The sequence below is a fragment of the Salvelinus namaycush genome, chromosome 1, assembly GCF_016432855.1.
Source record: "Salvelinus namaycush isolate Seneca chromosome 1, SaNama_1.0, whole genome shotgun sequence".
Classification (NCBI taxonomy): domain Eukaryota; kingdom Metazoa; phylum Chordata; class Actinopteri; order Salmoniformes; family Salmonidae; genus Salvelinus; species Salvelinus namaycush.
Window position 1 is genome coordinate 3,910,104 of NC_052307.1, and position 70,401 is coordinate 3,980,504.

General features: G+C 45.6%; 2 protein-coding genes across 3 annotated transcripts; both read right to left on the reverse strand.

The window, feature by feature from the left end:
* Positions 1-1,094: 1,094 nt before the first annotated feature.
* ppm1f (protein phosphatase, Mg2+/Mn2+ dependent, 1F) lies at positions 1,095-17,138 on the reverse strand. Of its 2 annotated transcripts, none has more exons than XM_038962643.1 (8): positions 16,999-17,138; positions 11,920-12,100; positions 9,514-9,644; positions 8,889-9,094; positions 3,477-3,665; positions 2,683-2,826; positions 2,373-2,466; positions 1,095-2,036 (listed from the first exon to the last, which is right to left on the reverse strand). In XM_038962643.1, exons 2-8 carry the CDS (start codon positions 12,096-12,098, stop codon positions 1,657-1,659), a joined length of 1,323 nt encoding a protein of 440 aa, XP_038818571.1. In that variant the 5' UTR covers positions 12,099-12,100; positions 16,999-17,138; the 3' UTR covers positions 1,095-1,656. The 2 variants fall into 2 exon arrangements, with proteins under 2 accessions (XP_038818571.1, XP_038817868.1); XM_038961940.1 differs by having other exon boundaries at positions 11,920-12,105.
* A 3,015-nt stretch (positions 17,139-20,153) lies between these two features.
* Positions 20,154-59,062, reverse strand: top3b (DNA topoisomerase III beta). The gene is made up of 18 exons (XM_039018028.1): positions 58,795-59,062; positions 55,848-55,979; positions 55,617-55,723; positions 55,232-55,306; positions 53,478-53,674; positions 38,773-38,929; positions 37,751-37,864; positions 34,924-35,014; positions 34,244-34,398; positions 33,309-33,414; positions 32,118-32,264; positions 31,638-31,811; positions 31,347-31,475; positions 30,979-31,128; positions 29,312-29,412; positions 21,253-21,454; positions 20,950-21,137; positions 20,154-20,543 (listed from the first exon to the last, which is right to left on the reverse strand). Exons 1-18 carry the CDS (start codon positions 58,862-58,864, stop codon positions 20,265-20,267), a joined length of 2,574 nt encoding a protein of 857 aa, XP_038873956.1. The 5' UTR covers positions 58,865-59,062; the 3' UTR covers positions 20,154-20,264.
* Positions 59,063-70,401: the final 11,339 nt, after the last annotated feature.

Genomic DNA, 70,401 nt, shown 5'->3' on the forward strand with positions numbered 1-70,401 from the left:
CACATCTACAGAGAGACACTACTCCAAAACAAATCACACAGGAACACTGATAATGAATGACTACACACTGCTAATTCACACATCTCGTGCTGTTCCACAGAACAAGAAACAAAAAAGAGCTGCAAAGACTATTTGCATTTGGCACGTAAGTTCTTAAGAGGTTTAACCAACTCTCTTTCTCGAACCCTCATGGTAGACTCACTGAATCAAAAAACTGAAGTGCTGCCATCTTGGATTTCATCCTCACACCAAATCACAATCCAGACATTTTTAACACTGATACTGCCTTAAAGGAAGTGAGGACAGGATATATTTAATAGCCAGGGACAGAAGGCTGATTGGTCCGTAATACTGATATAGTGGGAAAGTTATTTTTTCTTAACACTGCTTGTGTTCTTGTTGGACACAGTGTTTTGACATCATCTTTTTTGGCAGAAAATAAAATGACAGAAACACACATTACACGTGTGAACAGTACAGTACACACGCTCACACACCTTTGCGTACAGTTCACTTGCACAGACACACAAAATGGCACATATCACACATCATATCAACAGGGGTAAAAGTGGTTTGAGGTATTGACATAAATGACCCATCTGGTTTACCTCTTGTTTTAGAACAGTCCAAGAGGATGAATCCTCTCAGCCCTTCTAATCCAAGATGTTAGGAAACGTAATGATTCTATCACCCTTCTGAAATAAAACCTGAGGCATGGATGACAGCATCCTATCCCTTAGCTTGTAACAGAGATACCAAAGAATTGGTGATGCTAAGAGAAATGGAGGGAGTACGTTAGAGACACCAACAGAGTTCTACATCCCTTATATGAGGGCTGTCCAACCCTCTTCCTGGAGATCTACCGTCCCTGTGGGTTTTCAGTCCAACCCTAATTTAACACACCTGATTATATTAATTAGCTGCTCAACACGATGTTAACTAGCTGAATCAGAACCGCTAAATTAGGGTTGGACTGAAAACCTACAGGACAGTAGATCTCCAGGAAGAGGGTTGGGCTGAAAACCTACAGGACAGTAGATCTCCAGGAAGAGGGTTGGGCTGAAAACCTACAGGACAGTAGATCTCCAGGAAGAGGGTTGGACTGAAAACCTACAGGACAGTAGATCTCCAGGAAGAGGGTTGGACTGAAAACCTACAGGACAGTAGATCTCCAGGAAGAGGGTTGGACAGCTCTGTCTTACATCTACAAACGAATCCAGAGGGACCTTATTGTAGCACACTGGATTCTGACCATTGGCAGAACTATTAGTCTGTGCTAAGACTTGTTTTGTTATGAACAGAGCTTCTCCAGTCCAGTTGAATATCTGTTTCAGCACCAGCGGTGATTCAAAAGGCTGACCACAACACGCAGTGACCGAGTAGTTTGGCACCGTCACGTCATTACATAATAAATACTGCCTTTTAAATCCAGTCCAATTCCTGCCTCCCTGCCCACGTGCACTGTGGGTAGCAGCAGCAGACTTCCTGTCTCACTGCCCCCGTGTGTTCTGGGAGTTGGAGGCCTGGGCTGGAGCTCCGGGGTGAAGTTTCCCCGAGGTACAGATCTAGGATTAGCGGTGATCCCCCTCCCCCAATTCTAACCTTAACCATTAATACAAAACTTACCCCAGATCAGTGCCTAGGGACAACTTCACCCTACTCCTGGGCTGGCCCCTCAGTAGCAACAGCGGTGTTGCTCTGGTCCCGGAGCAGTAGCTGTGCAGGGGGACGTAGAAACACCACCATGACAGTGATGTTATCACTAGAACCCGCTGCCTTGGCATGAGCTACTAGCTCCTGGGCCACGCGCTCTCCCAGAACACCCTCTGAGACCTCTTCACACCCAGCCCCCTCCACGGCCCCCTGGGATTCCCCCTGCTCCCGAAGCACCCCGAGGACCAGAGCCGGGACCTCTGCGGGCCGGACGACGTCGAAGAAACCGTCGCAGGCCAGGAGAATGTAGTCCTCGTCTCCATGTAGCCGTGTGGAGGAACAGTCAGCGTCGCCAGAGACATAGGGCTTCTGGTCAAAGTCGCCTGGGAAGAAGGTGTTGTGTCAGTATGTAGAGGCAGCGGTTCACAGGTAAAGTAAAGGAGGCTGGTTATTAGATTGTGTTGAGTATTACTGGATGTGCACCGTCCTGGCTTGCATATCAGTCGGTGCTCATCAGTTCAGTATAAATATGAACATACAGTTACAGGCATCAAAATAAAGACATTGAGGATTGCAAAGATGCCATTTCAGGACAGAGGTGAAAGGAAGCCATTTCAGGACAGAGGTTACCAAGGTAACAGTGGAGGCATGCTGAAGAAGAGCAGAGTTGTTTTTTCTGGGAAGTTGTTTCAACCACCACAAGGTTGGATTCCACTCACCTATGGCCCTAGAGACAGCGTAGGTTCCATTGACACGCCAACAGCCCATGAAGACGATGCATCCACCCAGGGCTTCTACACGCTGCTTCTCATCCTATAGGAAGACAGCAGTGGAGAGATGTTTAGCACTGTGTGTGTGTATGTCCCATAGGGCGGTGCACAACTGGCCCAGCGTCGTCCGGGATAGGGGAGGGTTTGGCCGGGGGGGAGGGGTTGGCCGGGTTGTAGGCCGGCATTGTAAATAAGAATTTTTTCTCAACTGACTTGCCTAGTTAAATAAAGGTTAAATAATAAATGAAGTGTGTGTGACCTCTCTGTCAGGCTTGTGTGGGTCCATCAGAGTGATGTCTTGTCCCCGTCTGACCAGCATGCTCTGGGAGTCTCCCAGCCACGCCACATGAAGCCACTCCCCCTGCAGCAGCACCGCCACGCCTGTACTGCCGCTGCGAAGACGCTGCAGACACAACACAGACAGACACACCCCCGTCAGACAGACAGACACACCCCCGTCACACAGACACACCCCCGTCAGACAGACACACACAGGTCACACAGAAAGACACACCCCGGTCACACACACAGACACACCCCTGTCACACAGACAGACACACCCCCGTCACACAGACAGACACACCCCCGTCACACAGACAGACACACCCCCGCCATAAAAGATAGACAATTTTCCCAGCATCCAACACATTCACATCATAGAGGATGAAAGGACTGTCCAGTCCCACCCAGCCTAACCTTCACATTTCCTCCAGATCTAAAAGGATGTGTGTAAGTAATACTGTAATAGTATAGAGGTATATTGCTACAGCTATCTTATCCTCTCAGATCTATGAGAATCATTTCTAACGATTGTTCGGTTAGAGTCGGGGTTATTAGGATCAATGTCTGAGCATATAAAAGCCCCAATCTCTACCATGTCTATTGCCTACCTCTCGCTTGGCTTACCAGATAAAAGTCACAATCTCCACCATGTCTATTGCCTACCTCTCTCTTGGCTACCAGATAAAAGTCACAATCTCCACCATGTCTATTGCCTACCTCTCTCTTGGCTACCAGATAAAAGCCACAATCTCCACCATGTCTATTGCCTACCTCTCTCTTGGCTTTCCCTCTCAACATGTCATCAGTGCGGGTGAAGGCTGTCTTGAAGGCAGTGGCCGGGTCGCTCTGCAGCCCCTCCTGCTGGCTGAGAGTGACGTGCAGGTGGGTGGCAGCATAGATAGCAGCGTCCACACCGCCATGCCCGTCAAACACAGCGTAGTAACCACGCTCCACACCGTCCTACAGGAAGAGGTACAGGAAGCAGTCAGAGGTTCAGCCAATCAACTTGCAGTAAGAAAGAAGTGTAACCAAATTGCCCCAATAAATGAAACTGTGAAACGAATACCCCAAATGGAACCCTGCCTCTTCTCCTTCGACGTAAGTAGATCTGTAAGCTGGAAGATTCTCCCCTGAACTGCTTATACCCAGGGATGTAGAGGGTAAACTATCAACTCCAGGGATGTAGAGGGTAAACTACCAACTCCAGGGATATAGAGGGTAAACTATCATCTCCAGGGATGTAGAGGGTAAACTACCAACTCCAGGGATGTAGAGGGTAAACTACCAACTCCAGGGATGTAGAGGGTAAACTACCAACTCCAGGGATGTAGAGGGTAAACTACCAACTCCAGGGATATAGAGGGTAAACTATCATCTCCAGGGATGTAGAGGGTAAACTACCAACTCCAGGGATGTAGAGGGTAAACTATCAACTCCAGGGATGTAGAGGGTAAACTACCAACTCCAGGGATGTAGAGGGTAAACTACCAACTCCAGGGATGTAGAGGGTAAACTATCAACTCCAGGGATGTAGAGGGTAAACTATCAACTCCAGTGATGTAGAGGGTAAACTATCAACTCCAGTGGGTGATCAAGATACAACAAACAACCACCGATATAAACCAAAACCTAGGACATTTATAGAACTGGATTGTTGGCATTTGATTGCATTTTAAATGTCGGCCTACAGGGAAGGTAGGCTCTACAGGGAAGGTAGGCTCTACAGGGAAGGTAGGCTCTACAGGGAAGGTAGGGCCTACAGGGAAGGTAAGGCCTACAGGGAAGGTAGGCTCTACAGGGAAGGTAGGCTCTACAGGGAAGGTAGGGCCTACATGGAAGGTAGGGCCTACAGGGAAGGTAGGGCCTACAGGGAAGGTAGGCTCTACAGGGAAGGTAGGGCCTACAGGGAAGGTAGGCTCTACAGGGAAGGTAGGCTCTACAGGGAAGGTAGGCTCTACAGGGAAGGTAGGCTCTACAGGGAAGGTAGGGCCTACATGGAAGGTAGGGCCTACAGGGAAGGTAGGGCCTACAGGGAAGGTAGGCCTATCAACTGTACATTATTCTCCTTGCTCGCAAAAAGGCAGGTGCGATTAGAACTCTGATCAAGAATATAAGCACTCTGAGCTTTGATCAATGTTGGCAACGCAATAAGAGGGTAAACGCTATTTCACAAATAAAAAGTTGTGTACATGACAGTGGTGTGTATTCATGGATGCCGAGAGATGCCAGGCGTCACAAATTGAGAAATTGAGCTCAGGTGCATCCTGTTTCCATTGATCATCCTTGAGATGTTTCTACAACTTGATTGGAGTCCACCTGTGGTGAATTCAATTGATTGGACATGATTTGGAAAAGGCACACACCTGTCTATATAAAGGTCCCACAGTTGACAGTGCATTTCAGAGCAAAAACCAAGCCATGAGGTCGAAGGAATTGTTTGTAGAGCTCAGAGACAGGATTGTGTCGAGGCACAGATCTGGGGAAATGTTCCAAAAAATGTCTGCAGCATTGAAAGGTCCCCAAGAACACAGTGACCTCCATCATTCATTTTTGTTATTATTATTATAATGTATTTTTTTTACCCCGTTTTCTCCCCAATTTCTTGGTGTCCAATTGGTAGTTACAGTCTTGTCTCATCGCTGCAACTCCCGCACGGACTCGGGAGAGGCGAAGGTCGAGAGCCATGTGTCTTCCGAAACACGACCCTGCCAAGCCGCACTGCGTCGTGACACACTGCTCGCTTAACCAGGAAGCCAGCCTCACCAATGTGCTACACAGCCTGGGATTAAAATGCGAGTCTGTAGTGACGCCTCTTTTAAGTAAAAATACTTTCAAGTACTACTTAGCATAACAGTATAGCTTCCGTCCCTCTCCTCGCCCCGAACCAGGGACCCTCTGCACACATCAACAAATGCCTCCCACGAAGCATCGTTACCCATCGCTCCCCAAAAGCCGCAGAGCAAGGGGAACAACTACTTCAAGGTCTCAGAGCGAGTGACGTCACTGATTGAAACGCTATTAGCGCGCACACCGCTAACTAGATAGCCATTTCACACCGGTTTCATTAGCAGGACAGGAAAATGGTCCAATTCAACAGTCCAACACACTTATCAAGAGAACATCCCTACTGTCTCTGATCTGACGGACTCACTAAACACAAATGCTTAGTTTGTAAATTGTCTGAGTGTTGGAGTGTTCCCCTGGCTATCCGTAAATAAAGAAAACAAGACAATGGTGCCGTCTGGTTTGTTTAATATCTTTGTTTAATATAAGGAATTTGAAATGATTTATACTTTTTACACTTAAGTATGTTTTTAGCAATTACATTTACTTTTGATACTTAAGTATATTTAAAATCAAATACTTTTAGACTTTTACTCAAGTAGTATTTTACTGGGTAACTTTCACTTTTACTTGAGTCATTTTCTATTAAGGTATCTTGACTTTTACTCAGGTATGAAAATTGGGTACTTTTTCCACCAATGCATACACAAAAATAAGTAGAAAATCATGCTGTCTGGTTTGCCTAATAAGGGATTTGAAATTATTCATAATTTTACTTTTGATACTTTATGTTTTGTACACTCAGTGTATACTTATCAACACCAGGTGAATCCAGGTGAAAGCTGTGGTCCCTTATTCATGTAATTTATTAAATCCACTTCAATCAGTGTAGATGACAGCAAGGAGACGGGTTAAAGAAGGATTTTTAAGTCTTGAGACAATTGAGACATCGATTGTCTATGTATGCCATTCAGAGGTTGAATGGGCAAGACAAAAGATGTAAGTGCCTTTGAATGGGATATGGTAGTAGGTGCCAGGCGCGACAGTTTATGTCAAGAACTGCAACACTGCTGGGTTTTTCACACTCAACAGTTTCCTGTGTGTATCAAGGACATCCAGAAAACTTGACACAACTGTTGGAATCATTGGGAGAATGCTTCCGACACCTTGTAGAGTCCATGCACCGACAAATTGGGTCTGTTCTGAGGGAAAATGGGTGGGGGGTGGGGGGGGGTGCAACCAATGTTCCCTAAAATGTTTCTGTCACTGAGCAAATTTCAGGTCTGCTGAGTGCAAACTTGATCGTTTGAATTAGTTTAAAAACTTGAATTCTGAGCAACTTCCAGCGCACGTTTACTGTGAACACTGAGTCTGTACCCGCTTTAAGTTATAGTTGTAACAGCGGCCAAGTAGGCTACTGTGGCTACTTGATCATAATGTAGGCCTACCAAAGTGGCCTACCATCAAAACCTATGGAGAAAATGCCTGCCATAACATTTTAACATTGAAATAGCTGTATATAATAGCCTATAATAGCAGCCAATGTGTGGTGTTCGATGTAGGCCGACATTCCGTGAGACTTTTGAAAAAAATGTTGCAGGGCTTGACATGAACCTGTTAATCTACTTGTTCTTCAGACAAGTTGGTGACTGAACATGTTGTTGTGTTGTTTGCTGCAAGAAAACCACTTTTACAAAATAAAAAATGCATTATTATTCTCATATCATTTCAGAGAATCAGACAAATTATCCTGCCCTTTACCTATTGGCTACTTAGCTTATTCAAGCCTGTCTCAAAATACAACACTGCCCCTTTAAGAAAAAAATAAAAGCTCTTTACCTGATTCGCTTTTCAAAGATATCTAGAAATATACACGTGTTTGTGCTCTTGATGGAAGCAATCATTCCCCTATTGCTGACTACAAATGATCTATAACTAACAAAGCCCTCGCCTTCCATTTTGCATAACTCTATCCTCCTGATTCCTGCTTACAAGCAAAAATTAAAGCAGGAAGCACCAGTGACTCGGTCTATAAAAAAGTGGTCAGATGAAGTAGATGCTGAACTACAGGACTGTTTTGCTATCACAGACTGGAACATGTTCCTGGATTCCTCCGATGGCATTGAGGAGTACATCACATCAGTCACTGGCTTTATCAATAAGTGCATCGAGGACGTCGTTAAATGTAATCCTACGCAACATTAACCAATTCAAAACAGTACTGTAGCAATGAGGTTTGTGCAGAAAGCTACAGGCCCAATACATTATCATTGCATATTGGCTTTGCTTGAATTCACGCAATTTAAAAAAATTATATTTAAACATTATAGGTTGGCTATATGATCACACCATACTGGCACGCTTCTCAAACAGCCCGACGCGCCGGGTCTCAAACAGCCCGACGCGCCGGGTCTCAAACAGCCCGACGCGCCGGGTCTCAAACAGCCCGACGCGCCGGGTCTCAAACAGCCCGACGCGCCGGGTCTCAAACAGCCCGACGCGCCGGGTCTCAAACAGCCCGACGCGCCGGGTCTCAAACAGCCCGACGCGCCGGGTCTCAAACTGAAAATCAACTCTTCCAATTTAATATTAGGCCCAGGCTGAAAATCAACTCTTCCAATATAATATTAGGCCCAGGCTGAAAATCAACTCTTCCAATATAATATTAGGCCCAGGCTGAAAATCAACTCTTCCAATTTAATATTAGGCCCAGGCTGAAAATCAACTCTTCCAATATAATATTAGGCCCAGGCTGAAAATCAACTCTTCCAATATAATATTAGGCCCAGGCTGAAAATCAACTCTTCCAATATAATATTAGGCCCAGGCTGAAAATCAACTCTTCCAATATAATATTAGGCCCAGGCTGAAAATCAACTCTTCCAATATAATATTAGGCCCAGGCTGAAAATCAACTCTTCCAATATAATATTAGGCCCAGGCTGAAAATCAACTCTTCCAATATTAGGCCCAGGCTGAAAATCAACTTTTCCAATATTAGGCCCAGGCTGAAAATCAACTCTTCCAATATTAGGCCCAGGCTGAAAATCAACTCTTCCAATATTAGGCCCAGGCTGAAAATCAACTTTTCCACATTACGTTTATTTGTGTGTGTGTGTGTGGGGGTGGGGGGGGGGGGGGGGGGGGGGCAGGAGAATTGACGAAGAGGAAACTCAAATTAACTTTAATCACTCTTATTTTTGAATTTCTACATTGCAAAAAAAAGTGACAATTTTTCATGCCACGGGAGGTACCGGATCCGGTCAAATAGGTTCCAGAACGAAACAGTCCAAAACAGCAAGGTGACTGTTCCTGTTAAGCACTGGTTAGGGCGAAGGGGAAGGGGTATGAAGCGAATTGGGTCCTGCTGAGAAAAACTGTTTATAACAGAGTTATTACCTTGAGGCCAGTGAGTGTGTTGAAGTCAGGGAGGGTCACATGGCGATCCTCCATCTTCCTTCGAGTGTTCCTGATGGCGTGGGCGGAGCACATGAGAAAACGGGAGGGTCCTACTGGGAGAGGGGAGGGGAGATTCTGATGCCAAGCCACACCCACCTCCCGAAGCTTATTGAGAAACAGCCGCTGGACGGGCTCTGATTGGAGCACTTAGGACGAGAGGGGAGGGGCCAAAGGAAATGTAATTTCAGTTAGGTCTCTGATCATCCAGATGAGAATGTTCTCCATATTGTAGGACACATATCAAAGCCTTCAGACTTACACACGTGTCTAGGGGTTAATTAGTATTGGGAGATGAAACCCCAGGGGTTAAAGGGTGGTCAATGGACACACACACGGAACCGGCCAGCCGGGCTAATAGACTGCAATTTCAGTATTTTACTGGGTGACTTACACTTTTACCTGGAGTCATTTTCTATTAAAAGGTATCTTTACTTTTACTCAAGTATGACAATTGGCTACATTTTCCCACCACTGCGCACACACACACACACACAGAGCGAGAAGTGGACGCTCTGCTGGACACAGGTGGTCTGAATCATAGATGACATCATTAGTCCGAACTCACAAACAACTTCCTGTTCCTCTCCTTGCTGCTGTTCGGCTTCCTGGGGGAGGTGGAAAGGTGAAAGGTCAGCCTTCAGCAGCTCAGCCAAGGCTGCATGGCACATGGCTGCATTCAGTGTTGAAGGAGCGTCTCTGCATGAGAGGAGAGAGAGTCCTTATGAGTGAACACCATAGAGAATGTTAGAGGTCTTTAGTGGCCAAAAAAGGCATGGGCAGCGACATTGAGGGCTTCTACCATTTTAATGTAGTGGTACTTCCAACTTCTTTTGGTTGATCCTCCCTGGTGACCCTGTTGGGAGTCTATGTCCAACCAGGTCATCAGGAGGAATGAAGAAGAAAAAAACAGACTACTTCAAAATGGAGATTGCCTCAATGGCGCTGCCTATGCTGTCACGGACGCTATAATAGTACAGATACAAAGAGGAGTCCTCTATCTCTCTCTAAGGTAAACACTCACACACACACACACGCCAAAATTAAACAAAGCTAAACAGCACACACACACATCTGTAATTTCTCTGTTCGAGATTAGAGTCCTGCCAGGGCGGAACAGGGGACTGAGACATGCTCAGGGGGAAAACAGGAAGTGGGTAGAACAATAGTGATTCTACAGACAGGAAATTAGGTCATACAAACAGGAAGTGCCTCAGAGTCAGAAGACAGAAGGAAAAGAGGACACACTATCAGAGACCTAACTCTTGTGGCCTGGCCTGGCCTGGCTTGGCACGTTGTCAAGTTATGTCAGCTGTTATGACATATGACATGGTTATGACCGTGTCACAACGTGTTATGATGCTGGGTGTCCAGTAAAGCGTTACCCAGCTGGGTAATTATCCCTGAAGTGTGTTCAGAGGCAGTTGACAGCTCTCCCTGTGGCTGTGTTGCTTTCTCTTCGTAACCATCTATCTGACTACTCTTCGTAACCATCTATCTGACTACTCTTCGTAACCATCCATCTGACTACTCTTCGTAACCATCCATCTGACTACTCTTCGTAACCATCCATCTGACTACTCTTCGTAACCATCCATCTGACTACTCTTCGTAACCATCCATCTGACTACTCTTCGTAACCATCCATCTGACTACTCTTCGTAACCATCCATCTGACTACTCTTCGTAACCATCCATCTGACTACTCTTCGTAACCATCTGACTACTCTTCGTATCTATCATCTGACTACTCTTCGTATCTATCATCTGACTACTCTTCGTATCTATCATCTGACTACTCTTCGTAACTATCATCTGACTACTCTTCGTAACTATCATCTGACTACTCTTCGTAACCATCATCTGACTACTCTTCGTAACCATCTATCTGACTACTCTTCGTAACCATCTATCTGACTACTCTTCGTAACCATCTATCTGACTACTCTTCGTAACCATCTATCTGACTACTCTTCGTAACCATCTATCTGACTACTCTTCGTAACTATCATCTGACTACTCTTCGTAACTATCATCTGACTACTCTTCGTAACTATCATCTGACTACTCTTCGTAACTATCATCTGACTACTCTTCGTAACTATCATCTGACTACTCTTCGTAACTATCATCTGACTACTCTTCGTAACTATCATCTGACTACTCTTCGTAACTATCATCTGACTACTCTTCGTAACTATCATCTGACTACTCTTCGTAACTATCATCTGACTACTCTTCGTAACTATCATCTGACTACTCTTCGTAACTATCATCTGACTACTCTTCGTAACTATCATCTGACTACTCTTCGTAACTATCATCTGACTACTCTTCGTAACTATCATCTGACTACTCTTCGTAACTATCATCTGACTACTCTTCGTAACTATCATCTGACTACTCTTCGTAACTATCCATCTGACTACTCTTCGTAACTATCCATCTGACTACTCTTCGTAACTATCCATCTGACTACTCTTCGTAACTATCCATCTGACTACTCTTCGTAACTATCCATCTGACTACTCTTCGTAACTATCTAACTGCATAATCTCTCATTTCCTTTCTCCCTCTCCTTGTTCTCCCTTTTCTCTTTCTCCATCCCCCTCTCTCTCTCTCCGTCCCTCTTTCACTCTCTCTCTGTGATAGGCAGCCCTGTAACTCAGCCCTCTACTCACGCAGGGTATAATGAACAGGACAGGACACAGATATATGAGGATCAGCTTGCTGCTGCACAACAGGAATGTAAACAATGCGGTCTGCAAGCTGCAGCATCAACACCACCGGGGTCATGTTCATTAAAGAAAACCGGAACAAAACACTTTTCAACGGAAAATGAAAACAAGTGATTCTTATTGGACCAGGTAGTCCTATACCTAGACAGATACACACAAAACACAGTGTTGAGCAACCATAGGCCCAGGTCCATGTTGTCTCCCGTCAGCTTGTCCACCCACACACACACACACACCTGGTGTTGAGTAGGCGTAAGCCCAGATCCAGGCTCTCTCCTCTTAGTTCGTCCAGGCTGACCTTCCTGCTGAGGGGGTTGAGAGGCAGGGGGTCTTCAGAACCCAGCGGAGCAGGGAACTCCTCTAGGAACCTCCTCAGGAACCCTCGCACCACCTCCTCCTCCATGACACCACCCATACCTGAACTTGGAACACACACACAGCATACCATTCAGGGGTTGGAACCGGTTCAGGGAACGGAACCGGGAAAAAATTATGACATTTTTTGAGGATTTGAAACAGAACCGGGAACGAAAGTGATCTCTACTGTTCTTGAAACGGCGAATAGCTCAGATACACATGAAAGCATGAAATGACCCCGGGAATTGATAGACCATCTCTCAAAGATGCACAATAAACAATATAACATTCAAAATGGGTGAATCTTTTCTTTTAACTCAAGGTACTTTGAAAAAGTAGCTCACTACATCCAAACTACTTTGTGAGACATTACCATATCTAAAATGCCAGACTACAAATTGCAAGAACAGATCCCTCTGGAGTCAGATGTTAATAGAGTGTGTAATTTAGCCTTTTAAACAAATAAACACATTTTAAATTAAGAATTAGGCAGGTCTGATAGTGAAAAAGATTGCCTACTTCACCCATATTTTCCTTTCCTTTTAGCAAACAAGTAGTGTGTAGTTCCAGTAGTTAGCTACACGGTAAAACAGTAGTGTGTAGTTCCAGTAGTTAGCTACATGGTAAAACAGTAGTGTGTAGTTCCAGTAGTTAGTTACACCGCTACATGGTAAAACGGTAGTGTGTAGTTCCAGTAGTTAGCTACACCGCTACACGGTAAAACAGTAGTGTGTAGTTCCAGTAGTTAGCTACACGGTAAAACAGTAGTGTGTAGTTCCAGTAGTTAGCTACACCGCAACACGGTAAAACAGTAGTGTTTAGTTCCAGTAGTTAGCTACACCGCTACATGGTAAAACAGTAGTGTGTAGTTCCAGTAGTTAGCTACACCGCAACACGGTAAAACAGTAGTGTGTAGTTCCAGTAGTTAGCTACACCGCTACATGGTAAAACAGTAGTGTGTAGTTCCAGTAGTTTTGCTACACGGTAAAACAGTAGTGTGTAGTTCCAGTAGTTAGCTACACCGCTACATGGCAAAACAGTAGTGTGTAGTTCCAGTAGTTAGCTACACCGCTACATGGTAAAACAGTAGTGTGTAGTTCCAGTAGTTAGCTACACCACTACATGGTAAAATAGTAGTGTGTAGTTAGCTAAGTTACACCTCTACATGGCAAAATGAGGTAAATAACTATTGGAAACACTAGCAAGATTTGAATTTAGCTCAACTACCGCCAAGCTACTGCAAAATGTAGTTCAATTACTAGTTGAACAATATGTAGTTCACTACTCCCCAACACTGGTAAACAACTATCCTACCCGTTCTACAACAAGCTGCTCCATCGGTGCTAATTAGGGAGTAAATTTAAGAGCCAAATGTAAACAATGTTGATTTCAGTTTTAAAAAATGTACGAAAAGGAACCATATGAACCGTTACTTTTTAGGTGGTCGAACCGGTTCAGAACTTTATTCTCTTATCGGAACAGAACAAAAACAAAAATAGGGCCTCTGCTCAGAATGATTGGAAAATCATTATTACCATTAGGTTTTATTATTGTAACAAACCGATTACCGCTCTCCCAAGGGAGATCGCTTTCTTGGAGCAGCGGTAATGTCTTCATCTCTGGACCTTAGGGTCACGCGTTTGAGGGTTGCCTTGGAACCTTGGGATGTTTTTTTATTATTTTTTATAATGATTTCCCATACACACTTAACAATAATTTATTTTCCCTTCAGGTTAAGTGTCAGAGGTCAGTTAAAGGTCAAACAGGTGCAGTGAGTGGTCCACACGACAACCAGAGGTCCAACATCCACCCTGTCTGTCTGTGTGTTCGTCTGTCCGTCTGTCTGTGTGTTCGTCTGTCTGTCTGTCTGTGTGTTCGTCTGTCTGTCTGCCTGTTCGTCTGTCTGCCTGTTCGTCTGTCTGTCTCTCGGTCTGTCAGTGAGACTCACAGGTCCAACTTCTATGAGGGACAGAACAATAATACCTCAATATTATTCCTGTCAATGTGAAGGACACACCATTATCCCTGCTATAGCCCAATAAGGCTGTTACTCCTTACAGTTCAAGGACCTTACATATTCTGTTTAAAGGGTGAATTGGCTCCGGCAGCCAAAACAGCCATATGCTCCATCTAAACGTGAATCGATTCTCAATTGCGGTACAATTCTAGAAACAAATTCCTCTACTTTCATATCACATCACAAGTATTTTAACAAATGCAAAATATACACTTACTGTACACTGTTTTAACCTGTTTGAATACAGTTGCAGCAGACAGTAATTTTCAGTGACAACACGTTTGTGACGTCCGTCTTTAGTTTACACAGATGTTTGGAGAAGCAGATAGCTAAGTAGCAAAGGTACGCGCCTCTGTCTTCGTCTGATTTCCGTAAAAAACAAGCACTGCAACATGGAACTATGGCCATGTGGGATTCAAACACAAAAAAGGGGAGTTTTCCAATGCCTATTGGGTAAAAAAATAAAACATATATATATATATAACACATTGAATATCCCTTTGAACATTGTGGATATTAATGACACTTTGGATGGTGTAACAATAAACCCAGTCACTACAAAGATACAGTCGTCCTTCCTAACTTAGTTGCCGGAGAGAAAGGAAACCGCTCAGGGATTTTACTTAAGGACTATGTTGACTTTGTTGTTAGAATTTTTCTTCCACTTTGACAAGAGTATTTTGTGTAAAATTGCAAAATTACATTTGAATCCCACTTTGTAACACAGTGTGGAAAAAGTAATGGGGTGTGAATACTTCTGAAGGCACTGTAACCTTTTGCTTTTTGAAAATGATTTCTCATTGATGTGAAATCAAAATTTGTGGATTTGGCTTTTTCAGCAACACCCGTTGCTGACAGGTGTATACAAATGAGCACACCGCCATGCAATCTCCATAGACAAACATTGGCAGTGGAATGACCTTACTGAAGAGCTCAGTGACTTTCATCGTGGCACCGTCATAGGATGCCACCTTTCCAACAAGTCAGTTCGTCAAATCTCTGCCCTGGTAGAGCTGCCCCGGTCAATTGTAAGTGCTATTATTGTAAAGTGGAAACGTCTAGGAACAACAAAGTCTCAGCCGCAAAGTGGTAGGCCACACAAGCTCACAGAACGGTACCGCCGGGTGCTGAAGCACATAAAAATAGTCTTTCCCCGGTTGCAACACTCACTACCTAGTTCCAAATTGCAGATGGAAGCAGCATCAGCACAATAACTGTTCGTCAGGAGCTTCATGAAATGGGTTTCCATGGCCGAGCTGCCGCACACAAGCCTAAGTTCACCATGCCCAATGCCAAGCGTCGGCTGGAGTGTTGTAAAGCTTGCCTCCATTGGACTCTGGAGCAGTGGAAACGCGTTTCACCATCTGGCAGTCCGAAGAACGAATCTGGTTTTGGCGGAATGCATAGTGCCCAAAAGCATAGTGCCGACTGTAAAGTTTGGTGGAGGAGTAATAATGGTCTAGTGGCTGTTTTTCATGGTTCGGGCGCCTTTAGTTCCAGTAAAGGGAGATCTTAACGCTACAGCATACAGTGACATTCTAGATGATTCTGTGCTTCCAACTTTGTGGCAACAGTTTGGGGAAGGTCCCTTTCCTGTTTCAGCATGACAATGCCCCCGTGCACAAATCAAGGTCCATACAGAAATGGTTTGTCAAGATCGGTGTGGAAGAACTTGACTGGCCGGCACAGAGCCCTGACCTCAACCCCATCGAACACCTTTTGGGATGAATTGGAACGCTGACTGCAAGCCAGGCCTAATCTCCTGACATCAGTGTGCGACAACAATAATGTTCATGGCTGAATGAAAGCAAGTCCCCGCAGCAATGTTCCAACATCTAGCAGAAAGCCTTCCAAGAAGAGTGGAGGCTGTTATACATTTACATTTAAGTCATTTAGCAGACGCTCTTATCCAGAGCGACTTACAAATTGGTGCATTCACCTCATGATATCCAGTTGAACAGCCACTTTACAATAGTGCATCTAAATCTTTTAGGGGGGGGGGGGGGGGGGGGGTTAGAAGGATTACTTTATCCTATCCTAGGTATTCCTTAAAGAGGTGGGGGAGACCAACTCCATATTAATGCCCATGATTTTAGAATGAGATGTTCGACGAGCAGGTGCCCACATACTTTTGGTCATGTCATGAGTCTCCTCTCTGTTTATCATATATGCACAGTCGCTTTAACTATACATTCATGTACATACTACCTCAATTGGCCCGACCAACCAGTGCCCGCGCACATTGACTAACCGGGCCATCTGCATTGTGTCCCACCCATCACCCCCTCTTTTACGCTACTGCTACTCCATGTTCATCATATATGCAGTCACTTTAACCATATCTACATGTACATACATACTACCTCAATCAGCCCGACTAACCGGTGTCTGTATGTAGCCTCGCTACTGTTGTTTTTATTTCTTTACTTACCTATTGTTCACCTAATACCATTTTTTGCACTGTTGGTTAGAGCCTGTAAGTAAGCATTTCACTGTAAGGTCTACTACACCTGTTGTATTCAGCATTTCACTGTAAGGTCTACCTACACCTGTTGTATTCGGCGCACGTGACAAATAAACTTTGATTTTATGTAGTGTAGCTTTAGCAAGGGGCTAGTGGTCACCTGTGTGTGTATCTTAGGATCAGAAATAGAGGAAATGTTGTGCACATGTGAATGAATGTTTAATAATACAATAATTTAACACAACATGACAAATAAAATCACTGTTGAGACCTGCGTGTATTTGACACAATGTTTCTGTTGCTGTTAGGCCATTCAATGTCTACATTACTAGTTGCAAAACCTATTTGCTATATATTATACCGTCAGAGATGCAGTCTTGAGTCTCCATAAACAACATGTTTGATTTTATTTCCTGCTTTGCAAAAAAAAGCACAAACTACTTTCAAGCTACAGTACGACACGGTAACATTTCTTACCTTGGCCTATCTTCTTCAGGGCACTCCCTTTACTAGCTCGCTACGGGACTGAGCTAGACAACTACACGCCCTTTCAAGACTGACACAAAAATAGTTTTAAGCCATGGAAGTCCAGAAGAAGCGTGGCGACGTGAAAACGAACCACTTTGTTCGAAGACAGCTATTACACTGAATCTGCGCATATCACTGAGTTGTAGATCATGGGCTTGCTCGTAGTGGGCGCAAGCACATTTTGAGACTATGTTCATAGATCTGTGTTTGGCTGCGTAGACACTACGGGAATTTGACGTTCCTGAACACCAGACTCCGACTTGCCGAGCGCACGACAGACCATGGGAGAATCTCAAGTGTATACTCCATGCGTCCTCGCTCTTCGCCTGCTCAAAACCCATTGGAGGAGAAGGTCAGAGGGGCGGGACCTCTGGCCTCCTTAATCCAATGGGTTTTCAGCAGGAGAGAGAGGACACGAGGATGACACATTTGAGATTGTCCCATGGTCTGTCATGCGCTCGGCAAGTCGAGTCCAGTGTTCAGGAACATCAAATTCCCGTAGTATCTACGCAGCCAAACACAGATCTACGAACATATTAGATAGTCTCAAAATAGGCAAAACTGAACCGTTTATAGCGTATATAAAATACGAGCCTTGGAAGCACAAGCTGAACGAAACAGATGTTTTAGAAGGCTGGCCAGACGAGACTAACGAAAGCCTATTCAGTCAGAGGTATTCAGAAAGATTTGCACTTCAGCAAATGTGACACTCCCTCACAGGACACTAACATTAGCTACGTTCCCATTAACTTGTCCTGTGATTTTTTTTGTCGACATTTAGAATGTTCGGCATATACAATAGATGGGACAATATGTATCCTGCTGCGTTTCCATTGAACTGTCGTGTCGATAAAAACACCTGTACGGTAATGACCTCACACACAAAAAAAACTTTTTCGCTGAAACACAGTGTTGAATAAAATGAAGTTGTTGATGTCTTTCCATGATCCATTTAGGCATACTGCGCACGAATACATTTGCGACAGCCTGTATGTATACCAGGGTTCCCCAACTGGCGGCCCCCGGGCCGAACTTGGCCTACACATGGTTTTATTTGGCCCCCAAGTTTTCTGAGCAAAAAAAATAAATTGTTTGAATTTTCATTGTTTGACATAAAATACTGTATAATTTGGATTTAAATCAAAAAGTCCTATATCATGCTGTTTGTTACAGGGCGAATAATAAATTCCACAGCTTGCAAAATGCATGTAAGTGATAGAACAATGTTTGAAAGTGAAATATCTGGGTTTGAGGATAGATTCGGAATACATTTTTGGAATGCTAATTATTGATTATATTAATAAAACAATTAACTATAAGCTTGGGTTACTATACAGATCTAAGAGCGTTGGGCCAGTAACCGAAATGTCACTGGTTCGAATCCCCCAGTCGGCAAGGTGGAAAAATCTGCCGTTCTGCCCTTGACCAAGGCAGTTAATAATTTGCGGGTTATTTTATTATTATTATTAGACAGTTGCCATATTATTCTTGTTACTAAGTATTGTTGGTTGTTTTTATTTCATTTAGACTCTTGAAAATAAGATGGTGGATCTCAAGAGATTTCATCCTTGATCTGAAATAGCCTAATTGGATGGTGAAACTCCTGTCGATCTGAAACAGTTGGATGGTGAAACTTGCATCCAGCCAACCAGAAAAGCAAGGCAAAGCAATTCATGTATTCTTCAAGAAAGGAAGTCAAGAAAGGCTGTATCACAACCGGCTGTGATTGGGAGTGCCATATGGCGGCACACAATTGGCCCAGTGTCATCTGGGTTAGGCCGGTGTAGGCCGTCACTGTAAATAATAATTTGTTCTTATTAACTGACTTGCCTAGTTAAATAAAGGTTAAATCAAAAAATGATAAAAGACAATCGTTTGTCCTCCATTTTTATAGTTGAAAACTAGAATTAGCCAGCAGTAGGCATTAATAATTAAATGTGGAGTGGACCTTTCTAGTTAAATATATATATTTTTTTAAATGAACAAAAGAAAAATCCACCCGTCTAACAGATAAAACTGTTGGCAATCTTAGGAACATTTCTCCTATTGCTGCCGTGTCCCATTACGCACGCCGCCCTGTCCCATTACGCACGCCGCCGTGTCCCATTACGCACGCCGCCGTGTCCCATTACGCACGCCGCCCTGTACCATTACGCACGCCGCCGTGTCCCATTACGCACGCCGCCCTGTCCCATTACGCACGCCGCCCTGTCCCATTACGCACGCCGCCGTGTCCCACTACGCACGCCGCCGTGTCCCATTACGCACGCCGCCCTGTCCCATTACGCATGCCGCCCTGTACCATTACGCACGCCGCCCTGTCCCATTACGCATGCCGCCGTGTCCCATTACGCATGCTGCCGTGTCCCATTACGCATGCTGCCGTGTCCCATTATGCATGCTGCCGTGTCCCACTACGCACGCCGCCGTGTCCCATTACGCATGCCGCCCTGTACCATTACGCACGCCGCCCTGTACCATTACGCACGCCGCCGTGTCCCACTACGCACGCCGCCGTGTCCCATTACGCACGCCGCCCTGTACCATTACGCATGCCGCCCTGTACCATTACGCACGCCGCCCTGTACCATTACGCATGCTGCCGTGTCCCATTACGCATGCCGCCGTGTCCCATTACATTTACATTTAAGTCATTTAGCAGACGCTCTTATCCAGAGCGACTTACAAATTTACCTTTGTTTTTATATTTAACTAGGCAAGTCAGTTAAGAACAAATTCTTATTTTTCAATGACGGCCTAGGAACAGTGGGTTAACTGCCTGTTCAGGGGCAGAACGACAGATTTGTACCTTGTCAGCTTGGGGATTTGAACTTGCAACCTTTCGGTTACTAGTCCAACGCTCTAACCACTAGGCTACCCTGCCGCCCCATTACGCACGCCGCCCTGTACCATTACGCATGCTGCCGTGTCCCATTACACACGTCACAGTGATTTTTTGGGCGACATTGCTTTTGTCTAATTAACTGGGTCAATGGAAATCTGCCTACTGATGTAGATGTAGATGACATAGATCAGTGTTTCTCTCCCCAGGTGCACTCTGCTAAGACAGTTACAATAACAAAGACTCAGAAAACAACGCCCACTCTCTGTTTACACAAAAAAAAGGCATTTACTTCCACATGATGGCATCATTTATTATAGATGCCATAACATCACATATTAACCCAGCTTCACATAAGGACCCTGATCTACTGCTACACAAAGTACGCTGCCAAGGCAGCCATCTTGTCTTTAGGTTTCTTTTCCCTGCGCCCTCTGCCCCTGCCCCGCCCCCCTCGCCGTGCACCCCCGCCGCGGGTCATGGAGGGGTGTCTCATGGTGGCGTGTTTGAGTTCAACCAGGTCCTGGAAGACTGGGTCGCAGAACACACAGCCGCTGTGCTGCGTCTCTCCGTCTGGGAGAGGGGAGCGCGTCTTGTTGAAGTCCACCGCTACCAGGGACGCTTCACATGCCTCACAGCTCTCCTGGGCTACCTAGGAGACGAGAGGTGGGGATGGGAAGGGGGGGGGGGGGCAGAGGGGGAGGAAGGGAGTGAACACAGCCAGAAGGAAGAAAGAGTGAGAGAGAGAAAAGAGAGATAACTGTTATAAGGGGCGGCAGGTAGCCTATTGGTTAGAGCGTTGGGCCAGTAACAGAAAGGTTGCTGGATCGAATCCCCGAGCTGACAAGGTAAAAATCTGTCGTCCTGCCCCTGAGCAAGGCAGTTAACCCACTGTTCCTAGGCCGTCATTGTAAATAAGAATGTTCTTAACTGACTTGCCTAGTTAAATAAAATTATAAATAAATAATGGAATATAAATAAAATAAACACTGTGAAAAATGCAAATTAGGTTTATGAGAATTATCAATGAAAAAAACTAAAGTCCTCTTCCTGCCTACCTGCACCCTGTGTGCGTGTTCAAAGAAGTGCACCATCACGTTGCACCTGTTGCAGGCCATCTTCCACTTGGGGCCAGAGGTAGGGTCCAAAACCAGCACCCCACCCTCACACTCCACACACTGACCAATACCCAGGGAGTTGAGACTGTGCTGGCAGGACGGGTGGGTGCACTCATTACATCCCATACCTGGGAGGGAGGGAGGGAGGGGGGGAGAAAAACAATGAGGAAAAGTTGGAACATCAGTTTACTTCCTGAATTGAAATTGACCCCAAACCCTATAACGACCACACAATCCCCTCACCTTTCTTCATGTCCCTGAAGGGGGGGTTGCTGAAGCAGTAGGGACAAAGGGGGTAGCTCTTTCCCCTGGATCCAGAGGTCCACAGCACCAGCTCAAACTCATCCAGCGGGCAGCGCAGCTCCTTGTACAGCTTGATGGCGCCGTTCTGAGGCAGGCTGTACGTCTCATCACACCCAGCACAGTGCAGCCGGCTGGGCTTGGCCTGGGAGAACCAATCAATCATTAGCGTGCAGGATGGGCAGAGTTTGCACTTCTGGGACAATTGGTTCCACTGTACCGTGCAAGTAATATATCAAACGCTCCTAAAGTAGACATACCAGGAAACTGACAACACACACGAATGCTTCAACACTGATGCTCCATTCAGAGGGTGAACGGGCAAGACAAAATATTTAAGTGTCTTAGAACAGGGCATGGTAGTAGGTGCCAGGCACACTGGTTTGTGTCAAGAACTGCAACGCTTCTGGGTTTTTCACGATCCAACAGTTCCCCATGCGTATCAAGAACTGTCCTCCAGCCCAAAGCACATCCAGCCAACTTCACACATCTGTGGGAAGCACTGGAGTCAACACAGGCCTGTGGAACGCTTTCGACAACTTTTAGAGTCCATGCCCAGACGAGCCTGTTCTGAGGGGAAAGGGGAGGGGCTTTCGACATCTTTTAGAGTCCATGCCCAGACGAGCCTGTTCTGAGGGGAAAGGGGAGGGGCTTTCGACATCTTTTAGAGTCCATGCCCAGACGAGCCTGTTCTGAGGGGAAAGGGGAGGGGCTTTCGACATCTTTTAGAGTCCATGCCCAGACGAGCCTGTTCTGAGGGGAAAGGGCAGGGGCTTTCGACATCTTTTAGAGTCCATGCCCAGACGAGCCTGTTCTGAGGGGAAAGGGCAGGGGGTCAATACGCAATATTAGGAAGGCCTTCTTAAATGTTTTGTTCACTCAGTGTGTATATAATGTCTTCTCTCCTGGATGACATCATTTGGAAGACTTGTGGAACTCAATGAAATGCAAAAACAAAAAGCATCTAACACAAGGACACACACACAGCGACAAAATGGCCACAAGGACTATTTGCATTGACCCCCCCCCCCCCCCCCTTCCTTTTGTACACTGCTGCTACTCGCTGTTAATTATCTATGCATAGTCACTTCACCCCCACCTACATGTACAAATTACCTCAACTAACCTTTACCCCCGCACACTGACTCGGTAGTGCCCCCTGTATATAGCCTCCACACTGACTCGGTACCGGTACCCCCTGTATATAGCCGTGTTATTGTTATTCTTATTGTGTTACTTTTTATTATTACTTTTCATTTTAGTCTACTTGGTAAATAACTCTTCTTGAACTGCACTGTTGGTTAACGACTTGTAAGCAAGCATTTCACAGTAAAGTCTACACTTGTATTTGGCGCATGTGAAAAATAAAGTTTGATTTAATTTGACTAAAGTGCGAGTGTGTAAAGCTGTCACCAAGGCAAAAGGGTGGCTACTTTCAAGAATCTTGAATATAAAATATATTTTGATTAACACTTTTTTTTTGGTTACTACATGATTCCATATGTGTTATTTCAGTTTTGATGTCTTTATTATTCTACAATGTAGAAAATTTGAAAAAGTAAAAAAAAAAAAAAAAAAAAAAAAAAAAACTGAAATGAGTAGGCGTGTCCAAACTGGTACTGTATACGTCACAAGTAAAAGTCTTGGGTAGAGAGTTGATAGAAGGTTAAAATCAAGACATGGAAAGTACTACATCTTCCTTTTCTATAACTTTTATTTGATAAAAGTCTGTTATGACCGAGTACACTATTTAAAAGAACATCTTCGGTGGGATAATTGGTATTAGCAGAATTACTTTGTTGTTGTTTTGGCCACCATGGTTTATTCTCCCTGTAAGATTTATGGGAAGATTATTCAATTGAATTAGATCTGCTTTCATATGTAATGGGATGAAGTTATCTTTATATATTTGTCGTCACCTATTTTTTTCTAAGTATTATAAATATAAACTGATGTTGGTACAAAAATGGAGGGAAAGTTGAAGCATAACTAACGAAATAACAGTTAACGAAAACGTATGCTTAATCCACTATAAACTAATGTATAGAAATAAATAATTATACAAGAGACAAAATTCACAAATTCTAGAGCACAACGGCTAAGTCCTGTCTTAACTGTAAAACGATGAATGAATCCATGCATTCTGGGAATGTTATGAAGTCCGGAATTTGTGGGCGGAACTAGAAAGTTGGCTGTCAAAAGTATTACATTGTAAACTTACTTTTAAAATCAGTCTGTCTGCATATTTCAAGACATGGCATTTGGGGGTTCAGTGAGATACTCAATGGGCTGGATGATTCTCTTCTCATCACTCATCTTTAAAAAAACTGACTAAAATCGTGGAAATCAATCAATCCGAAAAATCGAATTATTTATTATTGAAATATTGATATAGCATGGGCGACAGAGGAAAAACGAATTGATACATTTTAAGGCCAAGTGCCAAACAACAATACAGGTACTAGGGATGGAGGAGTGAATGCAGGTCTGGGCAAATGAGATGTCATTGTTTACATTTTTTATTTAACCTTTATTTAACTAGGCAATCAGTTAAAAAAAAAATCTTATTTACAATGACGGCATACCGGGGAGCAGTGGGTTATAACTGCCTTGTTTGGCGGCAGAACGACAGACTTTTACCTTGTCAGCTTGGGGATTAGATCCAGCAACCTTTCGGTTACTGTCCCAACCACTCTAACCACTAGGCTACCTGCTGGTTACTGTCCCAACCACTCTAACCACTAGGCTACCTGCTGGTTACTGTCCCAACCACTCTAACCACTAGGCTACCTGCTGGTTACTGTCCCAACCACTCTAACCACTAGGCTACCTGCTGGTTACTGTCCCAACACTCTAACCACTAGGCTACCTGCTGGTTACTGTCCCAACCACTCTAACCACTAGGCTACCTGCTGGTTACTGGCCCAACGCTCTAACCACTAGGCTACCTGCTGGTTACTGTCCCAACACTCTAACCACTAGGCTACCTGCTGGTTACTGTCCCAACCACTCTAACCACTAGGCTACCTGCTGGTTACTGTCCCAACCACTCTAACCACTAGGCTACCTGCTGGTTACTGTCCCAACCACTCTAACCACTAGGCTACCTGCTGCCCCTGAAGTTATATGCTATATATTAAATCCGTTGTCAGCTCCGGTAGGCTAGTTCCAGAACTTCCATTTAAAATTCCACCAGCGCAGCAATGGAGACCAAAATCTAAATTGAAATAATTTTAAGTTCAGGTTGTGACACAACAAGATGTGGAAAAAGTCAAGTGGTGCGAATACTTTCTGAAGGCACTGTATATGTGTATATGGTGTTTAAAATCGTCCATACACCGGATAGGTGGAGTGAAATGTGTTGTATTATAGGGTCAGCCAAAGTAGTCCGGCAGCCCCTGGAGCAAATTAAAGTTAAGTGCCTTGCTCAAGGGCACATCGACAGATTTTTCACCTTGTCGGTTCAGCACCCGAGTGGCGCAGCGGTCTAAAGACACTGTCTCTCAGTGCTAGAGGTGTCACTACAGACCCCGGTTCGATCCTGGGCTGTATCACTACCGGCCGTGATCGGGAGTCCCATAAGTTGGTGCACAATTGGCCCAGCGTCGTCCGGGTTAGGGGAGGGTTTGGCCGGGTTAGGTCGTCATTGTAAAATAAGAATTTGTTCTTAAATGACTTGCCTAGTTAAATAAAAGGTCACATTTGTTTTATAATAATCTAACCAGCGACCTTTTGATTGGATACTGGATGTATCCCCATCCTCCTTAAGAGGTCATTTCATGGTTCCCTCGTGGCTTCCTTCATCAGTCAAATCAGCCACGTGTCTTTCTGTCTCTCCCTCTGTCCTTCTCTGCCTCTACCCCTCTGTCTGTCTCCCCCGCTCTCCCCAACGTCACTAGACCGGTACACGCCACTCTGGAGTCACGTCGTCCCATAGCAACATGCAGACGTAATCAGACTAGAACATGAGAGGGACTACCTGGTCCAATGAGAAACGCTCCTTCTTAGTTTTCCATTGCAACACGTTTTGTAACAATGTCCCCTAATGAACAGAAAGGACCCTGATGAATAATACATGCCTCTATGACTTCCTCAGTTGAAGTGGCTTCATTCATTTAAAAGCTCCCTTTTCTGGTCCCTTTCCGCCGACCGAAGGCCGCAGCTCGGCCACCAAACCGGTAGAACGGGGGGGGGGGGGGGGAGATTAATGCTTGCTGGCCACGTGTCAGAGCGTCTAGTCCCTTCCCGTAGAAGAGAGTGGGATAAGTTGAGCCATCCGTGTTTCTAAGAAACCATATACAAAATGTATAATTTGATCAAATATTTAAGAAGAGGTAATCTTTTCATGGAGTCTGTGAAGGAAGAAACCACATGGAAAAAGTGGTAAGCGAGTTAAGTCCAAAAGAAACTGATTTTCACCAAGTCAAATGAATATATTGTGTTCAAGGTTTCATGATTCTTTGTATCTAAACCAAAGTAGATCGTTGTTTTATTGTTATACACACATCAGTAGGGGGCTCTATAAGCTTCAATAGCATGAAAGTGAATCATTGTGGCTGTGTGGGTTGAGCCAATCATTGCAAAGGCCGTATCGCTCGGATATAAAGTAACAACAGGGCCTTGCCTACGTTAAGGGTTAAGTGCTTTAAAAAAAAGGAGCAAAGTGTTTGTTAGGTGTCAAAAGATGCTTAAAATTATTAAAAGACAAAAAAAGTGATTGTGTTGAATTGTGTTTGAGAAATAAAGAGAGACATGGTTTTAAAAAGGTAGTGGTAATATTTCATTCAGTCAAGAAATGTGTAGGCTGCTTAACTTACCCTGTCCCGCAGCTTAACTTACCCCATATCCGGGGTAAGTTGTGACAAGAGGCCACTTTTTGGAGGGAAAAGTAATTTTCAAAATTGTAACGTTTACATGAATTCAGATTATTTCCAGGGATACACAACATCCTGTAATATCTAGAAATAATACTATATGGCCTGTTGACGGAGTGATGCTGAATGTAATTAACGGTACAACTTACGCCACTCTCCCCGACCACCAACGTGTGTGTGTGTGTGTGTGTGTGTGTGTGTGTGTGTGTGTGTGTGTGTGTGTGGCAGTCATCGAATTGTGGCACTTGACTTTTTGTTGTTGAAGGCAGTCAAGAGATTTTGAACTTGACTCCTAAATGAGGCAAGTTTTCACTAAAAAATTTTTTTGAATATTCCCTGTTTTGATTGACCATCCTGTCCCCTTACTGGGTAAACCTGTATCTGTTAAGAAATAAGAGTGACACTGTATCAATGACTAGTTGGCTACTTTCTCAAACGTTCAAATCCCAACGTAGCAGAAGAGTAACTACGAAGTAATCACTATATAATCCACATTTTGCCAAAGTAAAATAATAGTAAGCATAGCACATTATTATGTAACCAAATTAGTAGTGTCCTAGCATGGATAATAATAATAATTTACAGTAACATACCAGTATGCTACTTAGCTGAAGCTTTTAGCCAAAAAGCTAGCGATGCTAACATCACACTCGTCCAACAAGTTTTTACCACAGACAGACACGTCACAGGGGCTATAAAGCTGAAGCATCCTGTCGTGGAAATTCTACCCATGGCACAGTCGAAGTCAACCTTAAATTAATCATTGTATATTAACAGCAAGCTGGAGACGTCACAGTCAAACAGATGCATAAAGTACCGGTCTGAAGGGAGCTCCAACGGGGCAGTCCCGTTAGTTCCCTTATATACTGGTTACAGACACATTACATAGGCATGGTTCATAGGGTTGATTCCGGCTTGTGTCTGGCACCGTCTCCTATCTTAACTTATAGAACATATTCTGGCGTTCTGCCAGGTGGTCCCAAGGAGGGGGTCATGTCGCCCTCCCCATATCTTTACCAAGCACAGGCAGGAACCAAGGATTATTTATGACACGAAAGACAAGATGAACATTTTCAAGGCAGTCTCTTCACACGATAGAATGTTTTCTCACCACCAAATATGGTCGTGAGAGGAAGTTCAGTCGCGTGTATTGGGAGAGGATGGAACTAGGTAAAACTGGGCCAAGATTCACATTCTCATTGATTAAACATCTGATCTCAATAAATGTTTCTGTTCCCAAAACTAAAATCTGTAAGGAACACAGTGTGCTAATTTTTATAGAACAAAAATGTGTTGTTTAGAAGGAATGCAAGGTCAAATTGAGTTCACTTCACAGAGGAGGCATTCCCTAATGGATATATGTAAATACATGCTACAATGCGCCAATAGCATCTCGCTATCTCGTACTTGGCATTGCCTACCTCCTTTCCGCGTTCTGCCCACTATGCTTCATTTGCTTCCACTGTAAAACGACAGAGATGAACTATCTTGGGTTAGTTAAAAAAGATCTTTGCTTTTACCATCCCTGACCTAGCCTAGGGCTTTGGGTTAATGAGACACTGGTAACCACTAGACTGGCTTACTGCTGCTCTTTAATTACTTGTTACTTTTATTTCTTATTCGTATTTTTTTAAACTGCATTGTTGGTTAGGGGCTTGTAAGTAAGTAAGTAAGGTCTACACCTGCTGACTGGCAGGATCTCTGACTGACTGGCTGGCAGGATCTCTGACTCACTGGATGGCTGGCAGGATCTCTGACTGACTGGATGGCTGGCAGGATCTCTGACCGGCTGGCCCTTTGGCCGGCTAGCTCTTTTGCTTGTTCTATCCGGCTGGCAAGTTTGTGATGTTTTTCAATGAGGGGACAAACTCAATAGGGGGAAAACTTTTCCACATTAGTGGAGGGGGGGAGTTGATAGAGAGTGGTAGAGATGAGAGGTAGAGAGAGGGAAAAGAGGGAGAAAGAGAAGAGAGGTAGAGAGAGAGATAGAGAGAAGAGAGGTAGAGAGATGGAGAGATAGAGAAATGGAGAGAGAGACCTACTTTGGTGGCAGGATGTTTATGTTAAAGGGAAGTGTCTCCATGGTTGCACCGTTACAATGCAGAAAACCGCTCGTCTGTAGCAGCCCAAACCGTTCAAAATGAAATACCTATGTTACCAGAGCTAAATGTTTTCTTTCTAGCATGGATTTGCAGGGCGCTCTTAAAGGGGTACACACAAAGTAATCATCATGAGTAAGGAACTATGAAAACAGTTCAAATAAACCATTTAAATCTATTAAAAAGGTTTGTCACGAAAATCTTCTTTACAGCGTCCTTTAAATCCTATGTATTATTATGATGTATAATTATTAAAATAGATGATTAGCAGTACAGATCAGATGGTGATTAGCAGTACTGATCAGATGGTGATTAGCAGTATTGATCAGATGGTGATTAGCAGTATTGATCAGATGGTGATTAGCAGTATTGAGCAGATGGTGATTAGCAGTACAGATCAGATGGTGATTAGCAGTATCGATCAGATGGTGATTAGCAGTATTGATCAGATGGTGATTAGCAGTATTGATCAGATGGTGATTAGCAGTACAGATCAGATGGTGATTAGCAGAACAGATCAGATGGTGATTAGCAGTACAGATCAGATGGTGATTAGCAGTAGTGATCAGATGGTGATTAGCAGTAGTGATCAGATGGTGATTAGCAGTATTGATCAGATGGTGATTAGCAGTATTGATCAGATGGTGATTAGCAGTACAGATCAGATGGTGATTAGCAGTACAGATCAGATGGTGATTAGCAGTACAGATCAGATGGTGATTAGCAGTATTGATCAGATGGTGATTAGCAGTATTGATCAGATGGTGATTAGCAGTACAGATCAGATGGTGATTAGCAGTACAGATCAGATGGTGATTAGCAGTATTGAGCAGATGGTGATTAGCAGTATTGAGCAGATGGTGATTAGCAGTACAGATCAGATGGTGATTAGCAGTATAGATCAGATGGTGATTAGCAGTATAGATCAGATGGTGATTAGCAGTATAGATCAGATGGTGATTAGCAGTATAGATCAGATGAGATGGAGGTTGACCCAGTGACCTTTTGATGTTGTTTTGTAACACTGACCTGAATGTACTTCATGAAGCGATGGCACTTGCCACAGCGAGACAGGGGCTTGCCGGTGGCAGCGATGGGAGAGAACGTCACCTCCATGAGCTCGTCCATACCTACAGGACAGAGACATGGGTAGTTTATGATGTCCATTAGCTACCTACCTATCTATTTACTAAATTACAGTAGAGTATTGACTAAATTACAGTAGAGCATTGACTAAATTACAGTAGAGTATTGACTAAATTGCGGTAGAGTTGACTAAATTACAGTAGAGCATTGACTAAATTACAGTAGAGTATTGACTAAATTATGGTAGAGTATTGACTAAATTACAGTAGAGAATTTACTAAATTACAGATTGTGGTTGTTTTTCTTCGCTTTTCAATCACTATTCCCATCCGAGAGCACCTGCAATCACTATTCCCATCCGAGAGCACCTGCAATCACTATTCCCATCCGAGAGCACCTGCAATCACTATTCCCATCCGAGAGCACCTGCAATCACTATTCCCATCCGAGAGCACCTGCAATCACTATTCCCATCCGAGAGCACCTGCAATCACTATTCCCATCCGAGAGCACCTGCAATCACTATTCCCATCCGAGAGCACCTGCAATCACTATTCCCATCCGAGAGCACCTGCAATCACTATTCCCATCCGAGAGCACCTGCAATCACTATTCCCATCCGAGAGCACCTGCAATCACTATTCCCATCCGAGAGCACCTGCAATCACTATTCCCATCCGAGAGCACCTGCAATCACTATTCCCATCCGAGAGCACCTGCAATCACTATTCCCATCCGAGAGCACCTGCAATCACTATTCCCATCCGAGAGCACCTGCAATCACTATTCCCATCCGAGAGCACCTGTGGCTTTCTTGGGATACCTGAAGCGCTCCTGCTAGTTCTGTTTCAAGTGGAACTTCCTGTTGAAGTTTGTGTGAGTGTGTTGTACTCACTAGCGATGGTGTCAAAGAAGTAGTGGAACTTCCTGTTGAAGTTTGTGTGAGTGTGTTGTACTCACTAGCGATGGTGTCAAAGAAGTAGTGGAACTTCCTGTTGAAGTTTGTGTGAGTGTGTTGTACTCACTAGCGATGGTGTCAAAGAAGTAGTGGAACTTCCTCTTGAAGTTTGTGTGAGTGTGTTGTACTCACTAGCGATGGTGTCAAAGAAGTAGTGGAACTTCCTCTTGAAGTTTGTGTGAGTGTGTTGTACTCACTAGCGATGGTGTCAAAGAAGTAGTGGAACTTCCTCTTGAAGTTTGTGTGAGTGTGTTGTACTCACTAGCGATGGTGTCAAAGAAGTAGTGGAACTTCCTCTTGAAGTTTGTGTGAGTGTGTTGTACTCACTAGCGATGGTGTCAAAGAAGTAGTGGAACTTCCTGTTGAAGTTTGTGTGAGTGTGTTGTACTCACTAGCGATGGTGTCAAAGAAGTAGTGGAACTTCCTGTTGAAGTTTGTGTGAGTGTGTTGTACTCACTAGCGATGGTGTCAAAGAAGTAGTGGAACTTCCTCTTGAAGTTTGTGTGAGTGTGTTGTACTCACTAGCGATGGTGTCAAAGAAGTAGTGGAACTTCCTCTTGAAGTTTGTGTGAGTGTGTTGTACTCACTAGCGATGGTGTCAAAGAAGTAGTGGAACTTCCTCTTGAAGTTTGTGTGAGTGTGTTGTACTCACTAGCGATGGTGTCAAAGAAGTAGTGGAACTTCCTCTTGAAGATGTCCAGCGTGTGTTGCAGAACCTGTTGGTAGTTGGCCTTGCCCTGAGCAATCAGGTTCAGCTGTTTCTCTACTGCACCACGGATGGTAGGCAGCACCAGCTCAGCATCTACACAAACATTGCGGTGTAAATACACACAAATGCATGCAAGGACAAATGGATACACATGGCCAAGAACATGCATGAAAACATGTCCATTCTAACTTGTGCTAATGACAAATGTAGGGTCCACCTGCAAGTGTGATGAGTGTTAATGTTAGTACTGACCTGTCTTGTAGAATATGTGCACCAGGACGATGCTCTCTCACACACACACACACACACACCTGTCTTGTAATATCCGTGCACCAGAACAATGCCCAGGTTGGTGGGTTTGAGCTTGCGTCCGTTCTCCACCGTCACATAATTCCTCTGAGAGATGTTGTTGATATGAACCGGGATGCTGGCATCAGTACCTGGAGGGAGGGTTGGACACACACAGTATTCCACCATGAACTTATTCCTAGACAGACACCTGCGGTGACATAATATGAATCAAAAACCCACACCCAAACCCACACAGCCTCAACCCCTGCGCACACACACACACACACACACACACACACACACACACACACCTATGCCGTGTTTCTCCATCAGTGTGATGAGGTCGGCCTCAGTAAGGTAGTCTGGAGGGCTGGTCTGTCTCTCCACTAGTTTAATCTCCTCCACTGTGAAGACATCTCCCCTCTCACACACTGGCATGGCCTCCTCTAGAGGGATACCCAGCCACGGCATCACCTCCGTAAAGCCTGAGAACCAGTCACAACAAACATTTTAGACATCTATTAGCATTATAAATAAATAGTACAATTTATAAAGCATTTAAACTATAGCTTAACATTTAGTATCATTTATAAAGAATTTAGACTACAGCTTATTAACATTTAGTATCACTTATAAAGCATTTAGAAGTCTTATTCATGAAAACGGCAACACTAATTGGTTGGTTTTATTAGTCATGTGTATCAGAAAATATTTCTCAGCATAACAATATTAGGAAACAAGACCAGAGGACAAGAGGACAACAAGAACAGTAAACAACAACAGGACCTCACCAGGTGATATGAGTGTCTTCCCACTGCAGGAGAAACCCTCGGAGGCGATGGTGAACGAGATGGTCGTCTGCAGGTACTTACAGTCCTGACTCACCGTGGCGATGAAGTGGCGCACGATGTACTCATACAGACGCCACCCGTCACTTCCTGTTGGAGAGACAGGCAGCGGGTGTGTTCATTAGGTACCAAACAGAAGAAAACAGACTGAAACAGGAAGGCACTACATGGACTTTAGAAAAACATACTTTTTTTTCAATATGAAAACGCTCATTTTAATTTTCCTTTACAGTTACAGGAAAACCCACCTCAATCTTCTGAAAAAACCTGCGATGTTTTTTATTTTTAAGCGGGACAATTGTTTTATTCTAGACACCCCAGAATGGCTCTCCAAGAGGTTTTGGGTGTTCCTGAATGGTCCAGTCTCAGTCCTGACTTAAATTTGCTTGAAAATCAGAGATAAGGTTTGAATATTCCTGTCCATCAATAATCCCCAATCAAATTGACTGAGTTGGAGCAATTTTGACACAAACTTTGGAGACATTTTACCCTAAAAGTTTGTCGAATCTTAAAAATGTTTCCACCACGTACTAACTCTGGGGTGATAACATACACAATCAAAATAACTTAATTTATCTTTAAAAAAAAAAAAACATTTTGGGGGGGGGTAAAATAAATAAATATTTCATCTTTAACTTTGGAAATGTGCGGTAGTTTGTGTACATGGACTGGTAAGGGGAAAAATCTAATGTAATATTTTTTTTTTTACATTCAATTTTAAGGCATCAAAATGTGAAGACTGTGCAAGGTCTGTGAGAATGCAGGTAGCACAATGAGATGCCTGGGTCATGTTCATTAGGCTCCAAATGGAAGGAAACAGACAAACAGGGAGGGACTACCTCAACCAATTGTCCAATATGAAATGCTCATTTCCGTTTCATGTCGCAAAACATTTTTTCCAAGGACGTGCCCTAATGAACATGACCATGGTGGAGACTGGAAATTGATGGAGGGAAGCTAACATAAGGAATCGAAGGACAGGAGGAAGTGAAAATGAAGATATGTAGATATAGCAGGTGAAACATGACATGTTACAAGGTAGCCTGGTTCCATGATCTGTTTGTGCTGGAGTTGGCAATAGTAAGGAAACACAAGCAGATGTTACCAGGCTAGTTTCGAGGTGCCACTACCCACCTAGTTCTCCTTCGGAGGCAGCCCTCATGGGGGTGATGGGAGGGTGATCTCCAGCATCAGATCCTTTCCTGGGACGGTTCAGTCCCTCTGACAGAAGAGCCTTCACCTAGAGGGGGATAGACCATGTCAAGGCTGGTTTTCATAGCGTCTTAACGTAGGCTTGCTGCTCTGGGATCAGTTTCACTGTATTGGCTGGTTTTCAGTCTCAATGTAGGCTTGCTGCTCAGGGATCAGTTTCACTGTGTTGGCTGGTTTTCAGTCTCAATGTAGGCTTGCTGCTCTGGGATCAGTTTCACTGTATTTTGTCTTGGCACAATTTCGTTTTTTTCTGTTTAATTTCAAGGTAACTTCAAATAATGTCAACCAGGAGGATGTATCTAATTCACACATAATCACAACTAATCACGTGTTGGAGCAAGTGTTTGCGTGTATGTACTAATAACTTTCAAATGGCATCATCAGGGAGAGTATGCATGAATAATCTGAATGTATCACATTTTGGAGAATCAATCAGTCCATGTGTGTGTGTGTGTGTGTCCGTTTTGTCAGATGCTTTTCGCTACATTTTGAGTTTATTGCGAGGTAACTTCCAAATGAGGTAATTCCGGGCAGTACGCAATAACCTGAATGTATGTATGTATGTATGTATGTATGTATGTATGTATGTATGTATGTATGTATGTGTGTATGTGTGTATGTGTGTATGTGTGTGTGTGTGTGTGTACATGTCTTTGTATCGGTGTGTGACCTCCTCAGTCCCAGACTGCTTCCTGATTCTCAGCCAGTCTCCTAAAGTTCACACACTTTCTCCAGCCAATGCTCACATCAATCTTATGCTTTTAGAATCTACGACGCTGAGTTTGCAAGTGCACACTTCTGGAATAAGAGTTGGAGAATAGGGGACACACGCAGCCTCGGTCTCTCTCTGCACTCACCTCCTGAGCCCAGAAGGGGTTGTTAGCCTGCTGTCTGAGTGTCCCTTTCAGGTCAAAGTTGTCGTGGTAGTGGTTGGTCTCAGTACGGGGGTAGCTGATATAACCCTGGGTGTACAGACGCTCTGCTATCTGCATGGTGTGCTGTGGACCCATACCTAAAATGGAAGAGAACACAGCACTGAAGGGCTGGACTACTGGCTGAAGGGCTGGGCTACTGGCTGAAGGGCTGGGCTACTGGCTGAAGGGCTGGGCTACTGGCTGAAGGGCTGGGCTACTGGCTGAAGGGCTTGGCTACTGGCTGAAGGGCTTGACTACTGGCTGAAGGGCTGGGCTACTGGCTGAAGGGCTGGACTACTGGCTGAAGGGCTTGACTACTGGCTGAAGGGCTTGACTACTGGCTGAAGGGCTTGACTACTGGCTGAAGGGCTTGACTACTGGCTGAAGGGCTTGACTACTGGCTGAAGGGCTTGACTACTGGCTGAAGGGCTTGACTACTGGCTGAAGGGCTTGACTACTGGCTGAAGGGCTGGACTACTGGCTGAAGGGCTGGACTACTGGCTGAAGGGCTGGACTACTGGCTGAAGGGCTTGACTACTGGCTGAAGGGCTTGACTACTGGCTGAAGGGCTGGACTACTGGCTGACTGGATGCTAATGTCTGTGCTGTGATTGGTGGTCTCACCTAGAGAGGAGCTGGCCACTCGGAGCATCTCCACAGTGTTCAAGGCCAGAGGTCTCTGCTTGGCCTTCTCCTTCTTACTCACCGACTCCACCTTCAGGACGGGAAGACAACTACACCTTTCATAAAAGGCACTCTTTTGACTGCGTTTACACAGGCAGCCCAATTCTGATCTTTTGACCAGTCATATCAGATATTTTGCCCAAAATTGGACCAAAGATCATAATTTGGCTGCCTGTGTAAACGCACGCCATTGAGCGTGGATGAAGTGGTTTCTTAAGTTGTGGCCTCTGCCCAAGTCTCCGTTACAAAAGAGGAGTTTAACCTCAAGGGTCTTTACTAAGTACTTGTGTTACATCAGAGAGAGGAAGGAGAGAGTAGGGCTATGGCGGTCACGAAATGTTGTCAGTCGGTGATTGTCAAGCAAATAACTGCCGGTCTCATGGTAACTGACCGTTAATTAACATAAACCGTTTTAGGATCTCCTGGATTCCACACATAGCCTACAAGCCACTGATATAGACCTTTGGAACATCTACATTTCAAAAAGTCTAATAAATCCATTTAATATAACCTACATGGTCACAATAAATCCATTATTTATTTTAGACAAGTCTAAAGAGACATGATATGAAGAAAATGTCTATTTCAGAAGAACGTAATATCATACTCTTGAGTTGTCCTTATGTTATGCCCTGATCTGGCTATGTCATATGGCTGTGGGCTACACTAGTTCATTAGCAGGCAAGATTTTCTTAGAATTCCATGGCATTTTTCGTCATTATTTTATAGTATGAAGAATACAATTTAACATATCTGAATAAAATAGAAAATAATATTTTCTCCAAACGATTTGAGGGAGTGTGCACATGCGGTTATTCTGTGTTGAGCGTTTATTAACAAAGAAACAGGTCCTCCTATATGCTTCATTTAGAATTAGTAATTCAACTTTAGTTGTGATACAAACGTTGGGCTATATATATTTGATTTTTAATACATTCTAAGGCTGTATGATGGGACTCTAATGATGATTTTTTTTAAGTCGCAAGCTGCACACACTTCATCAGTCTCTCATTCACAATTTGACAAGCACTTGATAATATTATCACCAGGCCTCGAATTTCCCGGCTGCAATGCCACCAAAAAAAAAAAAAAAAGAGCTTTTTGCGGCCAAAGTTGCCGTTGTGCCCCTGGGCTAAATATAAGAATGATAATATAATAATGTTCCCTTCTCCCGGCTGCCCTGCTCCGAAGCACCTCTCACTCACATGACTCGCTCAGACGTAGCCAATGCCTGTCACGTTATCAGGTTCATCTCACAGGCATTTCAGCTAAGAAGTAGGCTACAAGTGAATGAAGACAGACACATCGGGGACGCAACTGCGCACGTCTCTCTTATCGAAATCTGAAGATGTTAGAACTGTCCAAATTTACTTTTCATCAGCCAATAAGATGAGTATGTCTAACAAACAGGAAATGCACCAGCCTATGACAATCCACTATCCCCCATAATACAAAAGTTGACCTATGCTATTGGTCAACTTGGCCAAAAGTGTCCTTTTGGTCAACTTGTCCATCTATGTCCGTCTGTACAATAAATAAATATTCCAAACCTACTCTGGGACAGTTGTGGGATGCGATAGATCCCAAATTAATACAACCATTCGCATCAGCAAAAACAAACATTTTAAAGCAATGAGGCTGATGCAATAGATCAGAACATTTTAGCTTAAAATGTTATAAGACTGGCAATGCACACACGGCAGTAAGCTATCAGCACGAATGTTCCAAAATGCAATCAATTAGCTGGTAAACACTGTTCTCGAAGGTGCGAATGCAAATGGGATTATGCATGTAATAATGCGTTATTAAAAAGGTGAAATTTTATGGTGAACATTTTCTTCCCCAAACTTGAAGCGCATGCCAGTTAGGCTCCACACCAGTTATAAAACGGATTAGTTATTTGACCACTTTAGTTGTGTCAGAAACCTTATCAAAACTTATAGGCCTATGGGTTAGACTACATGAGGTGTGCGACTAGGATTTGAAAAATTAGCAAAAAAAGGCATGTGCTGTTCCTTGCCTTACTGCACATGCTGGGCATCATTCACAAGTTATAATACATCATCCAAAAGTGATAGGCTAATATTGTCACCCCTCAGACTATTCTTAATTTAATCTTGTCTTTAATTATACTAAATAATATATGTGTGAAATTAGTTGATTTAAAAAGGACCATTATCATGCACCTGTCTCGAAACATGGGCATAGTAAAAAATAGATGTGTCATCTATGCACTTAAATAGCGAATGGAGGATGCTTTTCCCATGGTTCATTTTCATGCCAGCTAGGTAGGCTATACTCCTGTTGTAAAGACAAACAATGAGCTTAATATTAGGAATGCCGATAAATAGTAGGCCTAGCCTATAGAAAGTTGATGGGACCCTCCTTAGTAGAGGCCATCACTCTGTTTTCTCACGCAATTGCATATCCTATAGAAATGTTGCACAACATGAGCTCATGGGCTCTCATGAAGTGTTTGATTAGATTTTCGATTACATTTGCATTGATGTCAGAGTGATTAGAGTGACAATAGAGTACCAGGGAGTAAGCAAGTTTGGTAGGCTACTAACGACCATCAGAGAAACAGAGACAGAAAGAGAGAGAGAAAGAGAGACAGAAAGAGAGAGAAACAGACAGAGAGAAAAAAGCCAGGCAGCTAGATAGGCAGAGAGACAGGCAGAGAGACAGGCAGCGAGAGATGCAGAGAGACAGGCAGAGAGACAGGCAGCGAGAGATGCAGAGAGACAGGCAGCGAGACAGGTCTTACCTTGGCCTCCCTGGAGGTCTTAGTCATGTTGACAAACATCTGTCCCACCTCTCTGTCGAAGACTCTCACCCTGTCCCAGTCCAGAGTCAGAGGAGACTCTTTCCCTTTGAAAACCTACAGAAAAACACATTTATTATGTTAGACTTAATGGCTCTTTGAGCACCTGTTTGGTTCTGAGAATATCTGAGGTCATCTTTGGGTGTTGTTGAGGGAGAAGGCTCAGGATATAAAATGTTTACCCAAAGAAGCACCCGATTCCCACATGAAACCCTCAGACAGGTTTTTTTTGGGGAGCTCTCTTTAGCCTGTATGACAGTGGAGGCTGGTGGGAGGAGCTCAAGGAGGATGGGCTCATTGTAATGGCTGAAATGGAATAAACGGAACAGAGTCAAACATGTTTTCCGTATGTTTGATGGGTTTAAATCCTTTCAATCTATTCCATTCCAGCCATTACAATGAGCACATCCTCCTATATCTCTATCCACCAGCCTACACTGCTGTAACACACAGTAGATCTCTGGTTTGAAGGATCTAGTGTCAAGGTTAGGTTCGAGGTTAGGGTCGAGGTTAGGGTCGAGGTTAGGGTCGAGGTTAGGGTCGAGGTTAGGGACGAGGTTAGGGTCGAGGTTAGGGACGAGGTTAGGGTCGAGGTTAGGGTCGAGGTTAGGGTCGAGGTTAGGGTCGAGGTTAGGGACGAGGTTAGGGTCGAGGTTAGGGTCGAGGTTAGGGTCGAGGTTAGGGTCGAGGTTAGGGACGAGGTTAGGGTCGAGGTTAGGGTCGAGGTTAGGGACGAGGTTAGGGTCGAGGTTAGGGACGAGGTTAGGGACGAGGTTAGGGACGAGGTTAGGGACGAGGTTAGGGACGAGGTTAGGGTCGAGGTTAGGGACGAGGTTAGCCTTAAAGGAAAACTTAGGGATTTTGTTTTTACATAAAAATGGTATCCACGAGTTCATCTGACTCTGTGGAAGTAGATAAAATCCCGATGTATCTTTTTAAGGCTCGGTTTAGGCTTGGGGGCTCACCTTAGCCTGTATGACCCAGTAGGTCTCTGGTTTGAAGGACTGGATCTTGTCGTGGCGCTCCACACAGAAGCCCAGTGTAGGGGTCTGACATGGCCCAAAGGAGATCAGGGATGAGTCCAGGTTACCATATTTACCCTGGAAGTACTTGGTCTGGAACCTGAAACACATTCCAAATAAACAGGATTAGCACCACTGGCATCAGCACAGTTGACACAATAACCTCAACATTGGCTGAATTAAAAATCAGTCCAACTCTGTGGCTCTTTCTCAAAACAAATCCTCTCTCCTCTCCTTCATTGCACTGATCTGAAATAACAGACCAGGTGAAAGCCAGCCTGATGAGGGTAGGGTAGTTTAGGGTAGTATAGTTTAGTCTAGGGTAGGAGAGTCTAGGGTAGTGTAGTCGAGTATAGTCTAGGGTAGGAGAGTCTAGGGTAGGGTAATGGCGTCTCGGGTAGGGCAGGGCAGTCTGGGGTAGGGCAGGGCAGTCTGGGGTAGGGCAGGGCAGTCTGGGGTAGGGCAGAGCAGTCTGGGGTAGGGCAGAGCAGTCTGGGGTAGGGCAGAGCAGTCTGGGGTAGGGCAGAGCAGTCTGGGGTAGGGCAGAGCAGTCTGGGGTAGAGTAGAGCAGTCTGGGGTAGGGCAGAGCAGTCTGGGGTAGGGCAGAGCAGTCTGGGGTAGGGTAGAGCAGTCTGGGGTAGGGTAGGGCAGTCTGGGGTAGGGTAGGGCAGTCTGGGGTAGGGTAGGGCAGTCTGGGGTAGTGTAGAGCAGTCTGGGGTAGTGTAGAGCAGTCTGGGGTAGGGCAGAGCAGTCTGGGGTAGGGCAGAGCAGTCTGGGGTAGAGCAGGGCAGTCTGGGGTAGAGCAGGGCAGTCTGGGGTAGAGCAGGGCAGTCTGGGGTAGAGCAGGGCAGTCTGGGGTAGAGCAGGGCAGTCTGGGGTAGAGCAGGGCAGTCTGGGGTAGTGTAGAGCAGTCTGGGGTAGAGTAGGGCAGTCTGGGGTAGGGTAGAGCAGTCTGGGGTAGGGTAGAGCAGTCTGGGGTAGGGTAGGGCAGTCTGGGGTAGGGTAGGGCAGTCTGGGGTAGGGTAGGGCAGTCTGGGGTAGGGTAGGTCAGTCTGGGGTAGGGTAGGTCAGTCTGGGGTAGGGTAGAGCAGTCTGGGGTAGGGTAGAGCAGTCTGGGGTAGGGTAGAGCAGTCTGGGGTAGGGTAGGGCAGTCTGGGGTAGGGTAGGGCAGTCTGGGGTAGGGTAGGGCAGTCTGGGGTAGGGCAGAGCAGTCTGGGGTAGGGCAGAGCAGTCTGGGGTAGGGCAGAGCAGTCTGGGGTAGGGCAGAGCAGTCTGGGGTAGGGCAGAGCAGTCTGGGGTAGGGCAGAGCAGTCTGGGGTAGGGCAGAGCAGTCTGGGGTAGTGTAGAGCAGTCTGGGGTAGGGTAGAGCAGTCTGGGGTAGGGTAGAGCAGTCTGGGGTAGGGTAGAGCAGTCTGGGGTAGGGTAGAGCAGTCTGGGGTAGGGTAGAGCAGTCTGGGGTAGGGTAGAGCAGTCTGGGGTAGAGTAGAGCAGTCTGGGGTAGTGTAGAGCAGTCTGGGGTGGGGTAGGGCAGTCTGGGGTAGGGCAGAGCAGTCTGGGGTAGGGCAGAGCAGTCTGGGGTAGGGCAGAGCAGTCTGGGGTAGGGCAGAGCAGTCTGGGGTAGGGCAGGGCAGTCTGGGGTAGGGCAGGGCAGTCTGGGGTAGAGCAGGGCAGTCTGGGGTAGAGCAGGGCAGTCTGGGGTAGAGCAGGGCAGTCTGGGGTAGAGCAGGGCAGTCTGGGGTAGAGCAGGGCAGTCTGGGGTAGAGCAGGGCAGTCTGGGGTAGAGCAGGGCAGTCTGGGGTAGAGCAGGGCAGTCTGGGGTAGAGCAGGGCAGTCTGGGGTAGAGCAGGGCAGTCTGGGGTAGAGCAGGGCAGTCTGGGGTAGAGCAGGGCACTCTGGGGTAGTGTAGAGCAGTCTGGGGTAGAGTAGGGCAGTCTGGGGTAGGGTAGAGCAGTCTGGGGTAGGGTAGAGCAGTCTGGGGTAGGGTAGGGCAGTCTGGGGTAGGGCAGGGCAGTCTGGGGTAGGGCAGAGCAGTCTGGGTAGGGCAGAGCAGTCTGGGGTAGGGCAGAGCAGTCTGGGGTAGGGCAGAGCAGTCTGGGGTAGGGCAGAGCAGTCTGGGGTAGGGCAGAGCAGTCTGGGGTAGGGCAGAGCAGTCTGGGGTAGGGCAGAGCAGTCTGGGGTAGGGCAGAGCAGTCTGGGGTAGTGTAGAGCAGTCTGGGGTAGTGTAGAGCAGTCTGGGGTAGGGTAGAGCAGTCTGGGGTAGGGTAGAGCAGTCTGGGGTAGGGTAGAGCAGTCTGGGGTAGGGTAGAGCAGTCTGGGGTAGGGTAGAGCAGTCTGGGGTAGGGTAGAGCAGTCTGGGGTAGTGCAGAGCAGTCTGGGGTAGAGTAGAGCAGTCTGGGGTAGAGTAGAGCAGTCTGGGGTAGTGTAGAGCAGTCTGGGGTAGGGTAGAGCAGTCTGGGGTGGGGTAGGGCAGTCTGGGGTGGGGTAGGGCAGTCTGGGGTAGGGCAGAGCAGTCTGGGGTAGGGCAGAGCAGTCTGGGGTAGGGCAGAGCAGTCTGGGGTAGGGCAGGGCAGTCTGGGGTAGGGCAGGGCAGTCTGGGGTAGGGCAGGGCAGTCTGGGGTAGAGCAGGGCAGTCTGGGGTAGAGCAGGGCAGTCTGGGGTAGAGCAGGGCAGTCTGGGGTAGAGCAGGGCAGTCTGGGGTAGAGCAGGGCAGTCTGGGGTAGAGCAGGGCAGTCTGGGGTAGAGCAGGGCAGTCTGGGGTAGAGCAGGGCACTCTGGGGTAGTGTAGAGCAGTCTGGGGTAGAGTAGGGCAGTCTGGGGTAGGGTAAGTCAGTCTGGGGTAGGGTAGGGCAGTCTGGGGTAGAGTAGTGTAGGGTTGTGTAGGATTGAGTAGGGTAGTGTAATGTAGTGTAGTGTAGGGTTGTGTAGGGTTGTGTTGTGTAATGTAGTGTAGTGTAGTGTAGTGTAGGGTTGTGTAGGGTTGTGTAGGGTAGTGTAGGGTAGTGTAGTGTGTAGGGTAGTGTAGGGTTGTGTAGTGTGTAGGGTTGTGTAGGGTTGTGTAGGGTTGTGTAGGGTAGTGTAGGGTTGTGTAGGGTAGTGTAGGGTTGTGTAGGGTAGTGTAGGGTTGTGTAGGGTAGTGTAGGGTTGTGTAGGGTTGTGTAGTGTGTAGGGTAGTGTAGGGTTGTGTAGGGTTGTGTAGTGTGTAGGGTAGTGTAGGGTTGTGTAGGGTTGTGTAGGGTAGTGTAGGGTTGTGTAGTGTGTAGGGTAGTGTAGGGTTGTGTAGTGTAGTGTAGGGTTGTGTAGTATGTAGGGTAGTGTAGGGTAGTGTAGGGTAGTGTAGGGTTGTGTAGTGTAGTGTAGGGTAGGGTTGTGTAGGGTAGGGTAGTGTAGTGTAGGGTAGGGTTGTGTAGGGTAGTGTAGGGTTGTGTAGTGTAGTGTAGGGTAGGGTTGTGTAGGGTAGGGTAGGGTTGTGTAGGGTTGTGTAGGGTAGGGTTGTGTAGGGTAGTGTAGGGTTGTGTAGTGTAGGGTAGGGTTGTGTAGGGTAGGGTAGTGTAGTGTAGTGTAGGGTAGGGTTGTGTAGGGTAGTGTAGGGTAGTGTAGGGTTGTGTAGGGTAGGGTTGTGTAGTGTAGTGTAGGGTAGGGTTGTGTAGGGTAGGGTAGTGTAGGGTTGTGTAGGGTAGTGTAGGGTTGTGTAGGGTAGTGTAGGGTTGTGTAGGGTAGTGTAGGGTTGTGTAGTGTAGTGTAGGGTAGGGTTGTGTAGGGTAGGGTAGTGTAGGGTAGTGTAGGGTAGTGTAGGGTTGTGTAGGGTAGTGTAGGGTAGTGTAGGGTTGTGTAGGGTAGGGTTGTGTAGGGTAGGGTTGTGTAGGGTAGGGTAGTGTAGGGTTGTGTAGGGTAGTGTAGGGTTGTGTAGGGTAGTGTAGGGTTGTGTAGGGTTGTGTAGGGTAGTGTAGGGTTGTGTAGTGTAGTGTAGGGTAGGGTTGTGTAGGGTAGGGTAGTGTAGGGTAGTGTAGGGTAGTGTAGGGTAGGGTAGGGTTGTGTAGGGTAGGGTTGTGTAGGGTTGTGTAGTGTGTAGGGTAGTGTAGGGTAGTGTAGGGTTGTGTAGGGTTGTGTAGGGTTGTGTAGTGTGTAGGGTTGTGTAGTGTTGTGTAGGGTTGTGTAGGGTTGTGTAGGGTTGTGTAGGGTAGTGTAGGGTTGTGTAGTGTAGGGTTGTGTAGTGTTGTGTAGGGTTGTGTAGGGTTGTGTAGGGTAGTGTAGGGTTGTGTAGGGTAGTGTAGGGTTGTGTAGTGTAGTGTAGGGTAGTGTAGGGTTGTGTAGTGTAGTGTAGGGTAGGGTTGTGTAGGGTAGTGTAGGGTAGTGTAGGGTTGTGTAGGGTTGTGTAGGGTAGTGTAGGGTTGTGTAGGGTTGTGTAGGGTAGTGTAGGGTTGTGTAGGGTAGTGTAGGGTTGTGTAGTGTAGTGTAGGGTAGGGTTGTGTAGGGTAGTGTAGGGTAGTGTAGGGTTGTGTAGGGTTGTGTAGGGTAGTGTAGGGTTGTGTAGTGTAGTGTAGGGTAGGGTTGTGTAGGGTAGGGTTGTGTAGGGTAGTGTAGGGTAGTGTAGGGTTGTGTAGGGTAGTGTAGGGTAGTGTAGGGTTGTGTAGGGTAGGGTTGTGTAGTGTAGGGTTGTGTAGGGTAGGGTAGTGTAGGGTAGTGTAGGGTTGTGTAGGGTAGTGTAGGGTTGTGTAGGGTAGTGTAGGGTAGTGTAGGGTAGTGTAGTGTAGGGTAGGGTTGTGTAGGGTAGGGTAGTGTAGGGTTGTGTAGTGTAGGGTAGTGTAGGGTTGTGTAGGGTAGTGTAGGGTAGTGTAGGGTTGTGTAGTGTGTAGGGTTGTGTAGGGTTGTGTAGTGTAGGGTAGGGTTGTGTAGTGTAGGGTTGTGTAGGGTTGTGTAGTGTAGGGTTGTGTAGTGTAGTGTCGTGTAGGGTTGTGTAGGGTTGTGTAGGGTAGGGTTGTGTAGGGTTGTGTAGGGTTGTGTAGGGTTGTGTAGTGTTGTGTAGGGTTGTGTAGTGTAGGGTTGTGTAGGGTTGTGTAGGGTTGTGTAGGGTTGTGTAGTGTAGGGTTGTGTAGGGTAGGGTTGTGTAGGGTTGTGTAGGGTTGTGTAGTGTAGTGTAGGGTAGTGTAGTGTAGGGTTGTGTAGGGTAGGGTTGTGTAGGGTTGTGTAGGGTTGTGTAGGGTTGTGTAGGGTTGTGTAGTGTAGTGTAGGGTAGTGTAGGGTTGTGTAGTGTTGTGTAGGGTAGGGTAGTGTAGGGTAGTGTAGGGTTGTGTAGTGTTGTGTAGGGTTGTGTAGGGTAGTGTAGGGTTGTGTAGTGTGTAGGGTAGTGTAGGGTAGTGTAGTGTAGTGTAGGGTTGTGTAGTGTGTAGGGTAGTGTAGGGTTGTGTAGTGTAGGGTTGTGTAGGGTTGTGTAGGGTTGTGTAGTGTAGTGTAGTGTAGGGTTGTGTAGTGTGTAGGGTAGTGTAGGGTTGTGTAGTGTAGTGTAGGGTTGTGTAGTGTAGTGTAGGGTTGTGTAGTGTAGGGTTGTGTAGGGTAGTGTAGGGTTGTGTAGGGTAGTGTAGGGTTGTGTAGGGTAGTGTAGGGTTGTGTAGGGTAGTGTAGGGTAGTGTAGTGTGTAGGGTAGTGTAGGGTAGTGTAGGGTAGTGTAGGGTTGTGTAGTGTAGGGTTGTGTAGGGTTGTGTAGTGTAGTGTAGTGTAGGGTTGTGTAGTGTAGGGTTGTGTAGTGTGTAGGGTAGTGTAGGGTAGTGTAGGGTAGTGTAGGGTTGTGTAGTGTAGGGTTGTGTAGGGTAGGGTTGTGTAGTGTAGGGTTGTGTAGTGTGTAGGGTAGTGTAGGGTAGTGTAGGGTAGTGTAGGGTTGTGTAGTGTAGGGTTGTGTAGGGTTGTGTAGTGTAGTGTAGTGTAGGGTTGTGTAGGGTAGGGTTGTGTAGTGTGTAGGGTAGTGTAGGGTAGTGTAGTGTAGTGTAGGGTTGTGTAGTGTGTAGTGTAGTGTAGTGTAGGGTTGTGTAGGGTTGTGTAGGGTAGGGTTGTGTAGTGTAGGGTTGTGTAGAGTGGTGTAGTGTGTAGTGTAGGGTTGTGTTGGGTAGTGTAGGGTTGTGTAGGGTTGTGTAGTGTGTAGGGTTGTGTAGGGTTGTGTAGGGTAGTGTAGGGTTGTGTAGGGTTGTGTAGTGTGTAGGGTAGGGTTGTGTTGGGTAGTGTAGGGTTGTGTAGGGTTGTGTAGGGTTGTGTAGGGTTGTGTAGGGTTGTGTAGGGTAGTGTAGAGTAGTGTAGTGTAGGGTAGTGTAGGGTTGTGTAGGGTAGTGTAGGGTAGTGTAGGGTAGTGTAGGGTTGTGTAGGGTAGTGTAGGGTAGTGTAGGGTAGTGTAGGGTTGTGTAGGGTTGTGTAGTGTGTAGGGTTGTGTAGGGTTGTGTAGTGTAGTGTAGTGTAGGGTTGTGTAGGGTAGTGTAGGGTAGTGTAGGGTAGTGTAGGGTTGTGTAGGGTTGTGTAGTGTGTAGGGTTGTGTAGGGTAGTGTAGGGTAGTGTAGGGTTGTGTAGGGTTGTGTAGTGTGTAGGGTTGTGTAGGGTTGTGTAGTGTAGTGTAGGGTTGTGTAGGGTAGTGTAGGGTAGTGTAGGGTTGTGTAGGGTTGTGTAGGGTTGTGTAGTGTGTAGGGTTGTGTAGGGTTGTGTAGGGTAGTGTAGGGTAGTGTAGGGTTGTGTAGGGTAGTGTAGGGTTGTGTAGTGTAGGGTTGTGTAGTGTTGTGTTGTGTAGTGTAGGGTTGTGTAGGGTTGTGTAGTGTGTAGGGTTGTGTAGGGTAGTGTAGTGTAGTGTAGGGTTGTGTAGGGTTGTGTAGTGTGTAGGGTTGTGTAGGGTTGTGTAGTGTAGTGTAGGGTTGTGTAGGGTTGTGTAGTGTGTAGGGTTGTGTAGGGTTGTGTAGTGTGTAGGGTTGTGTAGGGTTGTGTAGTGTAGTGTAGGGTTGTGTAGGGTTGTGTAGTGTGTAGGGTTGTGTAGTGTAGTGTAGGGTTGTGTAGGGTTGTGTAGGGTTGTGTAGGGTAGTGTAGGGTAGTGTAGTGTAGGGTTGTGTAGGGTAGTGTAGTGTAGGGTTGTGTAGGGTTGTGTAGTGTGTAGGGTTGTGTAGGGTTGTGTAGTGTAGTGTAGGGTTGTGTAGGGTAGTGTAGGGTTGTGTAGGGTAGTGTAGTGTAGGGTTGTGTAGGGTAGTGTAGGGTTGTGTAGGGTAGTGTAGTGTAGGGTTGTGTAGGGTTGTGTAGTGTGTAGGGTTGTGTAGGGTTGTGTAGTGTAGTGTAGGGTTGTGTAGGGTAGTGTAGTGTAGTGTAGGGTTGTGTAGGGTTGTGTAGGGTAGTGTAGTGTAGGGTTGTGTAGGGTAGTGTAGGGTTGTGTAGGGTAGTGTAGTGTAGGGTTGTGTAGGGTTGTGTAGGGTTGTGTAGTGTAGGGTTGTGTAGGGTAGTGTAGGGTTGTGTAGGGTAGTGTAGTGTAGGGTTGTGTAGGGTTGTGTAGTGTGTAGGGTTGTGTAGGGTTGTGTAGTGTAGTGTAGGGTTGTGTAGGGTAGTGTAGTGTAGTGTAGGGTTGTGTAGGGTTGTGTAGGGTAGGGTTGTGTAGGGTTGTGTAGGGTTGTGTAGTGTAGTGTAGGGTTGTGTAGGGTTGTGTAGTGTGTAGGGTTGTGTAGGGTTGTGTAGTGTAGGGTTGTGTAGGGTTGTGTAGGGTAGTGTAGGGTAGTGTAGTGTAGGGTTGTGTAGGGTAGTGTAGTGTAGGGTAGTGTAGGGTTGTGTAGGGTTGTGTAGGGTTGTGTAGGGTAGTGTAGGGTTGTGTAGGGTAGTGTAGGGTTGTGTAGGGTTGTGTAGTGTGTAGGGTTGTGTAGGGTTGTGTAGTGTAGTGTAGGGTTGTGTAGGGTTGTGTAGTGTGTAGGGTTGTGTAGGGTTGTGTAGTGTAGTGTAGGGTTGTGTAGGGTTGTGTAGTGTGTAGGGTTGTGTAGGGTTGTGTAGTGTAGTGTAGGGTTGTGTAGGGTTGTGTAGTGTGTAGGGTAGTGTAGGGTAGTGTAGGGTTGTGTAGGGTAGTGTAGTGTAGGGTTGTGTAGGGTAGTGTAGGGTTGTGTAGGGTAGTGTAGTGTAGGGTAGTGTAGGGTTGTGTAGGGTTGTGTAGGGTTGTGTAGGGTTGTGTAGGGTAGTGTAGGGTTGTGTAGGGTTGTGTAGTGTGTAGGGTTGTGTAGGGTTGTGTAGTGTAGTGTAGGGTTGTGTAGGGTAGTGTAGGGTTGTGTAGTGTAGTGTAGGGTTGTGTAGGGTTGTGTAGTGTGTAGGGTTGTGTAGGGTTGTGTAGTGTAGTGTAGGGTTGTGTAGGGTAGTGTAGGGTTGTGTAGTGTAGTGTAGGGTTGTGTAGGGTTGTGTAGTGTGTAGGGTAGTGTAGGGTTGTGTAGGGTAGTGTAGTGTGTAGGGTTGTGTAGGGTAGTGTAGGGTTGTGTAGGGTAGTGTAGGGTAGTGTAGGGTAGTGTAGTGTAGGGTTGTGTAGGGTAGTGTAGGGTTGTGTAGGGTTGTGTAGGGTTGTGTAGGGTAGTGTAGTGTAGGGTTGTGTAGGGTAGTGTAGGGTTGTGTAGGGTTGTGTAGTGTGTAGGGTTGTGTAGGGTTGTGTAGGGTTGTGTAGGGTTGTGTAGTGTAGTGTAGGGTTGTGTAGGGTTGTGTAGGGTTGTGTAGGGTTGTGTAGTGTAGTGTAGGGTTGTGTAGGGTTGTGTAGTGTGTAGGGTTGTGTAGGGTTGTGTAGGGTTGTGTAGTGTAGTGTAGGGTTGTGTAGGGTTGTGTAGGGTTGTGTAGTGTAGTGTAGGGTTGTGTAGGGTTGTGTAGTGTGTAGGGTAGTGTAGGGTTGTGTAGGGTTGTGTAGTGTAGTGTAGGGTTGTGTAGGGTTGTGTAGTGTGTAGGGTTGTGTAGGGTTGTGTAGTGTAGTGTAGTGTAGGGTTGTGTAGGGTAGTGTAGGGTTGTGTAGTGTAGGGTTGTGTAGGGTTGTGTAGGGTTGTGTAGTGTGTAGGGTTGTGTAGGGTTGTGTAGTGTGTAGGGTTGTGTAGGGTTGTGTAGTGTAGTGTAGTGTAGGGTTGTGTAGGGTTGTGTAGTGTAGTGTAGGGTTGTGTAGGGTTGTGTAGGGTAGTGTAGTGTAGGGTTGTGTAGGGTAGTGTAGGGTTGTGTAGGGTAGTGTAGGGTTGTGTAGGGTTGTGTAGGGTAGGGTTGTGTAGGGTAGTGTAGGGTTGTGTAGGGTAGTGTAGGGTAGTGTAGGGTTGTGTAGGGTAGTGTAGGGTTGTGTAGGGTTGTGTAGGGTTGTGTAGGGTTGTGTAGGGTAGTGTAGGGTTGTGTAGGGTAGTGTAGGGTAGTGTAGGGTAGTGTAGGGTTGTGTAGTGTGTAGGGTTGTGTAGGGTTGTGTAGTGTGTAGGGTTGTGTAGGGTTGTGTAGTGTGTAGGGTAGTGTAGGGTTGTGTAGTGTGTAGGGTAGTGTAGGGTTGTGTAGGGTAGTGTAGGGTTGTGTAGGGTTGTGTAGGGTAGTGTAGGGTTGTGTAGGGTTGTGTAGGGTTGTGTAGGGTAGTGTAGGGTTGTGTAGGGTTGTGTAGTGTAGGGTAGTGTAGGGTTGTGTAGGGTAGTGTAGGGTTGTGTAGGGTTGTGTAGGGTTGTGTAGTGTAGTGTAGGGTTGTGTAGGGTTGTGTAGGGTTGTGTAGGGTTGTGTAGTGTAGTGTAGGGTTGTGTAGGGTTGTGTAGGGTTGTGTAGGGTTGTGTAGGGTTGTGTAGTGTAGGGTTGTGTAGGGTAGTGTAGGGTAGTGTAGGGTTGTGTAGGGTTGTGTAGGGTTGTGTAGGGTTGTGTAGGGTAGGGTTGTGTAGTGTTGTGTAGGGTTGTGTAGTGTAGGGTTGTGTAGTGTAGTGTAGGGTAGTGTAGGGTTGTGTAGGGTTGTGTAGGGTAGTGTAGGGTAGTGTAGGGTTGTGTAGTGTAGGGTAGTGTAGGGTAGGGTTGTGTAGGGTAGTGTAGGGTAGTGTAGGGTAGTGTAGGGTAGTGTAGGGTAGTGTAGGGTTGTGTAGTGTAGGGTAGTGTAGGGTAGGGTTGTGTAGGGTTGTGTAGGGTTGTGTAGGGTAGTGTAGTGTAGTGTAGGGTTGTGTAGGGTTGTGTAGTGTGTAGGGTTGTGTAGGGTTGTGTAGTGTAGTGTAGGGTTGTGTAGGGTTGTGTAGTGTGTAGGGTTGTGTAGGGTTGTGTAGTGTGTAGGGTTGTGTAGGGTTGTGTAGTGTAGTGTAGGGTTGTGTAGGGTTGTGTAGTGTGTAGGGTTGTGTAGTGTAGTGTAGGGTTGTGTAGGGTTGTGTAGTGTGTAGTGTAGTGTAGGCTTGTGTAGGGTTGTGTAGGGTTGTGTAGGGTAGTGTAGGGTAGTGTAGTGTAGGGTTGTGTAGGGTAGTGTAGTGTAGGGTTGTGTAGGGTTGTGTAGTGTGTAGGGTTGTGTAGGGTTGTGTAGTGTAGTGTAGGGTTGTGTAGGGTAGTGTAGGGTTGTGTAGGGTAGTGTAGTGTAGGGTTGTGTAGGGTAGTGTAGGGTTGTGTAGGGTAGTGTAGTGTAGGGTTGTGTAGGGTAGTGTAGGGTAGTGTAGGGTTGTGTAGGGTTGTGTAGGGTTGTGTAGGGTTGTGTAGGGTTGTGTAGGGTAGGGTTGTGTAGTGTTGTGTAGGGTTGTGTAGTGTAGGGTTGTGTAGTGTAGTGTAGGGTAGTGTAGGGTTGTGTAGGGTTGTGTAGGGTTGTGTAGGGTAGTGTAGGGTAGTGTAGGGTTGTGTAGTGTAGGGTAGTGTAGGGTAGGGTTGTGTAGGGTTGTGTAGGGTAGTGTAGGGTAGTGTAGGGTAGTGTAGGGTAGTGTAGGGTAGTGTAGGGTTGTGTAGTGTAGGGTAGTGTAGGGTAGGGTTGTGTAGGGTTGTGTAGGGTTGTGTAGGGTAGTGTAGTGTAGTGTAGGGTTGTGTAGGGTTGTGTAGTGTGTAGGGTTGTGTAGGGTTGTGTAGTGTAGTGTAGGGTTGTGTAGGGTTGTGTAGTGTGTAGGGTTGTGTAGGGTTGTGTAGTGTGTAGGGTTGTGTAGGGTTGTGTAGTGTAGTGTAGGGTTGTGTAGGGTTGTGTAGTGTGTAGGGTTGTGTAGTGTAGTGTAGGGTTGTGTAGGGTTGTGTAGTGTGTAGTGTAGTGTAGGGTTGTGTAGGGTTGTGTAGGGTTGTGTAGGGTAGTGTAGGGTAGTGTAGTGTAGGGTTGTGTAGGGTAGTGTAGTGTAGGGTTGTGTAGGGTTGTGTAGTGTGTAGGGTTGTGTAGGGTTGTGTAGTGTAGTGTAGGGTTGTGTAGGGTAGTGTAGGGTTGTGTAGGGTAGTGTAGTGTAGGGTTGTGTAGGGTAGTGTAGGGTTGTGTAGGGTAGTGTAGTGTAGGGTTGTGTAGGGTTGTGTAGTGTGTAGGGTTGTGTAGGGTTGTGTAGTGTAGGGTTGTGTAGGGTAGTGTAGTGTAGTGTAGGGTTGTGTAGGGTTGTGTAGGGTAGTGTAGTGTAGGGTTGTGTAGGGTTGTGTAGGGTAGTGTAGTGTAGGGTTGTGTAGGGTTGTGTAGGGTTGTGTAGTGTAGGGTTGTGTAGGGTAGTGTAGGGTTGTGTAGGGTAGTGTAGTGTAGGGTTGTGTAGGGTTGTGTAGTGTGTAGGGTTGTGTAGGGTTGTGTAGTGTAGGGTTGTGTAGGGTAGTGTAGTGTAGTGTAGGGTTGTGTAGGGTTGTGTAGGGTAGGGTTGTGTAGGGTTGTGTAGGGTTGTGTAGTGTAGTGTAGGGTTGTGTAGGGTTGTGTAGTGTGTAGGGTTGTGTAGGGTTGTGTAGTGTAGGGTTGTGTAGGGTTGTGTAGGGTAGTGTAGGGTAGTGTAGTGTAGGGTTGTGTAGGGTAGTGTAGTGTAGGGTAGTGTAGGGTTGTGTAGGGTTGTGTAGGGTAGTGTAGGGTTGTGTAGGGTAGTGTAGGGTTGTGTAGTGTGTAGGGTTGTGTAGGGTTGTGTAGTGTAGTGTAGGGTTGTGTAGGGTTGTGTAGTGTGTAGGGTTGTGTAGGGTTGTGTAGTGTAGTGTAGGGTTGTGTAGGGTTGTGTAGTGTGTAGGGTTGTGTAGGGTTGTGTAGTGTAGTGTAGGGTTGTGTAGGGTTGTGTAGTGTGTAGGGTAGTGTAGGGTAGTGTAGGGTTGTGTAGGGTAGTGTAGTGTAGGGTTGTGTAGGGTAGTGTAGGGTTGTGTAGGGTAGTGTAGTGTAGGGTAGTGTAGGGTTGTGTAGGGTTGTGTAGGGTTGTGTAGGGTTGTGTAGGGTAGTGTAGGGTTGTGTAGGGTTGTGTAGTGTGTAGGGTTGTGTAGGGTTGTGTAGTGTAGTGTAGGGTTGTGTAGGGTAGTGTAGGGTTGTGTAGTGTAGTGTAGGGTTGTGTAGGGTTGTGTAGTGTGTAGGGTTGTGTAGGGTTGTGTAGTGTAGTGTAGGGTTGTGTAGGGTAGTGTAGGGTTGTGTAGTGTAGTGTAGGGTTGTGTAGGGTTGTGTAGTGTGTAGGGTAGTGTAGGGTTGTGTAGGGTAGTGTAGTGTGTAGGGTTGTGTAGGGTAGTGTAGGGTTGTGTAGGGTAGTGTAGGGTAGTGTAGGGTTGTGTAGGGTAGTGTAGGGTAGTGTAGTGTAGGGTTGTGTAGGGTAGTGTAGGGTTGTGTAGGGTTGTGTAGGGTTGTGTAGGGTAGTGTAGTGTAGGGTTGTGTAGGGTAGTGTAGGGTTGTGTAGGGTTGTGTAGTGTGTAGGGTTGTGTAGGGTTGTGTAGGGTTGTGTAGGGTTGTGTAGTGTAGTGTAGGGTTGTGTAGGGTTGTGTAGGGTTGTGTAGGGTTGTGTAGTGTAGTGTAGGGTTGTGTAGGGTTGTGTAGGGTTGTGTAGTGTAGTGTAGGGTTGTGTAGGGTTGTGTAGTGTGTAGGGTAGTGTAGGGTTGTGTAGGGTTGTGTAGTGTAGTGTAGGGTTGTGTAGGGTTGTGTAGTGTGTAGGGTTGTGTAGGGTTGTGTAGTGTAGTGTAGTGTAGGGTTGTGTAGGGTAGTGTAGGGTTGTGTAGTGTAGGGTTGTGTAGGGTTGTGTAGGGTTGTGTAGTGTGTAGGGTTGTGTAGGGTTGTGTAGTGTGTAGGGTTGTGTAGGGTTGTGTAGTGTAGTGTAGTGTAGTGTAGGGTTGTGTAGGGTTGTGTAGTGTAGTGTAGGGTTGTGTAGGGTTGTGTAGGGTAGTGTAGTGTAGGGTTGTGTAGGGTAGTGTAGGGTTGTGTAGGGTAGTGTAGGGTTGTGTAGGGTTGTGTAGGGTAGGGTTGTGTAGGGTAGTGTAGGGTTGTGTAGGGTAGTGTAGGGTAGTGTAGGGTTGTGTAGGGTAGTGTAGGGTTGTGTAGGGTTGTGTAGGGTTGTGTAGGGTTGTGTAGGGTAGTGTAGGGTTGTGTAGGGTAGTGTAGGGTAGTGTAGGGTAGTGTAGGGTAGTGTAGGGTAGTGTAGGGTAGTGTAGGGTTGTGTAGTGTGTAGGGTTGTGTAGGGTTGTGTAGTGTGTAGGGTTGTGTAGGGTTGTGTAGTGTGTAGGGTAGTGTAGGGTTGTGTAGGGTTGTGTAGTGTGTAGGGTAGTGTAGGGTTGTGTAGGGTAGTGTAGGGTTGTGTAGGGTTGTGTAGGGTAGTGTAGGGTTGTGTAGGGTTGTGTAGGGTTGTGTAGGGTAGTGTAGGGTTGTGTAGGGTTGTGTAGTGTAGGGTAGTGTAGGGTTGTGTAGGGTTGTGTAGGGTTGTGTAGGGTTGTGTAGTGTAGTGTAGGGTTGTGTAGGGTTGTGTAGGGTTGTGTAGTGTAGTGTAGGGTTGTGTAGGGTTGTGTAGGGTTGTGTAGGGTTGTGTAGGGTTGTGTAGGGTTGTGTAGTGTAGGGTTGTGTAGGGTAGTGTAGGGTAGTGTAGGGTTGTGTAGGGTTGTGTAGGGTTGTGTAGGGTTGTGTAGGGTAGGGTTGTGTAGTGTTGTGTAGGGTTGTGTAGTGTAGGGTTGTGTAGTGTAGTGTAGGGTAGTGTAGGGTTGTGTAGGGTTGTGTAGGGTTGTGTAGGGTAGTGTAGGGTAGTGTAGGGTTGTGTAGTGTAGGGTAGTGTAGGGTAGGGTTGTGTAGGGTTGTGTAGGGTAGTGTAGGGTAGTGTAGGGTAGTGTAGGGTAGTGTAGGGTTGTGTAGTGTAGGGTAGTGTAGGGTAGGGTTGTGTAGGGTTGTGTAGGGTTGTGTAGGGTAGTGTAGGGTAGTGTAGGGTAGGGTTGTGTAGGGTTGTGTAGGGTAGTGTAGGGTAGTGTAGGGTAGTGTAGGGTAGTGTAGAGTAGTGTAGGGTAGTGTAGAGTAGTGTAGGGTTGTGTAGAGTAGTGTAGGGTAGTGTTGAGTAGTGTAGGGTTGTGTAGAGTAGTGTAGGGTAGTGTAGGGTAGTGTAGAGTAGTGTAGGGTTGTGTAGAGTAGTGTAGGGTAGTGTAGAGTAGTGTAGGGTTGTGTAGAGTAGTGTAGGGTAGTGTAGGGTAGTGTAGGGTAGTGTAGAGTAGTGTAGGGTTGTGTAGAGTAGTGTAGGGTAGTGTTGTGTATGGTAGTGTACCAGGTGAAGGCCATCTCTCACTGTATATATGTCATGTTGGAATGGGGTGTGTTGTAGGGTCGTGTAGTGTACCGGGTGAATGCACAGCCAATGCGCAGGTCCAGCTCCTGCCGGGCGTCTACGGACAGAGCCTCGTTACGGTTGGGCTCTCCCAGCTTGTTCATGGCCGCCCAGATGTCCGTGTCGGTGATGGAGCTGAACTTGGCTCGGTAGACGGTCCGTTCACTGCCATACGGACGGTTCATCACCGGCTCAATGGCGTCCAGGACCTGGGAAAGTAACAACTTTGTAATAACTTTTATGAATAAACATTAATAAACACTGTCCAACCTAGAGAGAGGATTAAGACCAGCAGTTGAGAGGGTGGGGTAAGACCTGCAGCAAGGAGAGGGTGGGTTAAGACCAGTAGTGGAGAGGGTGGGGTAAGACCAGTAGAGGAGAGGGTGGGTTAAGACCAGTAGAGGAGAGGGTGGGTTAAGACCAGTAGAGGAGAGGGTGGGTTAAGACCAGTAGAGGAGAGGGTGGGGTAAGACCAGTAGAGGAGAGGGCGGGTTAAGACCAGCAGTGGAGAGGGCGGGGTAAGACCAGTAGAGGAGAGGGCGGGTTAAGACCAGTAGAGGAGAGGGTGGGGTAAGACCAGTAGAGGAGAGGGTGGGGTAAGACCAGTAGAGGAGAGGGCGGGTTAAGACCAGTAGAGGAGAGGGCGGGTTAAGACCAGTAGAGGAGAGGGCGGGTTAAGACCAGCAAGGAGAGGGCGGGGTAAGACCAGTAGAGGAGAGGGCGGGTTAAGACCAGCAAGGAGAGGGTGGGGTAAGACCAGCAAGGAGAGGGCGGGGTAAGACCTGCAGCAAGGAGAGGGTGGGGTAAGACCAGTAGAGGAGAGGGCGGGTTAAGACCAGCAGTGGAGAGGGCGGGGTAAGACCAGTAGTGGAGAGGGTGGGGTAAGACCAGTAGAGGAGAGGGCGGGTTAAGACCAGTAGAGGAGAGGGTGGGGTAAGACCAGTAGAGGAGAGGGCGGGTTAAGACCAGCAGTGGAGAGGGCGGGGTAAGACCAGTAGTGGAGAGGGTGGGGTAAGACCAGTAGAGGAGAGGGTGGGGTAAGACCAGTAGAGGAGAGGGTGGGGTAAGACCAGTAGAGGAGAGGGCGGGTTAAGACCAGTAGAGGAGAGGGCGGGTTAAGACCAGTAGAGGAGAGGGCGGGTTAAGACCAGCAAGGAGAGGGCGGGGTAAGACCAGTAGTGGAGAGGGTGGGTTAAGACCAGCAAGGAGAGGGTGGGTTAAGACCAGCAGTGGAGAGGGTGGGTTAAGACCAGTAGAGGGTGGGTTAAGACCAGCAGTGGCTGTAGTGAGAATATGTTTTATACATTTTTTACTGCCTTTTCTCCCCAATTTCGTGATATCTAATTGGTAGTTACAGTCTTGTCCCATCGCTGCAACTCCCCTGCGGACTCGGGAGAGGCGAAGGTCGAGAGCCATGCCAAGCCGCACTGCTCGCTTCACACGGAAGGCAGCCGCACCAATGTGTCAGAGGAAACAATGTACAACTGGCGACCGTGTCAGCGTGCATGCGCCCGGCCCGCCACAAGGAGTCGCTAGAGCGCGACGGGACAAGGACATCCCAACCGACAAAACCCTCCCCTAACCCGAACGACGCTGGGCCATAATTGTGCGTCGACTCATGAGTCTCCCGGTCGCGGCCGGCTATGACACAGCCCGGGATCGAACCCGGATCTGTAGTGACGCGTCTAGCACTGCAGTGCCTTAGACCGCCGAGCCACTCGGAAGGCCCTGCTGTAGTGAGAACGTAACGTTGAATTGGGATTTACCTCAAAGCAGATGTTCTCTCCCTCTTTGTCGCAGTCCAACCACAGAACCACATAGTCACATCCTTTGCCTTCAACCTGGAGAAAGATAGTGACAGAAATATTTATTTTACAAAGGAGACCAATCAACTGATATAGAGGGAGGGGTTGGAACAGCTACATGAACGATAGACCAATCAACTGATATAGAGGGAGGGGTTGGAAGAGCTACATGAACGATGGACCAATCAACTGATATAGAAGGAGGGGTTGGAAGAGCTACATGAACGATGGACCAATCAACTGATATAGAGGGAGGGGTTGGAACAGCTACATGAACGATTGACAGGAAAATGACCCTGTTCCAAATGTCCAAACCCTTCAGATGTGACTAGAGACACAGACGAACCTGAAGGAACTTGACCATGTTGAGTTTGGGGTTGGCTTCCTTCTTCTCGGTAGGGGCTTTAGTGAAGAGTTCAGCTGGATCCACCTTGTCCCAGTTATTATACTTCCCTGGAGAGAGGAGAGGGGGACAGAACAGGCACAGAGTTATCAACTTATCACACCAAGATTTGAGACACAGATTGAATTTAGCCTAAAGGATTTAGCCTAAAATCAACAACAACAAAAAACCTACCTATGAAATCCAGACTCATCACGTGCCCACACACCGACGTCATCTTAAAGCGCACGCTCTGGCCTGAGAAGGTGCCCATGTACTCGTGGACCGAACATGCTCCGTTGAGACCTTTACGACTGGAGCAGCTGCCTGGGTTAAGAAGAGAAACAAGAGGAGTTAAACCTGGATCCATGGCGTCTCCTAAATGGCACACTATTCCCTATTGGTTGGCACTATATAGTGTTAGGGTTCCATTTGGGACACACACACACACACACACACACACACACACACACACACACACACACACACACACACACGAGTCAACATTGTTAACTATATACTCTGAACCATTTGACGAAAAGAACCAACAGCGGAACATACAAAATCCATCCTTCGATTCATTAGAATGAGGAAATAGTGGGACTTGGAAGGTGGTAATTCTACCAAACTATCCGAGACTACCCTTGTTAAAAGACCTTTTGAAGAACCATCTGGCCTACATGTGACAAGATGTGAAATGGAAAAGCTACCTAGCTGACTTGCCATGGTCAAACTAATCAAATATTTTTGTAGAAATGTCACGACTTATTGAAAATACAGATTCAAACTATTTCGGGAGGTTATTTTACACAACAATAAAAAACAGAACGTAATAGCATGATTCAACTCTTATAAAAAAGTATATCAAGGCTAAACCATAGCGGAAACTCCAATGCCCTTCCCCTGACCCTGTCATGGGGCTCAAACTACCTGAGCTAAACGCTATGTCGTGACGAAGTAAAGTTAATGATATGCCTCTCTCAAGGCTGAATGCTAATGTCGGTACATGCACGGTAAAGACCATGGTAATGAGAGACACAAGAAGCCAGTGACTGAGTGACCCCCCCTTTCTACCCATCACTAGCTGTGACGCTGACCCCCACCACCCTTACAATCCCAGGTGCATAAATACATCCCTGGATCGAGACGATGGACATCAGCTCTGAACGAACCAAAGGGTACCAAGAGCAGCAGCAGCCGAGACAGAAATCTACAGAAACCCACAGCACAGCCGAGACAGAAACAGACTCCAGAATCGGAAGCCAGAACTCACTCCAGAACTCAACATGCAACAGCTCCAGGTGAGATACAGAGAGATCCGTAACAACAGAAGCTGTAACTAGTCAGTGGTACTCTCCAGGTGAGATACAAAGAGATCCATAACAACAGAAGCTGTAACTAGCCAGTGGTACTCTCCAGGTGATGTATGATCAGGGGCTAGGGACTAGAGCTACCCTTCACTATGACTGCTCTTGAATCTCATTGGCTATTATAATGCTGTGAGGCATAATGTAAAGACTCACTATGTGCTTTGATTTAGTATTTTCCTACTTGACTGTTGCTATTAGACTCATTCTTATAGCAAGAGTATGAGCTACAGTGCTACTGAGTGATCGGCTGAGGATTTTTTTAATGGAAGGTCAAACCGTCAAATGAATTGTTCGTTTGAGTTTTCTTCAAGAATGGTTTTATGGTACAGGAGTTGAATGTAGCTAGGAATTTTCTGACATTTGGACAAATGTCTTTTAACAGTTTAAAGCTGGTAAAAAAAAAGTTATGTAATTTAAGCTAAGGCTAGTTGTTGTCTTTAGTAGCACAGATGTAATGTTACATGGTGTTTTATATACACTTCAGCTGCCAGTAGCCTAATGACAGGACATTATATCATTAAACCAGAGACAGTATATCCCTGGGTTTAACAATGATATTCAACCCCCTTGTGTTGTGTTTTCTGTGTTCAGCTCCAACTCAACATCGATACTCAAAACTCTGTGTTTTCCCCCTGTGTGTGTTTTCCTATGCAGCACCTGCGTCTGCTACTCCTGTGCTTGCTGGCCATGCGTCAGTGCCTGTGTGTGCCCCTGGGTGGCCAGTGTGTGGACGAGAGCTTCTGCACTAGCAGCTTGCAGGAGTACCACGCACAGCTAGTCAGCCTGCCCAACCATCTTAACGAACGCAGTGTAGCCGCCTGGAACTACGTGTGAGTACCTTTACTGGACGGATGGATTGGAAGAATGTATTAGACTATTCAAATGCATGTACAGCCACACACTTATGAGTGCTAATCACCATTGCAGCCTTGGATACTAGGCTTCTGAGACTGTGTGCAATGCATGTTTCCTTTCTAGGGTATTTTTTTCTTCCTTCAATTGTGGCTTGGTTCCGAGTCTGACAATCTTGTATTTCTCTTCCTCCTTCCAGGGAAAAAATTGACTTGAACCGGGTGCCTCCGGTCCTTTATGAAGCCAACTGCCTTGAAAGCCACTCCTGTAAGGGTATGGACAGCACCCTCAGTCTAGAGTCCATCCCCATCACCCTCAGGATGCCCGTGCTGAGGAAAAACCCCCGCTGTTCCTCCTTCTCCCTGGAGTTCGAGCCCATCAATATAGCCTGTATATGCGCCACTTCCAGACAAAGCGGATTTCTAACTGATCGATTCTAAAATAAAGTATTTATTTATTTTGGCTATAAATGTTGAGGCTAGAAATTAGATTGACTGTGTGTTTTGAATGTTTTTTGTTTTCTTGACAGAAGGGTAAAGATTACTATTATTATTATTGTTGTTATTGTTGACATCACTCAGTACAAGTTCCAACTCATGTTAACGTTAGTTGTTTGCCACAATGACATCGAAAATGTATTGGTCATTAGTCAAGAAGAAGTAAATTGTTCCCTTATCATCTGCTAAAAGCTTAAAACAGTAAATAAACTCATTTTACAGCACCAAAAACACGTGTTTCTCTGTTGCTCTACATGGGGTTAATCATATTAGATAAGGAGTTACTCACAAGATGAACGATAACTAACGTTTCTGCTGCTGGCTTTTCCCTGGTACATGGTTATTGATTCCTAGCTTGCTAGGTGTTTACAATAAGGAAGCTAGCTAGTTGCTTTAACATAGTAAACATTAGAGATCACTTACCTTTAGATAGGATTTTGGCAATTGACTGAGCCAACGACGGCTTCTCCGCTACCATCAAAACTGTCTTCATGACTGGAAACAGCACAGCGACACTAAGTTAGCTAGCCGGCTGAGAACAAATAGCTGCTATTTACACAATGTAAAAAACAAAATTATATTTAGATGTGATTATAAGTTCTAAGAAGCATAAGTGCCACGGAAAAGCTAATTATCAAGTTAGTGGCTAACACAAAAGAAACACAATGCCGCCATGACAGTTTCTAGATGCTCTTCCGGTTGAAAGTGTAACTTAACCGGAAGTAGACACGACATACTGGTAAATTGATTATCGGCTTGGTATGGGTCTACAGAGCTGCAAGCTCTCACGCATTGGCCGTGAGACACACGCATTTGACCCTATTCTCGCACTCACACGGCACACCTCTTATATCTCACGCATTGAAAAGTACTGCTTTTATTTTTCTAATGAGTCCGTTGTATAGTCAGTGCGTTAACTTTTTAACTGTGCTCCAAAACGTTTTGAAGTAGGCGCATCTGCGACTGCAATTTAACATCATGAGCGTAACCTCTTATCATTGTCTTTTATTTGTATATTGTTTTATTGTTGTTATTATTAACAACAAATCAATACAAAGGTACATGGGGGAACACAAGTATATTTAAAGAATATACAAAGGACAATTTTGCTAGAGAGTATAATATCACATGACACAAGGAAGGGACATACACGCATTTATACTTCTATAACAGCTTTTTTGTTGGTAAAGTATTTAATTGTCTTAAAATGTAGTTACATTTATTTTGTAAGGTAAGATAATGTGGTGTTTTGTTTGTAAATGTACATTTGTGAATATGTAATTTGGCCCCCAAAAATTATGAAATTAATTACATACAATTTTCAACTAATATCTAAGTAAAATATCCAATCAGCATATCTCTTGTTTTAATTTTTTTACTTCTTCATATAGTGGTTGGCAGGATAATATTTATGAATCATTTTTAAATAAACTTACTTCATTTTGTTAATAAGTAGTGTGTGGCAACATCTTAACTTTTTTCTCAACAGATATTATCAATAAAACCATTCCAATAAGGCAGTGGTTACCAAAATGTTTATAGTCCCGTACCCCTTCAAACATTCCACCTCCAGCTGTACCCGCTCTAGCACCAGGGTCAGCGCACTCTCTAATGTTTATAGTCCCGTACCCCTTCAAACATTCCACCTCCAGCTGTACCCCCTCTAGCACCAGGGTCAGCGCACTCTCTAATGTTTATAGTCCCGTACCCCTTCAAACATTCCACCTCCAGCTGTACCCCCTTTAGCACCAGGGTCAGCGCACTCTCTGTTTATAGTCCTGTACCCCTCTAGCACCAGGGTCAACGCACTCTCTAATGTTGTTTTTGGCCATCATTGTATGCTTGCCACACACACACATTATATGATACATTAATTAAACATAAGAATGAGTTTTTGTCACAATCCGGCTCGTGGGAAGTGACAAAGCGCTCTTATAGGACCAGGGCACAAATAATAATACAATAATAATCAATAATTTTGCTCTTTATTTAACCATCTTACATATAAAGCCTTATATGTTTATAGAAAATTGTGAATAACTCACCACAGGTTAATGAGAAGGGTGTGCTTGAAAGGATGCACATAACTCTGAAATGTTGGGCTGTATTGGAGGGAGTCTCAGTCTTAAATCATTTTCCACACAGTCTGTGCCTGTATTTACTTTTCATGCTAGTGAGGGCTGAGAATCCACTCTCACACAGGTACGTGGTTGCAAAGGGCATCAGTGTCTAACATGCTTACCACACCCTACATTACTCATGTATATACTGTACTCTAGACCATCTTCTGCCTCTTGCCTATGCCGTTCGGCCATCATTCATTCATATATTTTTATGTACATATTCTTATTTATTCATTCTTTTACACGTGTGTGTATAAGGTAGTTGTTGTGGAATTGTTAGGGTAGATTACTTGTTAGATATTACTGCATGGTCAGAACTAGAAGCACAAGCATTTCGCTACACTCGCATTAACATCTGCTAACAATGTGTATGTGACAAACACATTTGATTTGATTTGAAAGGGATAAGGAATCCAGTTGTTTGTGTCATCCGTTTTGGGAAAGTACCTGCGTAATTGCGCACCCAACGTCTTCGCTATATAACATTTGACATTGTCCATAAGCTTGATCACATTTGCACACCAAAAAATCATACAATGACGGAAAGACCTGTTTGTTGTCCTTGGTAATGCAGCCAGAGAAGAGCTCCAACTTCTTAATCATAGCCTCAATTTAGTTGCGGAGAGTCCCTGTAATCCTAGATTCAGATCATTCAGATGACAAAAAACATCACCCAGATAGGCCAGTCGTGTGAGAAACTCGTCATCATGCAAGCGGTCAAACAAGTGAAAATTATGGTCAGTAAAGAAAACTTTAAGCTCGTCTCTCAATTAAAAAACGTGTCAATACTTTGCCCTTTGATAACCAGTGCACTTCTGTATGTTGTAAAAGCGTTACATGGTCGCTGCCCATATCATTGCATAGTGCAGAAAATACACAAGAGTTCAGGGGGCCTTGCTTTAACAAAGTTAACCGTTTTCACTGTAGTGTCCAAAACGTCTTTCAAGCTGTTAGGCATTCCCTTGGCAGCACGAGCCTCTCGGTGGATGCTGCATTGTAGCCAAGTGGCGTCGGGGGCAACTGCTTGCACGCGCGTTACCACTCTACTATGTCTCCCTGTCATAGCTTTTGAGCCATCAGTACAGATACCAACACATCTTGACCACCAAAGTCCATTTGATATCACAAAGCTGTCCAGTACTTTAAAGATATCCTCTCTTTTTGTCCTGGTTTCCAGTGGTTTGCAGAAGAGGATGTCTTTCTTAATTGATCCCCCATTAACATAACGGACATATACCAGGAGCTGTGCCAGGCCCGCCACGTCTGTTGACTCATCCAGCTGTAACCCATAGAATTCACTGGCTTGTATACGAAGCAGTAATTGTTTCAAAACATCTCCTGCCGGATGTGCTACCTGTCCCAGACCTGCTGTTTTCAACTCTCTAAGACAGCAGGAGCGGTAGAGATACTCTGAATGATCGGCTATGAAAAGCCAACTGACATTTACTCCTGAGATGCTGACCTGTTGCACGCTCGACAACCACTGTGATTATTATTATTTGACCATGCTGGTCATCTATGAAAATTTGAACATCTTGGCCATGTTCTGTTATAATCTCCACCCGGCACAGCCAGAAGAGGACTGGCCACCCCTCATAGCCTGGTTCCTCTCTAGGTTTCTTCCTAGGTTCTGGCCTTTCTAGGGAGTTTTTCCTAGCCACCGTGCTTCTACACCTGCATTGCTTGCTGTTTGGGGTTTTAGGCTGGGTTTCTGTACAGCACTTTGTGACATCAGCTGATGTAAGAAGGGCTATATAAATACATTTGATTGATTGATTGCCACGTCACTGATACGTCGTGAAACAGTGTTGTTTGATGAAGGCATTGTCTATATCGTTTTTTTTGGCCTATTCCCCCAGCATTTTCACAGCCATATCCGCGGCAGCAGGAAGAATTAAGTCCTCCACAATAGTATGGGGCTTGATTGTTCTAGCCACTCGGTAGCTCACCATATAAGACGCTTCTAGCCCCTTCTTATTAATGGTATCTGTTGCTTTTATACATGTCTTACTACTTGAAAGTCGTCTTTATTCTCGCTCAAAAAACTCCTGTGGCTTATTTTTCAAATGGGCACGTTTTGTTTCTAAATGTTTGTGCAAGAGTGAAGGTTTCATTGAGTTGTGAGACAGTACTTTTGCACATATAACACACAGTGGATGAGGAAAGGCACGACTCCCAATATAAGTGAACCTAAAAATCAATGTAGTTCTCATCAAATTTGCGCCTCTTCGATGGTCCAACGTCCCTGTCTGTTGTTCGGTGCTTTCCCGGGTAAGGGGGCAGTAGCTCTTCGGCTCCATCAGATTGACAACTGTCAGTGTTCATGCTAGCTGGCCTAACAACAAATGTAGAATTGCTGATGCTAGCATTGGATGTATTCGTGTAAGCAGAATAACTTGTGTCGTTGACAGATGCAGGTGTAGTACTGCTGGTAGTAGCAGTCCTACCAGTAGAGCTGGTATGTGTCTCTATGGACACGAGACTTACTTTTTTAAACCATTTATCAATTTTCGAGCAAACGGAATGAGCAGCAGCTGCGTTTGTCTACATACGGACCGTTAGTGGAATTCCCGCGAGAGAGTAACGGTTAACGTGATTGTATGTTCATTATTTGACTAGGCTAGCTGTATTTGACATTGTGTTGTTATTTCGCTGAACATTAAATGGTTGAATTTTATTTTTGGTAGTAAAATGAGGCTCCTCAGGCGAGAAAAAAACCTCACCCAAATGTATAGCCCTGTTGGAAAATATAAATGGACTGTTTAAAAATGTGAAATTATCCCCCAAGGTTTATATTTATTTTTATGTGAATCACATTTTTATTTGGCGTACCCCAGTTTGGGAATACCTGCAATAAGGCATGACATAAAGTATAGATACAACATCCTGTTGTAACAAGGCTCGTATTGTTGTTGAATGCACTAAAAGAAAAACAAATCTTTCCTACTGATGAGTCAACGGGGGTTATCTGTAGGTATGTGTTGAGACGTTCCTGGCTTGCTACAGCACTGTGAACCACGTCACATTGAAGCATACGATTGGTCTAGTTGTGTATGGGATCAAGGGGATTGGATGCATTTTACTAAAGAAAAAAACACTCAAGATAAGAGAGGCGCTGAATAGAGAGCGAGAACATTCTCTGCTGAGTTTAACAAAAACATATATATATATTTTTTTTTAATGCAACCTATATTTAACTAGGCAAGTCAGTTAAGAACAAATTCTTATTTACAATGACAGCCTATCCCGGACGACGCTGGACCAATTGTAAGTGGCCCCATGGGCCTCCCAACCACGACCGGATGTGATGCAGCCTAGATTCGAACCAGGTACTGCATGTGGAAACATGAAACATCGTCTCTCACGCACACATGGACTGGAAGAGAGTATTCAGGATATTATAGCCGCCACACACACACACACATACACACACACACACAAAAACAAATAACATAGACTACCCACAGGGTACACACTGGTTGAAATTACATTGAACGTGTAATAGACGTTGAATTGACGTTTGTGCCCAGTGGGTAATGATTAAAAGACCAAAATTACAAAAGGAAAACATTATAATCATCCAGAGGTAGCTTCTAGCAGACAAACAGTGTAATACGTCACAGCAGTTTAGCGGCAGACGGACCCGAGAGACCAGGGGCTAGAGGATAAGTGGCATCTATTGTGATGGACATTTAGCGATGCATTATAAACGAGACCACAGCGATAGTCAGGTTGGAATATATCAATTGAAGAATCAGGAATGATATGCTGAATGGATGGGTTGGTGGGTTTAGCGGGTGAATGAATGATTGAAATTAATGAAAAATGTAAATGATTTAGAACGTAGGGCCGACCAGAAAATGGTTGGAAACATATTATATTCTGTGTCACCAATGTGGAGAGCCGTAAAGGGAAGAGTAGAAAAGTTTATACCACATTAAGGACCACTTAATTAACCTCTTAAAGGCTGTTTTATCAGTCACTACTGGCAACGCCCCCCTACTTTCTTGAGCATCTGTTGAAGAAAATAAGGGAGATACAGCGCCTTCTGAAAGTTTTCATACCCCTTGACTTTTTCCACATTTTGTTAGGTTACAGCCTTATTATAAAATTGATTAATTAGTTTTTCCCCCCTCATCAATCTACACACAATACCCCATAATGACAAAGCAAAAACAAGTTTTTAGAATATTTGCTAATTTATAAATAAATAAAATATAAAACTGAAATATCACATTTACATAAGTATTCAGACCCTTTACTTAGTGCTTTGTTGAAGCACATTTGGCAGCAATTACAGCCTTGAGTCTTCTTGGGTATGATGCTACAAGCTTGGCACACCTGTATTTGGGGAGTTTCTCCCATTCTTCTCTGCAGATCCTCTCATGTTCTGTCAGGTTGGATGGGGAGCGTTGCTGCACTATTTTCAGGTCTCTCCAGAGATGTTTGATTGGGTTCAAGTCCGGGCTCTGGCTGGGTCACTCAAGGACATTCAGAGACTTGTCCCGAAGCCACTCCAGCGCTGTCTTGGCTGTGTGCTTAGGGTTGTTGTCCTGTTGGAAGGTGAACCTTCGCACCAGTCTGAGGTCCTGAGCGCTCTGGAGCAGGTTTTCATCAAGGATCTCTCTGTACTTTGCTCCGTTCATCTTTACCTCGATCCTGACTAGTCTCCCAGTCCCTGCTTCTGAAAAACATCCTCACAGCATGATGCTGCCATCAACATGCTTCACCGTAGGGATGGTGCCAGGCTTCCTCCAGACGTGACGCTTGACATTCAGGCCAAAGAGTTCAGTCTTGGTTTCATCAGACCAGAGAATCTTATTTCTCATGGTCTGAGAGTCTTTAGGTGCCTTTTGGCGAACTCCAAGCAGGCTGTCATGTGCCTTTTACTGAGGAGTGGCTTCCATCTGGTCACTCTACCATAAATGCCTGATTGGTGGAATGCTGCAGAGATGGTTGTCCTTCTGGAAGGTTCTCCCATCTCCACAGAGGAAGTCTGGTGCTCTGTCTGAGTTACCATTGGGTTCTTGGTGACCTACCTGTCCAAGGCCCTTCTCCACAGATTGCTCAGTTTAGCTGGGCGGCCAGCTCAAGGAAGAGTCTTAGTGGTTCCAAACTTCTTCCATTTAAGAATGAAGGAGGCCACTGTGTTCTTGGGGACCTTCAATGCTGCAGAAATGTTCTGGTACCCTTCCCCAGATCTGTTACTCGACACAATCCTGTCTCAGAGCTCTATGGACAATTCCTCTGACCTCATGGCTTGGTTTTTGCTATCACATGCACTTTCAACTGTGGGACCTAAATGTGATTTGCAAATATTTGCTTTGTCATTATGGGGTATTGTGTGTAGATTGATGAGGGGAAACAAACAATTGAATCAATTTTAGAATAAGGCTGTAACGTAACAAAACGTGTAAAAAGTCAAGGGGTCCTGAATACTTTCGAAATGCACTGTAATTCAGGGTGCAATTTTCTCTTATGGCCAGTAGATGGCACAAGAGGCTATCACAAATGTTTTGATGCTCTTCATTCTGATTCTACTCACCATGGAACAGGCAGGTGGTGACAGTGGTGTCCCCATAGAGATCCTATTAAATTACTAACTCCTAATCCTATGGGTACCTCAGTTTCAAGAGGCCTCGCAAGGTCTAATCAACAACAATAAAAAAGCCTAAGTAAACATCTTCATTTTACTGTTCATGTATTTTAATACGCTGTTTATTTTAGAGAAATAAAACGGTATTACTGGCAGTTAGCCATATTGATGTCAACTGTTTCCCGTCTTCCTGCTTGGTGACACTTCAGTCCTGAGAGTTGGGGGTGGAGGGGTTACGGGGGAGAAGATGGAGAGTTGGGGGTGGAGGGGTCACAGGTGAGAAGGTGGAGAGTTGGGGGTGGGGGGGTCACAGGAGAGTTGGGGGGGGGGGCATTTGGGACGAGAAGTGGGCGAAATGGGGGTTGAGGGGTGGGAGGGGGTGACTGGAGGGGGGAAGGGGGTGAGGGGAGGGGGGGGTGACTGGATCTTTTTGTAGGGTGGAGGGGGGGTAGCTGGATCTTTTGTGGGTGGAGGGGGGGTAGCTGGATCTTTTTGTAGGATGATGGGGTGGAGGGGGGGTAGCTGGATCTTTCTGTAGGGTGATGGGGTGGAGGGGGGTAGCTGGTTCTTTCTGTAGGGTGATGGGGTGGAGGGGGGGTAGCTCGATCTTTCTGTAGGGTGATGGGGTGGAGGGGGGGTAGCTGGATCTTTTTGTAGGGTGATGGGGTGGAGGGGGGGTAGCTGGATCTTTCTGTAGGGTGATGGGGTGGAGGGGGGGTAGCTGGATCTTTCTGTAGGGTGATGGGGTGGAGGGGGGTTAGATGGATCTTTCTGTAGGGTGATAGAGGGTGGAGGGGGGGTAGCTGGATCTTTCTGTAGGGTGATGGGGTGGAGGGGGGTAGCTGGATCTTTCTGTAGGGTGATAGAGGGTGGAGGGGGGGTAGCTCGATCTTTCTGTAGGGTGATGGGGTGGAGGGGGGGTAGCTGGATCTTTCTGTAGGGTGATGGGGTGGAGGGGGGGTAGCTGGATCTTTCTGTAGGGTGATGGGGTGGAGGGGGGGTAGATGGATCTTTTTGTAGGGTGATGGGGTGGAGGGGGGGTAGCTCGATCTTTCTGTAGGGTGATGGGGTGGAGAGGGGGTAGCTGGATCTTTCTGTAGGGTGATGGGGTGGAGGGGGGGTAGATGGATCTTTCTGTAGGGTGATGGGGTGGAGGGGGGGTAGCTGGATCTTTCTGTAGGGTGATGGGGTGGAGGGGGGGTAGCTGGATCTTTTGTGGGGTGATGGGGTGGAGGGGGATAGCTCGATCTTTTGTGGGGTGATGGGGTGGAGGGGGGATAGCTCGATCTTTCTGTAGGGTGATAGAGGGTGGAGGGGGGGTAGCTGGATCTTTCTGTAGGGTGATGGGGTGGAGGGGGGGGGGTAGATGGATCTTTCTGTAGGGTGATGGAGGGTGTGCCCTCTATCTGGGACGCATCCCCTGCTTCCCTGACTGTTTACTAAGTGTCTCCACGCCCTCTAACAGATGCATATGTATGCAAGTGCATTAGCGGTCAGTTTTGCACAGCTCAAAATGTGTTGCTATTATAGATGGATGATGTAGCCTAGAAATACACAACTAAAGGGACTCTGGCTTCCCCAGTGGCTGTAGTAACCCACTGTAGTATCTTACATTGAGAATCAGGCTGAAGGTAACATCTGAAGGTAACATCTGAAGGTAACATCTGAAGGTAACATCTGAAATTAACATCTGAAGGTAACATCTGAAGGTAACATCTGAAGGTAACATCTGAAGGTAACATCTGAAGGTAACATCTGAAGGTAACATCTGAAAGTAACATCTGAAGGTAACATCTGAAGGTAACATCTGAAGGTAACATCTGAAGGTAACATCTGAAGGTAACATCTGAAAGTAACATCTGAAGGTAACATCTGAAGGTAACATCTGAAAGTAACATCTGAAGGTAACATCTGAAGGTAACATCTGAAGGTAACATCTGAAAGTAACATCTGAAGGTAACAGTGATGATAACAGTGATGATGATTCCCAATGATTCCCAATGTTTCCCAATGATTCCCAATGATTCCCAATGAACCCTGAGTGATCCTGATTGATCTCAGGAGGATCACACACATACACACTTCATTTTTGTATTGTTATTGTTATTTTTTACTTTAGTTTATTTAGTAAATATTTTTCTTAACTCGTATTGTTCTTAAAACTGCATTGTTGGTTAAGGGTTTGTAAGTAAGAATTTCACTGTAAGGTCTACTACACCTGTTGTATTCAGCATTTCACTGTAAGGTCTACTACACCTGTTGTATTCAGCATTTCACTGTGAAGTCTACTACACCTGTTGTATTCAGCATTTCACTGTGAGGTCTACTACACCTGTTGTATTCAGCATTTCACTGTAAGGTCTACTACACCTGTTGTATTCAGCATTTCACTGTGAAGTCTACTACACCTGTTGTATTCAGCATTTCACTGTGAGGTCTACTACACCTGTTGTATTCAGTATTTCACTGTAAGGTCTACTACACCTGTTGTATTCAGCATTTCACTGTGAGGTCTACTACACCTGTTGTATTCAGCATTTCACTGTGAAGTCTACTACACCTGTTGTATTCAGCATTTCACTGTAAGGTCTACTACACCTGTTGTATTCAGCATTTCACTGTAAGGTCTACTACACCTGTTGTATTCAGCATTTCACTGTGAGGTCTACTACACCTGTTGTATTCAGCATTTCACTGTAAGGTCTACTACACCTGTTGTATTCAGCATTTCACTGTAAGGTCTACTACACCTGTTGTATTCAGCATTTCACTGTAAGGTCTACTACACCTGTTGTATTCAGCATTTCACTGTGAAGTCTACTACACCTGTTGTATTCAGCATTTCACTGTGAGGTCTACTACACCTGTTGTATTCAGCATTTCACTGTAAGGTCTACTACACCTGTTGTATTCAGCATTTCACTGTGAGGTCTACTACACCTGTTGTATTCAGCATTTCACTGTAAGGTCTACTACACCTGTTGTATTCAGCATTTCACTGTAAGGTCTACTACACCTGTTGTATTCAGCATTTCACTGTGAAGTCTACTACACCTGTTGTATTCAGCATTTCACTGTAAGGTCTACTACACCTGTTGTATTCAGCATTTCACTGTAAGGTCTACTACACCTGTTGTATTCAGCATTTCACTGTGAGGTCTACTACACCTGTTGTATTCAGCATTTCACTGTGAGGTCTACTACACCTGTTGTATTCAGCATTTCACTGTAAGGTCTACTACACCTGTTGTATTCAGCATTTCACTGTAAGGTCTACTACACCTGTTGTATTCAGCATTTCACTGTAAGGTCTACTACACCTGTTGTATTCAGCATTTCACTGTAAGGTCTACTACACCTGTTGTATTCAGCATTTCACTGTGAGGTCTACTACACCTGTTGTATTCAGCATTTCACTGTGAGGTCTACTACACCTGTTGTATTCAGCATTTCACTGTAAAGGTCTACTACACCTGTTGTATTCGGCGCATGTGACAAATAACATTCAATTTGATTTTGAGCTGGAAGGAGAGAGAGAGGAAGTGGGAAAGGAGGTAAAGAATGAATGATGTAGTCAGTGAGACTGAATGATGTAGTCAGAGAGACTGAATGATGGAGTCAGTGAGACTGAATGATGGAGTCAGAGAGACTGAATGATGTAGTCAGTGAGACTGAATGATGTAGTCAGTGAGACTGAATGATGGAGTCAGAGAGACTGAATGATGGAGTCAGAGAGACTGAATGATGTAGTCAGAGAGACTGAATGATGGAGTCAGTGAGACTGAATGATGGAGTCAGTGAGACTGAATGATGGAGTCAGTGAGACTGAATGATGGAGTCAGTGAGACTGAATGATGGAGTCAGTGAGACTGAATGATGGAGTCAGAGAGACTGAATGATGCAGTCAGAGAGACTGAATGATGGAGTCAGTGAGACTGAATGATGGAGTCAGTGAGACTGAATGATGGAGTCAGTGAGACTGAATGATGGAGTCAGAGAGACTGAATGATGGAGTCAGAGAGACTGAATGATGGAGTCAGTGAGACTGAATGATGGAGTCAGTGAGACTGCATGATGGAGTCAGAGAGACTGAATGATGGAGAGAGAGTCTGAATGATGGAGTCAGTGAGACTGAATGATGTAGTCAGTGAGACTGAATGATGGAGTCAGTGAGACTGAATGATGGAGTCAGCGAGACTGAATGATGGAGTCAGAGAGACTGAATGATGGAGTCAGTGAGACTGAATGATGGAGTCAGTGAGACTGAATGATGGAGTCAGTGAGACTTTGAATGCTATTTGTTTGATTCTG

Bases quoted from the DNA above. Each gene is read 5' to 3' on its own strand.
- ppm1f (XM_038962643.1), bottom strand. From the start codon at position 12,098: ATGGGTGGTGTCATGGAGGAGGAGGTGGTGCGAGGGTTCCTGAGGAGG. The intron at 9,645-11,919 runs GTGTGTGTGTGT...CCTCTCATGCAG, and splicing joins TTACGCCTACTCAACACCAG to AGACGCTCCTTCAACACTGA. The intron at 2,467-2,682 runs GTCACACACACT...GTCTTCCTATAG, and splicing joins CACACAAGCCTGACAGAGAG to GATGAGAAGCAGCGTGTAGA.
- top3b (XM_039018028.1), bottom strand. From the start codon at position 58,864: ATGAAGACAGTTTTGATGGTAGCGGAGAAGCCGTCGTTGGCTCAGTCA. The intron at 53,675-55,231 runs GTAAATCCCAAT...TTACTTTCCCAG, and splicing joins GAGAGAACATCTGCTTTGAG to GTCCTGGACGCCATTGAGCC. The intron at 20,544-20,949 runs GTAGGCAGGAAG...CTCGTCTCCTAG, and splicing joins AACACGCACACAGGGTGCAG to GTAGCCCAGGAGAGCTGTGA.